We start from the raw sequence: 72,089 nt of genomic DNA, 5'->3' as shown, positions 1-72,089 counted from the left end.
TATCAGATTTCATACATTAATCAAAGAGGTTAGCATAGTCATATGAATTAGGAGAGTAGTAAAGGCACAAATGGTGGCAGAAAAATCTTGTGCCTCAGCAGATCATACAGAGGAGATTCCAGGTTTGGTAACCAGTGGCATAGAATATCAGCATGACAAAAGCACATGTTCAATCCTTTTTATGGAAAATATCATGCATTGTAATTAGAAGAATTTGTCATAGAGGATGCCTGGCAAGGTTCAGTAAGGAATAGCAAATCAGGTTTGATGTTTATAAGCAGTAGTGCTCATCACTAATGTTTGTATTGAGGCCTCCGATGATGATAAAATTGACTTGGAAATGTTATTTATTTGCATGGAATTTTGTTGTTTCTTAGGGTTTTGTTTGTATATATTTTCAATAATTTTTGCAATTTTTGTTATATATATATAGTCTTTTTGTTGGCTTTGGTGGGAGATTTTTTTAGTAATGTAATATAAAAAACTTAGAGTAGTTGGAAGCAGGTAAAGATGGACTGGTGGAATAACTACTGCACAGGGAATGCCCAAGCATAGCTTCAACAGTGTCTATTGCTGTACTATCTCGAAACTATTGTATTGCATTCGTGTGTCTTATACATATGCATCCATATGTGATATATGTGTATATTTATATTCTGCTCTCCTCTGAGGGTCATTTAAGTGTCAAAACTCAGACATCACCCAGTTAAAAAGGGTCCTGCTGTTTTTGTCAGAGGTACCAGTGCAACCAATGAAAAGATTAGTTACTGGGACAGTCAAATTTGACATCAGAATTTAAGACAGGAATCCCTCAGTCTAAGAAGTTTCAACTATTGAAGAAGTGGAACTGAATGAAGAATTAGAGAGGTACCACACTGAAATATTGGTGTTATGTAAACAAGACAAAAACAGGTGAGATTCCTCTAAATAAAAAGTACAAAATGTTAAGTTTGGGCAGTAATGATCAGGGTGAGGAAAGGGTAACTATAGTATTCATCACTAAACACAAAGCTAAGATTGAATGGCAGGCCACATCAAGTAGTAGAGTGATGTGGGTAAACATCAGAAATGGGAATTTGACAACGAGACTTATTTGTATCTATGATACCACAGAATGCTCTGAGCAATTTTTTGAGAGCCATTTAGAAAAGGCAGCTGATGTAAAGAAAACGTTGGTCCTTGGATCTAAACAGCAAAATAGGAAATAAATACGACATTTAGAAATGTGTCTGGAAAATTTGGAGAAAAAAAGAAAGCTAACAATAATGGTATCTGCTGGAATTTCTATTCAGGATGTATAGTCATTTCTAACACCATGTGACATCTTCTCTCCATATGAAGATGTGGAGAAAAGACAAGAAATAAAAGTCTTGTTGACTATGTTATTATTGATAGTGATTTTATGCTGATTTTTTATAGTTTTGATCAGAATAAAAGTGAATTTCATATTCCAAAAAAAAAAAAAAAAAAAATATTCCCTTGGCAGACTGAAGAAAACATTAATTCATATTGGGAAGTTTGCAAGAATAGAAAAAGCAAGCAAATCAACATGTACTCTGAAAGGATACCCAAAAAAAATCTAAGAAAGTAAAGTAGTGTGTAAAAGTAGCTAGACAAAATTTAAGGTATGATTTTGATACAAACATATTAAGGTTTTGCAAAATATTCTGGCGACTTTTAAAAGCTGAATACTAAAGCCAAAGATATTCTGGATAGTAAATAATTACTTTGATAGACTTCTAATGAATCAGGAAGTGGCAGAACAGTGGTAGAAAATATTTGAGAACAATGCAGTCAGGAGGTACACAGTACTTAAGGTAGAAAACACCAAAGATATGAAATGTGAAAAAGTACTTCGATTAGATGACATTATTCGAGTAGTATAAATTCCATTTTCTTCCTGCCATGTGATCTCCAGTCTATAGCTCCATAATAATAACTTGACCTGCACGTATTGTACTAATTTGCTGATGCATGTCTTCTAGATCATCCCTGGAACACTCTGGCCTATAGCAGCAACTAACCGTATATTTTGTCTTATTGGTCTTGATCTCACACCAGGCTACTTCAAATGAACAGACACTCTCCTGCCTATCTCCTATTCTTTTTGGCTGCAATTCTTCTGCTATCATCAGCAGTACCCCCCCCCCACACACACACACACATCCTGTTATCTCTATTTTTCTTAAAAATACTAAACCCTTAACATTCTGTTAATGAATTCTATTAAACGAAGATTGAAGTAATGGGCCACTCTGTAGGCGCAAAACAGTCAGGAAAGTTAATACGTGTTGAGACATAACACAGTACTTCTGTAGTCTTATTTTATATTTTAAATTTATTTTAGTCTTGAAAATATCTTTTTGAGCGGTTTCAGAGACATTTACTGGGACTATTTACACTTTTATTGAAAGGTACTCTGTGTTTCTCTTTTTTGAAGTCTTAATTTTTATTAAGACTTTAAAAAATGCTTATTTTGCAAAGGTTCTCCAAAAAAGCTGTTAGTAAAGCTAGAAACATACACGAAACCACTATGAAAACAGATAAAATGTAAACAGTGGCGTACGATACGTAAGAGTGACTCGACTTGTCTAAATAGTTGCTTATAAAACAACATTCTCCAAATGTTGTGGCATCGTAAATGGTTGACTATTTCTTGATACTAACTGCTACATTTTGTGTTGATATAGCAGAGAGAGAGAAAGTATGCAAATTTGCAATAAAAATAAAGGAAAAACCTATGCCTGAGAAACTACTGTAAGCACTGATGCTGTTTTGTGAAGTTGTAATTCGAGGCCGCCCAACTTTATTGACCTCCAGTAAATGGGGAAAGTCTGAAAAATATGAAAAGATAATGAAACTTAATAAAATAAATTGTAAAAGAAATTATCAAGCACAAAAATTTAAATCCTGCAGCCGAAACAATAACTCTCATTATTATTATTATGTGACACTAAGGACTCATTGTGGGAAGGTACGCCACTCCATCACAATTCACCGTCTCTCTTAATCTTCCAACTATACACCACTATTACCATCAACACAGCGCCATCTACCGCGCACTACCACCATCACCACAACTAGTTTATGTATAGTCTTTAAATTTTGTGTGTTCTCGTGGCCAATTTGCCAGTATGTTTATATATATATATATATATATATATCAAAATACTTTCAATGATGACCCTCATAGCAGTACTTTTTATTTATTTTTTGTACTTTTAGATTCCACATGACCCTATTTGTCATACTCAGTGTCTGTCTCCTTTGGCTTATGTGATAATCCTTTTTTTTTTTTTTTTCCACAAGTGCTACATTTATAAAACATCGTTCCTACATATTTAAAGTGCTTTAAGTTATAATCATCTCCTCATATCATCGGATATTCTATTTTCTGAAGATTTAAGTCCTCCCAATTCACATTCCTGTTTATCGGCAAAAAAATAATGTCCTCCTCCCCCGCCCAGACTAGCACCCTCATCGTTCGTGAGGACATATCCAAGTCTCTAAAGTACATTCTTTAAATACGTTATTAAAAGAGATGTAGACATTCCACATCTCAATTTAGACTTACAAATATTTGGAATATGAATTACTCTGTTTTTCAAGAATGTCTTGTTTTCCCATATCCTACTGTATGCTTAACACAGCATACTTTCCCCCTAGTCCTTTTCTTTAAACTTTACAACTTATCTTGCTTTTGTTTGAGTACCTTATAAACCTCCAAATCGACTTTCCTTTATGAACCTAACTAAGCCTGATATGCTTTGTCTTTCTTTTAATGACAGCTTCTCTCGTCATCCACTCAACTCAACTCAACTCAACCTTTACATTCCAATACCCTTCCAGCTGTTTCATGAATCAACATTTTCAGATTCTGATGTTCAGAAGCATTTAGTCATTTATTTTTATTTTTTTTGTCTCAGACCTCACTGATATAGTTCACGACTGCTATTATCGTGCAGTAGGCTATAAGTGTATACTTGGGCTCAACAATTTCTCTTACATTCTTTGGAGAAAGAATTATCGCATTCTGCTCCTTTGACATCCTAAATAATTATTCTTCACTTTCTTCTAATACAGTCTATTATTGATTAGACTGAATTAGAAGAAAGTTGCGTTTAAACACAGCCTTATTAGAAGAAAGACCGCCCAGCTATGCCTTTGCGTCGGTTCTATTGAACCGACGCACAGGCATAGCTGGACGATCCTCCCCGGGCGGCAATTTGAACCTTTTTGAACTTTTGCAGTTAATTCTAAAATACAGTCTAGAGAACTCAGTTCCAAATACTGTAATACTACTGCGAATTTTCCTCGCAATTGCTGTAAGTGTTGCTAGTTGTGAGAGGAGTTTTTCTAAATAAAATTGATTAAGAATTACCTACATTACTATGAAATAGACTTCGCCAATGTCATCGACGATTTTGTTAACAGAAAAGCAAGAAAGATAACATTTTAGAATGTTGAAATTAAAAGTTTTACTTCAAAAATAAACAGTGGTTTAATTTATTTCCCTGTACGTCGTTTTGTAATATTTTTGGTATGTATTGAGAAGGGCGGCAAAACCTCTAGCTACACCACGACCCATGTAAACTTATGGTCGTTATGAAAACAGGAGTTCATAACAGAGCAACCTTGTTCCTTATATAATTCTATTAATCTTCTCCATTATAATTTACTGCGGTTTCTCCAAATACTCCAACATCATCCATCTGTTTATTCCCAACGCATCCATTAAAATCTCCCACAACTAAAGATCTTTTGAAGAACATGCATTCATAGTTTCAGAGCAGCTTTTCTTGATTGTCACATGACGAAAACTGCCTGCTAATCTCAGGTGGTATGGTCACTTAAACAGAATGGGAGAGGAAAGATTAGCAAAACAAGTGTTCTCTGCCAGGTTGGCAGGAAAACGACCCAGAGGAAGACCAAGATATAGGTGAATTGATACGGTACAATGTGCCTTAGACGATAGAAATATAAGATCTGATAATGTTGGAGTCTTGACAAGTAACTGACTGATTTGGAGGAAAATTGTAGATAGGAAGTTAGTAATGATAATGATGTAATTTTTTCATGTAGTACTGTCATATCCTGTACACCCCTTGAGGGTACATGGCAGGAATTTGATGATGATGATGAAAAATTGACCTGAGATCTGACACTATTTCAGATAGTAAAATCCGATTTAGGAAGACGAGATAGATATAGTCCTCTTATGTACACTCGTCACCAATGAAGTCTACATTGGTGACGAGTGTGTACATAGACATTATTTGTCATGAACAATAGCCACGAACTCAACTACCATTGACAACTAAAGGTGGGGACTAACTGCTACCGATTCCCAACGGCTAAAGCTAAAATAGTTTTACTTATTTCATTACTTTAAATACACTATCTACCAATAATTGTCCGAACACCTCTGTTATTTGAAGTTATGAACATTCCAGGTTTGAAGTGGATACTAGATCCAACATTATTTCAAAGCCGAATGTTTGTAGAAACTACGAAAGTTTCGTAAGTTGACCTGAGAGCTTGCTTACGAGAATACAATTCTTGGCATTCCCGCCTTAGCTTGCGCTACTTTAACTCAGGGATGCCGAGGATTGTATTCTCGTAAGCTCAGGGCCGTCGCCAGATTAGATCGCGCCTGAAGGCAAACCGTTAAATATCGCCCCTGATGGATTATAAGACAGAAATATAAAAATATCTCCAATTGCTATTTTGTTTTTATTACAAGAGAAACATTAATGCAAAACGATTACATAATATTAATTAAATGTTTGCTCTACGGGGATATCGCACAATAAAACTGTTTTTAAGCTCTTCTAAATTTAAATTATAAGCTACGTCCCCCTCTATCGATAGTTGCTAGACCAGCCAATCTTTCTTGGGTTATTGCTGTTCGCAAATAATTTTTAATCAGTTTAAGCTTGGAAAAACATCTTTCCACACTTGCTACGATAACAATTCATGTCAGCGTAGGTACAGCGCCTACCGCAATATAGCTGAACCAGCGCCCTTATTAAGCCGCACCGTGAGGTAGGCTCAAGGTGACCACCACTAGTACTTTCGTACTAGATCTAGTACGTTCGCCAACAGATCTACTACTTTCTTCCTTCCGAATAATAATTAAAATAACAATATGAGAGACATATGAGTTTAATATTTTTCTCTTTTCCCACCTCCCCATGTCACATTCAGTAACACAAGCATGAGTTCTCTTTTTTTTTCTTCTCCCCTCTCATTGTTCGCTAACCTTCTCCCCCCCCCCATCTCATACTCACGCAATCCGACTGGTATTAGCCAATGAAAAGATATTCTTCGCTATTCAAATGCTTCTCGGCGTTATAATATCATTACAACAATGAAAACAAGTGGAAAAATTAAATATTTTAATATGAATAACCACTTTTTATTGATGCACAGCATAATTTGGACCCCACTGAAAAGAGAAATCTAGCTGACAATGATCAGTTTTTAGACAGAAAATGTATATCAAAAATAGCAACTTTGAAGACTGTAAAAGCATCGAAAAAAGGAGTGCAGTGTTTCATCGCAGCAGTTGAATACAGGTGGTATGGCAACATGAATTCAGTGACTTTGAGAAAGGTGTCATCGTGGGCTATCACACTGGTGGTCTGTCCAATGTCATTTTCGCTTAACTGGAGCATCCTAAATCAACGGTTGGCGATGTAATCCACAAATTGAGACGTTCTGGCATCACTAGTGCAGGAACCGAAAATGACAGACATGGACAGGAAGGTGTTCAACTGGATGGTACACAAAAACAGGTATACTCTACGAAAAGAACTCCATTTACTGGGTTTCCACGAAAGAGCAGTGGCTCGTTTGACCTGGTTCAAAGAGCGTGTGAACTGGACAATTGACCCGTGGAAAATAGTACTCTGGAGCGATGAATCAAGGTTCACCTGTTTGCAGTCTGATCATAGGGTGTGGGTATGGAGACAGCCTGGTGAACGCTTGTTACCATAGTGTGTTGTACCCCCACAGTAAAGTTTTGTGGTAGAGGAGTAATCATGTGGGATGCATTAGCTGGTTTGGAGTGGCACCACTGGTTTTTGTCTGTGGTTCCCATGAAGGCAGCTCACACCTTGATATTGAGGATAATCAGGTGCTGCATACACTGTGGAGTTTTTATGAAACGGACCCGTGTTACTATGAAGAAGATAATGCCCCATGCTACAAAGCTGCAGCTGTTATGGTATGAAGAGATGGGTGTTAAACGACTGCCTTGGCCTACGCAGAGTCCTGACCTCAACCGCAATCGAACACCTGTGGGGCGAATTGGAGCGACGATTGAGGTCTAGAGCAGCACTTCCTCGATCTGTCCCTGAGCTCAGTGCTGCTTTGATGGAGGAATGGAGCAAATTCCACCTTATGTCTGCCACACATTGATGGAAAGCCTCCCTTAAAGGGTGCAAGAGGTGATCAAAGCCAAAGGTGAATATACCCAATATTAGAGTTTGTAAATTGCTAAAGTGTTCGGACAATTATTAGTAGATAGCGTATATCAAGAGTGATACTCATCAATGACTATAAATTAGTCACGAATCTGCAAATTCGTCAGAAATTGCTATAGTTTTAATTATTCTATTTTACCAAGGCAACAGTTATTATGTGACACCTGCAAGGAGTCCAAGGACTAATCGAAAGATGGTACTCTACCTACAACTCTCCTCCACCAGAACTAACAACCCAGAATTAATGTAGTTACTCCAACAAATGATACAATATTACAGTGAAAAAGTAATATATTACTGTATTCGAAACACCACACTAACAATTATTAATATAATGTATTCTATTTACAATGTACTGTATCTAATCTTATTTTTTTTTTTAAAAAAACGAAAGTTAAGCATAATTTAAAGATAAATATACTTGCATTTCTGCACGCATGTCGTAGCACAACTGGAAGAACGACCCGGGGGCGGGGGATCTTTATATGAGCCTTTTGCGATTTAGCCGAACTCATACGGAGATATTAATAGAGATTTTTTTCCCCCTGAAAACTCGAGTTTTTCATCCCGCATACAATTCGGAGGGAAATTTTTGTCTAGGGGTTAAATAATCCTTAGTCCATAACACTCTTTATTTTCGGATTGGTTGATCATTTAGATACATCTGTTTCGAAGCGAGTGACTTACAAAAGGAGGGGGGGGGTCTGGAAAGTTTTGATAAACATCTAGAACGAAAATGATATTAAAGCAACTGATATCACCACAAGAAAGAAGATACGAGGATATTAGAATATAAGAAACATGAATTACCTTCATAACTCTGCTACTAGTGTGTTCTTTCTTGTGGTTATATCAGTTGCTTTAATATCATTTTTGTTCTAGGTGTTTATCACAATTTCTCCCCCCCCCCTTCATAGTATGTCTCTAAACTGTGTGTGTTCTCTGCTTCGGAAAATCGCAAGTATCTCTTTCAACCTAAACTTGGTTTTCGGATGTTCATTCGACTATCATACCAAACGTTATGTGAGATAATCTTGCTAATTAAAAGGGAAAAAATTTACCCATGCCAAAGATCGAGTAACTTAGAAATCTACTAAAAAGAAAGAAGGAAAAAGAATTTTTTTTCCATTATGCGACTGAAATCCAACATTTCTTATTGTGGCATCACAATAATTACCGCGAGACTAAGCAGGTACCTCAACAGAATTATTGAGAATTACTTTTGTTTAATATAAAAACAAATATGATTAGGTGTTTTTGTATTGGTTGATTATAAAGTTTGAATTCTCATTCGTTTGGAATCAATTTTCAGTAATATTTATCAATCATGTCGTGATGAATTTACATAATTGAATGCTGATAAACTAATGAAGGTTTCACTACTTACATGGGATGATCTACTTTGATTGGACACTAGGAACTATTTTTCTCACTCCCCTTACTATGTCAAGTGAAACGAATTACCCCACTTTAGAGTTGACAAAAAACTTCACTTCCGGATTAAACTGGGACTTGATTACTGGTATCCTCTTGCCAAACATCTTTTTGTATCCAGACTGTAGCACATTATCCAATAAGTATTGTTTCGCACTTCATAGATGCACTACAACATCGACTTTTTTCCTTGTTGAGCCTGATAAAGTTGTTTATTCTTACCTATAATCAAGACATTGATAACTAGGACCATGCATGAGTTTTCTATTTATAAAACAGGTTAAATATTCTCACTGGACCAAATTTCTACATCCTATCCCTCTTTGCATATAACGTGGTTCGTTTATTTGAATAGCAGTCGGAGGACTTTCACACAGACATCTGTGTGAAGTTATTTTCTCACGTTTGTACAGACTCCAATAAAGAAAGAATTTCAGCTATTACGGAAATCAATTCTATGCCACTTTCTCACGATATACACATCGTCAGGTATTAATTACCAGATTTCTGTATGTGAAATTCATATTCTTTTCTAATGACTACAACTTTCAGGTTTTCAAAAAACACATAAACAAATCTCTTCCATTTAACTACTTACACTGTCGTGTCATAGGTTTTGGGGGCCCCTCATGTGTGGGAATGATTTATATAAGTTTATTTTCCCGAGACAGAATTGTATAATGAAATGGATTACTCATAACTAATCCAGAAAATGTTTTGTGACAAAATGTTAGGACAATGTGCATCGTATCCTTGTTTTTTAAGCCAACATTGGGAAGGAGTCATCCATATATTGAGTAATGCAGGAAATCCTCGCTTAACGCGAATTCGATATGCGTGAAATGATTCACTGAGTGAAAATGATAGATTTCCCGTTTTAAGCGAGAGATTAATCAGTTAACGCTATTTTTTTACGTTACGCGAAATTTTTTGTCGCCAATCTGCAACAAACGGAAAAGCTGGATGAAAGTGGCGCTAGTAATACAATGATTGCGCGAGACCTGGGATACAGCGAGTCTACAGTTTGGACTATATATATTAAAGAAGAGCAAAGAATGCAAAGAACAAGGAAAGTTGCTACTAGTTCTTTAAGCATGCAGATCACCAAAAATAGAAGCCATTTAATGATCGAGATGGAGCGTCTTCTATCACTCTAGATTGAGGATTATAACCAAAAAAGAATATCTCTTAGTACAGGGCATATTCAGCAAAAGCTATCAATATTTTTATCTCATTGAAAGAGACTAAATTTCAAGACGAATGTGAAAACTTTACTGCTACTTTAGGATGGTTTGACCGTTTTAAAAATCGAACCGGACTGCATAACTTAGGAATAACTGGGGAATCTGCTAGTGCTCATAAAGATTCTGCGGCCAAGTTTCATGAATTGCAAAGGATAATTCAGGAGGGTGATTACGATGATCGGCAAATATTCAACGTCGACGAAACTGGTCTCTTTTGGAAGCGAATGCCAACAAAAACTTTCCTAGCTAAAACTGAAGCGTCTCAACCAGGATATCAAAGTACCTAAAGATCGTATTTTACTTTTATTTTTACACTTTTATTAGGAGGCAATGCATACATAGGCTTTAAACGCAATTCTGTGTTGGTTTATCGTGCACAAAATCCAAAATCTAACATTATTGAAGAAATCAGCACAATTGGAAAAGAACTTGGATTCAATGAACTGAATAATGAAAATGTGAGAAACTTGCTCGATTCCCATTCAGAACAGTTAAGTGAGATTGATCTCCTTCAACTAGAAGAACAGCATGCATATGAAGAAGATAAGGAGTGCGAACAAGAAGAGAATGTTACTACTAAGAAGCTAACTGCAAAAGAACTTGAGCTAGTTTTCAATCACATTGAGTATGCTAAGGAAATTTTGATTGATGCTGATCCTGATATGGAACGAAGCTTAGAAGAAAGCCAAAATCTTGATAAAGCGATCGCTAACTATCGCAAATTGCATCACAAGATGAAAAAGTCGAGCATTATTCAAACATCTTTACTTATTTTTATTTTATTTTATTTTTTGTCAAAAAAGTAGCTCAATCAAATGTTTAGACATTAAATAAAAATTTAAGCAATTGATTTTTATTAACTTTGATGATTTCATCCTCTAATATAACTTATACTGTAATTTGTTTTCCAAATTTACGCTAACTAATGCATGAATTATAATTATTCCTATTGTTTATTGTATATTCGCTTAACAAGATTTCGCTAAGCTCGCATTAATTGATGGATTAATTAATCGCGTTAAGCGAAGTTTTTCCTGTAATATTTTTCAGGTTATCTATTACCCTGTAGAGTGGCTGCATCACTCACAGATACAACATCTCAGTTTTTCAACAGCATTAATCTACTTTACGTAAGATGGCGCCACAATATCTTTTGAACAGATTATACAAAATATTAACTACCATTTAAACTCAAGCATCAGAATTAGGCATCTCGTATAGAATACAAAAGAAATTTATGTACAAAATGTAATTTGTTCAAAATGTTTCATAAATTTTCAAAATTTAGAATGAAAAACAAATTTAATAAATACACCTTTCAATTGATATGATTTTGATAGTACAAGAGAGTCCATAAGTCATGAAGGAGTTTAATGGAGAGGAAAGATTCAATCCAATACCCTTGGAGGGTAATGGATAGCAATGCTGTAGCTAATGAAGCTCTAACTGAGGCTCGGCTATTGCTGTTACCCTCCTGCCATGATCAGAGCTTTAATAATAGCTCAAGAACCTTATCCCTACACTGTCCGCTACAGATAACGGGGAATATGAAAAGCATTCTTGCTTCGCCCCTTTAAGCCAGTCCTTATAAGGAGTTTAATGAGTTTTGAGAGTGCGCTGGTGCGTAATGGCGGTTGCTAAGTGTTTATTTATATATATATATATTTATATTTATATATGTGATCAGTGATTTAAATAGTTGTTATGAATAATTCGGAGTGTTGATTCAGATTTTTGATATAAGCGGAAAGCGAAGGTAATCAAGTAGCTGATGATTGTGTTAATTAGTGATTGCGGTCTCGCGATAGTCCTTTAGTGTGTTATATTTTGTGTTTATGTTTATACGCTATACGGAAATCCTTGAGATCCAGCTCAGGTAAGCATATAATTGAATATTTCCAACATGACCAGTTTAAGTCCCGATGACTTTATCCGATCGTTGGATAAGAAGCTAGCGCTCGACCTCCTCAAAAAACTGTTGAAGAAATTTGAGGTAGAGTGGCCAGGGTTTCTAAACCTATATTCAGCGACAGACGACTCCACAGAAGGGGACAACTCAACATCAGGGGAAGAAGGGAAGATGAACCTGATAATCTCTGCTCCCACTCCAAAACATGATACAGAAACCCATGCACGGAAAAAATGTAAAACAGCGGAGACTCAGATAAACGAGGGGATGGAAGAAGATACCCCCAACACTGACCTCCCCACACCCAGCAACGAAAAAGATCCAATTGTTCTACGGGAAAAAGAACGTTGGACAGCCCTTAGGCCTATGATGCAAACCACCAAATTGCCTATTCATGGGCAAACAACGTAGACGACGGAGTTAAAATCCAGCCTGCCACAGTAGGAGACTACAGACTCCTCACAAAAACCATGGATGAGTCAAATATTAAATATCATCCTTACTCACTGAAGTCGGAAAAAACCTAAAAGTTGTACTCAGGGGAGTAACAGAAAACATCTGCACAGATGAAATTACTGAAACCTCTGCCTACACGATCTCCCACCTGTCAAGGTTAGCAGAATGCTACGGGCCGACAAGAGTCCAATGCCCCTAGTACTCGTTGAGATACCCAACACACACAAGAACATATACAACATAACAACGATCTGTGGTCTGAAAATCACAACAGAACCACTAAGGAAAAGAGCCTCGTCGGGCCAGTGTTACAGATGTCAGAAGTACGGACACGAACAGAAACCCTGCAGAGCAGACTACAAATGCCTCAAATGTGGGCAAAACCACACCACAGCAAATGCTCAAAACCCAGGACCTCACTAGCCAAATGCGCGAATTTCGGGGGGGGGGGGGGCACCCGGTAAACTACAGAGGCTGCAGTCACTACCCTAAGAATAAAACAGACAACAAAATGAAAAAGATCTCTCAATACTGCCCACAGGCACCAGAGTTGACGGTTCCCCAGTTACCTGACACCCAACAAAAGACAACAAAATACCTACTCTTACAAATGGAAAATACCAACAGTCTGGAAAGCCACCGTCAAAGCAGGACATACTGTATGCCTAAGTAGTCCGCTCATCCAAAAATATCCAGCAGGACCAAATTCTTCAAAACATGACAACAGTCATCACAGCCTCATTGGCAAACATGCTTCAAGACTTTAGTAAATCAAATCCTTCACCAAACTCCACAAAAAGATTTCTAAAAGAAACTCAAACCATATTATCAATTATTAATTATATGAAGAGCCAAAGGCTTCAATTCGGTGACATAAACTTAATATTATCAGTGCTTGTTAATGAATAAAACTAGATTACTCCCAGACTCACTACAGATCGCCGCTTGGAACGCCAATGGCCTAAAAAACAAGACACTGGAGCTTCAAGAATTCTCTCACAGATACAACCCTCACATAATCGTAATTAATGAAACTCATCTAAGATCTGCAGACAATCCAAAACTGAGAGGCTACACACTATATAGAAATGACCGACTGGACTACAGAGGTGGTGGTACAGCCATATTTATCAGGCACAATGGAATACTCACCCCCCCCCCCAACCTCCAACCTAGAACTCACCAGTGTCGAAGTTCACACAAACTCAACTGGAAGACTTAAACTCTACGCCGCCTACAACTCCCCCGCTAAGACCCTGCTATTTTCTGACTTGGATGCTGTACTAGGCATAAATGAATCCATCATCGTCGCTGAGGACTTAAACTCCAAACACCCCTCCTGGAACAGCAGAACCACAAATAAAAATGGCCGTATCCTCTTCAGCTACACAGGATTAAACAACACTGTCGTAACAGGACCCACTGAACCAACCCACTACAGCCCAACTGGCACAGCCGACATCCTAGACATCGCCATCCTACACAACATCAAATACCAGCACAGCATTCAAGCACTGAACGAATTATCATCAGACCACAACCCAATCCTACTTCGCTTAGGGAACAAAGACCAGTTACCTCCCCCCCAAAAAACTTCCATTGTCTGGGAGAAACTTAGGAAAGTGCTACCAGAATACATTGGTCCGGTTCCCCATATAAAAGCCAAGGAAGAAATAGACACGGCAATAAAGAACCTCACCAATCAAATCAATAAAGCCATAACAGCAGCGACAGTATCCACGATTACCCACAAACAAATCGTCTCTCGGAAGAAATCATGGACTTAATAAGAGAAAAAAAACAGACAAAGAAAAAGATATCACAACACTCGTACTCCCCAGGACAAAACAGCCCTCAACAGATTAAACAAATCTGTCCGAGAAGTTCTCCAGAACCACAGGAACCAACAATGGGACAACAAGCTCACCTCCATCTCTACAGCAGATCATTCCATATGGAAATTCCTAAACAACCTCAGGAACAAGCGCAAATCCCTCCCCCCTCTGCAAGCAGAACAGCACCTTGCATACACAGATGTTGACAAAGCCGAAACCAAAGCAAGAAACCTACAGAAACAATGCAGTCCTGCATATGAGAACCTAAACATCAGTCATGTATACAAGATCCATCGTAAAGTCAGGTTCACAGTAAATCCTCCGGATGTCAATCCAAGCCCTATAATGCCTACTTCACTTACCGAAATAATCGGCATCATCAACCATCTCAAGATCAAAAAAGCCCCAGGTCTTGACGGCATCACTAACCAAGTCATCAAGGCACTACCACGTAAAGCCATAGCACATCTGGCAAACATCATAAACTCCATCCTCAAATGGCAGCACTTCCCCAAGTCATAGAAAATAGCTGACATCATCCCAATTCACAAACCAGGCAAAGACCCACACCTACCTGAAAATTACCGTCGCTTCAGCCTGCTATCTAACTTAGGGAAAATAGCTGAGAAAATCATCCTCATCAGACTCCAAGATCATGTCAACCAACTAAATATCATTCCACAAGAACAATTTGGCTTCCGTCAAAATCACAGCACCACCCAACAGATCCATAGACTGGTAGAATACATCACCACAGGATTTAATTGGAATCAACACACTGGAGCCGTCTTCCTAGACATCTCAAAGGCCTTCGATAAGATCTGGCACCAAGGCCTCCTCTACAAACTTATCATCACTAACCTTCCACTAAACATGATACACCTGATTAAATCATACCTCTCAAACATGAGGATGCAAGTCAAAAATCAATGAAACAGTCTCAACCCAACGGAAAATCCTCGCTAGAGTTCCTCAAGGATCACTGCTAGCCCCGATCCTGTTCAACATCTATATGGCAGACTTCTCTCAAAATCCTCTCACATCCACCATCGTCCTTTATGCAGATGACACGGCTATTCTTGCCAGATCTCACCAACCACATCTCGTTACCAAAAAACTACAAGACACCATCCTGAATCTAGAAAAATGGTTTAAAGACTGGCGACTACAATTAAACCCCCAGAAAAGCAAAAACGATACTCTTCACAAGAATACGAGCATCCCCCAAAGGGGACATCACCCTGTTCAACTCTAAAATTCCCTGGAAAACTGAAGCAAAATACCTCGGAATAATTCTCGATCAGCGATTATGCTTCAACAGCCACATCAAGAGCACATGCACCAAAGCTTCAAAAGTTATCGCCCAGCCCTTGATCAACAGACACAGCAAACTAAGCTCAAGAAACAAAATTCTATTGTACAAGACAGTGATCCGTCCCACAGTTATATACGCCTCTCCAGCCTGGAGCCATACCTCCAAGATAAACATCCTCAAGCTACGACTACAGAACAAGTGCCTGCGAATGATACTGGACACGCCGTGGTTCATCAGGAACGTCCAGATCCACCGGGACATAAATATCCCCCTACATCTCTCTCCACTACTACGCTCCCTAGCAGAAAAATTCTTTATGAAGACATCTACGCATCCAAAACAACTAATACAGCAAGCTGGAAACTATGACGGTAATGACCACTGGAAACATAAAAGACCGAAAGCCATCCTAACACTCAACGACGAATAACCACTTCTGCCCACTCAGGGCGAGCTAAAATAGCTCACAAATCTCTCCCATCACTGCTCCCGAAACAGACAACAGGGAATATGAAAAGGTCAAGCTTCACCCTCTGCGCCATATATGTCCTGCGCCTTGCGAAGGGGTTTAATCGACCGTGAGATGCGGTGATTAATACCCTTGGAGGGTAATGGATGGCAATGCTGTAGCCAATGAAGTTCTAACTGATGCTCGGCTATTGCTGTTACCCTCCTGCCATGATCAGAGCTTTAATAGCTCAATACCATCTTATCCCTACACTGTCCTTTACATATAACGGGGAAGATGAAAAACATTCTTGCTTCACCCATTTAAGCTTGTCCTAAGGACTAAGGGGTTTAAACGGGTGGAAGGAAGGAAGAGTCATTTTTAGGACTTCCATGGTAACGGATGGCATTGCTGTAGCCAATGAAGTTTTAACTGAGGCTCGGCTATTGCCGTTACCCAGCCATGACTAGAGCTCTTAGCTCAATAACACCCCATCCACACAGATTTTCTTCATTCAGATGACGGGATAAAGAGTCAAGGACTCAGTCCATCTCCCAGTTCTTTTAAGAACTAAGGGGTTTAAACACCGTGTGGTTTCAGTGATAAGAATAGCACAAATGTAGCTCATGCATGTCGTGCGAGACGACTAAAATTGGTATCCAGGGAGGGTAATGGATGGCAATGCTGTAGCCAATGAAGTTCAAATTGAGGCTCGATTGTTGCTGTTACCCTCCTGCCATGATCAGAGCTTCTAGCTCCTTTTTACTATATCCATACATTTTCTTTACAGATAACGAGGAATATGAAAAGCATTTTTGTTTCACCCATCTAGCCAAAAAAAAATTGTGTGTGTGTGTGGGGGGGGTAAACATTTAATAGTTTTTTTTTATTATTTTTGTTATTATAATTGTTTTTTTTTTTTATTCATTATGAGTTATTCACATTTCAATGTGAATCTGTTTCTGATCAAAGAAAATCACGGAAATACTCTTACGGTGTGTGTGTGGGGAGGGGGGAATTCAGGACCTCTCTGAAAAGAAATAAACATTCGAAAAAAAGATCACGTCGTCATACACGGGATTTGAACTAGGTTCTCTTTCCCAGGCGCTATGCGTGGGAAAGAGACCCAAGTGATGCGTGGCAACCCTGCTCATCTAAGGTGACGTTATCACGAATGCTAACAGGTGTTCGAAGTAACATATGTCCAGACGTTCATTCAGAAACACTCTGGGAGTTGACCTGGGTGCTAATTATGCTTATCGCTAGTGGAAGCTGGGTTATGTGAATCGAAACAAAAGTTAACGAATAGAAAATGTGGAGCTTACTTTAAAGCCTAAAGCAATCAAACGATGATGCTACGGCAGTTGCGGTTTGGTTAATTGACCAAATAAGACGCATAATTTGGCATCTGATGGATTAACGTTAATTACATTTTGATTGCAAATTTTGAATTTCTTGCCACGTACTTCTCTCCTTTTACGTGATCACATATTATTATTACGTAACATCTCCATGGTTTCAGGAACTCATCTTTGAACATTTGTTTATTGATTGTTTCCATTTTTTGTCAATGCGATTTTTTTTTTTTTTGTGGTTAAACAGTTTTTACTGCTGTTGTTCATAAGTGTCAAAATAATGAAAAGAGACATTTGATTGAGTTTAAGGTAATTGTGCATGATATATGGATCTTTTATTATTATTTTTTAACTTTTGTCTACGGTGCATGAACAGCCTCGTATGTAATTTCATTCTGCTAATTGAAGTTGTCAGTAAACTAAATGTGGAGCCCATATTCAACAGTTCTTTATAAATTCAGTATCATGAACAGTAAGTACCTCGGAGATCGCAACCGTGAAAACATTTTTTTTTTTTTTTTACTTTTACTTTTACTTTTAATTTAGAATCGACAAAATAATACTTTCCCATGGGAAACAAATACCCCAACAACGATCCTAGCCTGAAGTCTTGGCGACAGGAACGAACTCACCACAACGTGGTTGTTTACGGAGTGAGTGACGAATTTGTTTTCGCCGTAAACTGTCGTAACATTATTGACGGTTCACGTGCAGCAAACCCTGCCCACTATCCTTCTTTACGTCCCGCCCGAATCCAGCACTCGGAAATCTTAAACGTATCGGCGCTAGCCTTTCTGAGCATGAGCAGCCTCGCTCGCGGCACGTGGCTTGTGTCACACGCGTTCCCGATCTTCTTAGCGGGCATCAAATTCATTGTGTTCCCTCCTTCCCTTCTGGATGTATCCTCCCCTTGCCAATTAAGAATGGACTCTTCCACTACTTGCTTGGCAGAGTTATCAGGACGCGAAAGCAGCAGATTGAGTGAGGTCCGCGCGGTGATGTATCGAGTTTAGAACGAGGTGGACAGATGGGATATCTGCGGCCGGTGGTCGCCTGTGGTCCGGCCCCGGAGCTTGTGTTGATGATAGTCGTGATTCTATCCTTTTTAGGAAACTTCTGCTGTAGGCCTACATCCGATGTTTGCGATTGGGTTGGAAGGTAAGCATTTGATGTGTTTGCATGTTTTGAAGTTGGATAATCATTGTGGATCTAAATATATATTTTTGATTGTTAGATCTTTTTAAAACAGATTAAATTATATCCTATTCTGAGCATTGATTGAACTGCTTGTTGACGTGATGCGCTGATTAAATTGGTATTATTGAACTCTGGCCCATCTGATGCTGATTCATCAAACCTATCTTGATTGTGTACGCAGTCAACAGTTGAAAATCGGTATGGAATACAGGAACGCAATTTTTATAATTAATTTAGTATTTTGATGACAGTTCTCTTTTTGCAGAGGAAAATCTATCTTAATTCGTTTTTTTTTTTTTTTTTTTTTTTTTTTTTTTTTTTTTTTTTTTTTTTTTTTGTGGAGATATGAATCCTGTGCATTAAAATACTAGGAACGTGCAAGTTTAAGCCTAATTGACGTTGTTCGGATCTTTTTTAGGTTTTCACGAAACTGAAAATACTTGTGAATATTATCAGGATATTAAAATGAAAGAATAACGTCTTCAAACTTAGTTAATGTCGCATTTTAAAACCGTACATCTTACCGGTTTTCCGATTACAAGCTCCTGAATTTGCAGATGTATTTCCAAACAAATGAAAAACATGTAAATCAAATTTCCCCACCCTATTCAGTAAAGTTAATTTGTGCATTTCATTTACAATGTAAATATGAAGCCTAACACGATCCATTTCAGCTTAAATTTGAGACAACATACAACCATAACGAATATATATTTGCCTCCATCTTAATTGCGACATGTTTTACTATTTTAACAAGACGAAAAGCAAGTCTTGTTCTCATCTCCTTGCAAAAGAAATCTCCCATTTGGAAATTGTGAGTACTAAATTTATATTCTGCACACTAAAAAAGGGGAAAATAATTTGCACCGTGAAGGTTTATACACCCTCCTCAGTTGGATAGGTCGTGGCAATACATTGTTATGGAAATTATGAAATGTTATTCAGTTTCCATACATGCCTTTTTAGCATTACGGTGCACTGCACCGTACATATGACGCTGTCGTCTTCACTCGGGGAAAGAGGTACTCGTTTTCTGGACCAATAATCTTCAACCATTTCCTTCTTCACCCATGTCTACCTTTTGAGAACTCATTGCAAACATAACTTAGAATTCACCACTCATGTTTGTGGACAAGTTTCGTAACAAGAATTATGACAAACCTCATTTACTAGGACATTTTAGCATCCATCGGATAAAGGCTCATTTATTATATTATTACCTAACAGCTCCACGGAATCCAAGGCCTCATCCCGGGAGGGCACTCTACGCTAAACAGCCCACCCATTCTATTTAATCCATCATTTACACACCAGTGCATGATTCACCATCCGACACCGCTATATACTACTGGCAAATAGTATTTTTGTCTGTTACTTGGATTTGTTGTCTAGCAGATTTTCATATATGTGGGAGGAAAGCCCAGTTTACGAGCGAAAGTTAAAAATTTAAAGTTAAATAAACTGTAGGCTCTCATCGCCATATTTACTTGTTCATTTACAATGAACATATTTACAGTAAGTATGATTTTGCTGTTTTTGTAACTGAAATGCAAGTTACTCATGCTATTTTAATGTCACAGAGGTAAGCCTAATCTAATTGATGAAGTACCTAACTCATTTTGAAAATATTGTGCGACAAATTCTAATTTCGTTTGTGTGAGGAATGAGCTGCATCGCTTTAACAAATGATTGAGTAACTGGCCACGTGATTAACCATCGACATTGTTACGAAATAATATTCCTGCTGCATAGCGAATGACAGACTAAATGGAAGCTCGCGACTTGATCTAGTTAATTGTCATCACAGGCTAGTCATTGTTACTAGCTCAGAATTTAAATCTTTATTCAGCTTTTTTTTTTTTTTTTTCACTGCCGACCAAATGTGACTTAAAGCATCTCCTTTATGGAAAGATTTATTGTTTTGAATCTAACGATAAAGGCCGCTCCATTATTCTCTACTTTTGTTCTGATTGTACGTGTTTATAGAAGACGTACACGTCCATATTGTAAAATTGCCCATTCTGTTTAACGGATTGATTTATCTGAAAAAATAATCTAAGTCTTAATCCTTATGGAATATTTTTTCATACGATCTTTCTTTGGACATTAATATTTACTTTTGATATTTCCTTAAGAAAATTTCAATTAATTCGACTCTTTTCAATTCAGGATTATTTATGTTAAGTTCTCATTTTAGCTGCGATTTCTTTATTCAGTGATTATATGAATAGTTATCAAAGGATTGGGGGGGGGTGACGTTATGCTTTATCAGCGAGCACAATATTCGATCAATAAAAAGTAAATTGCAATAACCATTAGCACGTACTTGCTCATTTGGTCTTCAATTAACAAATTTGAATTCCTAGAGATTCGTGATCTATTATATCCGACAATAATGCTGTTGTTTTCTATGTACTACCGAAAACAACATACGCTACATAAAATTTGTTTCATGCAGCTGACAATTTCAGATCTAAGGAAGCTGTCATCTGTTAGATTTTGCGAAAACTCTGACGTATACATCACTGTGATGGACCCATTAAATGGGTCTAAATTTAAATGGGCTAATCGTTTTTGTACGATGGAATCCAATAGAATCGAGCTGATATCTCATAAAATAATTCTGATAATTCTTCATCATGCTTCCCTCTTCCAGGAGGCATGCGTTTGGTTAGAAGGTTTACAAAGAACCGTGCAAGTTTTAAAATATTTTTATTCATAACAGGAATAATAAAGCGTTATACATAATATGTACTAACATCCAAATGGTTGATCTATAATATATAGATTATAGACTCATCATAAGGGAGGGAAAATAGTACAAACTAGTTTAGTTTTATTGAGCAAGTCATTATTAATTTTTCAATAGCGTATTAATAACACTATCCATATAAGGTCATTTAAGTAAATACATTTTGTTAATTGCATTTTCTTGAATAATTAATTAGCAGTTCTATTAATTTACTGAAAAAGTAATGGTCTTCAGGATGATAATGAAATTAGACTAATTGATTTCAACTCAACTTCTCGAAGATGACTTCTTTGGATAAACGCACACAGTAATGAAGCAAAAAAAAAAAAAAAACTTTTTAAAATAAATAAAAATTTCACCTCCCTTTTATGTACCCAGCTCTGTAGATAAGACTAGGTTTATCTTCTTGAGTCCTGGCACAAGCCCATCACATCTGCCTCTCTTCAACTTCCAAAAAAAAAAAAAAAAAACACTGGCACTCATGACATTACTTTTCGCGTGTCCACTCAGTTATTAGCCTCTTTCAACCTTACAACATCAGTCTCTTAATTAGAACAGAATCAAAAACGTCCCAAAAATTCTTGATGTTTTTATATTAAAAAAAATTTAAAAAAATCGGCCAATCGCTGGTCCCTCTCCTTACAGCCTCATTCCAACCGCTGTCTCGGAGACGGACAGCAGCTACCCAACCTACATCTACCATTTCTTCTTTCTCCAGTAGAATTTCACATAAAATCCATCCACTTCTATTCCTTTTGAGCAGCATTCTTCACGAAGTTCTTAAGAACTGAAAATTCTCAGCTGTTCGTTCAAAATAATAATAAAAAAATAAACAAAAACCTATGGGCGCTTGCCAACCTACTGCACTTGTTACACTTCCAAGGAGTCTAAGGACTCATTGTGGGAAGCACTCCATCCCTCTCCACACACCCCACTGCCTACCCCTACCTCTTTACATATACGTCACACTGTCATCTACTGCTACTACTAATATTTTAACAGTAAAATAACAATAAAAAACCAACGAGTTTTCGCTAGGGAAAAACCCCGCTACCTTCCCTTAAGTTGAAAAAGCTCATATAATGTGAAAACGTTTCGTGAGATATTTATAAAGTTAAAATTCTAGAAGTAGTCATTTCATTCTTCATATAGATGAGTCCTAATTGAGGGGGGAAACGTTACAAAAGTTCCAAGTTGAACTTTTTTTTTTTTTTATCCACCTGAATAAAGTGCTCAAAGCACTTTTTTTTTTTTTTACGTTGTCCAGAAAATAATATATATAATAACGAACATTACGATTTTTTGTTATGTTTACAAATATATTTTATAGAAGGAATAAAACATTCGGTATTTTAATTTTTCTTTTGGCGAGTCTTAGATTTCCAGTCACGTGATCGATTGCATCTATGACTACAGATTCCGTTGCCGTTTTATGCTGACGCCCGAAGAAAAATACCGAAACCATTTAGTCGGTAATCTCTGCCTGTTGTTATTATTATTAGACTAAAAATCTCTTGGTATTTCCTCTTAAGCACCCAATCCTTACTCTGACGAACCTGCCGTACAGTTGTCAGAATTGGGGTGCGGCTGAAGGTATTTCTTTTTTCCGCTTTCTCTTTTCGGCGAACCATGTGACTCATTTTTTTTCTTTCTTTCTTTCTTTCTTTTTTTTTTAAAAAAAAAATTGTAACATCTAAATATTTCGTTTACAAAATCATCTCATTCATTAACCAGATATGTAAAGGGATTGGTTTGTTTTTATTTACTCCTTGAGGCTGTAGCGCACTCGGGATTTAATCTGGAGTGGGGGGGGGGGGGAGTTGAGTAGATGATTTGAGAATACACACTGCGAATCGCATACGATCTGTGACTGAACATCTGCAATGATCGCTAATTTATAAGTAGCATAGAAATAAAAGACACAACATAAATAAAATTTAAAAAAAAAAAAAGAATTTTAATTAGAAAAATATTTTTGGATAATTTTCTAGTGTTTTTTTCTTTGGGGGATCCCCCCCCCCCCTCTGGGTGCGCCACTGCTTGAGGTGATGTTCTGATGAACTCCGTTAGTTAGTTGACGTTTGCTCTGACGTCATTTTTTTTTTTTTTTTTTAGAAGTGTGGTATGATGAAGTTCCTGATGCGAATTTTAAAGACGGGTGAGAATCCCTTGAAATAATTGCTTCACCATTTTTTATTCCTTTCTAACAAGAAGTGCGTATATTTTGTGATACTTTAACATCTGAACATTATATAAAATTTGCACTTCTTAAGATGTTTAATTAGTCTTTTTTTATTTTGTTTGTCATGGGCTCTCTTATATTAGGAACACCCTCCTTGGCGAACTCTCCTCATTTAAACGATCGAAAATATGCATTCTTAAATTGAGAAGTGATTTTCTAATATTTTAATTGATTTACATTTTCCGTTTTTAGAATCATAAGAAATCATTTTGCAATTTTAAGAAATCTTGATTTAATACACCATTTATGAGAAACTTTGCACTGAAAAATAAATCCCACTAATATTAATGGATTATGTAAGACGAATTATTGACTTTTATATTATTACATTAAATAGAAATACCGTAAATTTTCTGCTGTAGTCTGTATAGCATCTTCATAGCAACTGATCTGGTCGGCATACAAGCTGATATAAACCCACTTTGAGAAGTGTCCTATACGTCCCCAAATGTGGAACTTTATCAACTCTTTTTGAAGCCTTTCAGTAAGCAGGGGTGGTCTAGTCTCACAGTAATATGAGATTCACGGACAATGATAGCTGGTATGTTATTTGGCCCACCGGATTAAATTTAAACTGATTCTTGAGACATTGCATTAGTCATTTTCGTCATGTCGGTGGAGGTTGCTCCACCACATACCACTGTCTTATACCTGTCAGCCATTCCATCCATCACCTACCTTTCCGCCCATCCGATCACAACTCCATGAATCGGAAAACGAGTTTGAATAGAAGCATGCAATTTAAGCAGTCTCGTACCTAACAGGTACCCAAAATTTGTTTCTAAAAGTTTATACATTTTCTGGACCATCTTAGATAAATTACGATGTCAAAAATTTCAAAAACATGTTAGCAGGTATGTTATTTGGCCCACCGGATCTTATTATATATATCTAATGTACTATTAGCATCTCTTCTTGCATTCATATTAAGGATAACTTTATTTGATCATCAGTCGTGGATTATTTTCTTCTCCTTGGTTATTTACATTATTACACTGCTCACTCCTTAATCGTAGACCCTTTGGCAACCCAATAACTAATTTATTATATTTTATTATTTTTTTTAAAACTAATGTTGACGATCATTGCTACGCTTGCTAAAACAAGAGCTCAATTACCCGACCTTCTCCATCTCGCGCATGCGCTCTTTCTCTCTGTTAGTCGCCTTTCTGGGAAACCCAAATTACCCCGTTGCAATAAGCCTTCATAAATGATTTACAGAAAGTGACATTCCACGAAATGAAGCGAAGCGTCGATAGAATGACAACACGCCATTAAAAACGCATGTAAAAACGCGTCCAACACGTGCAGTGACCTAGAGTGTAATGTGATATAGATCGTTCTCTCCCCCCCCCCCTTGCCTTCCCTTGTACTATCATGCTAAAATGGCCTATTTCCCCTAAAAAAAAAAAAAAAAAAAAAAAAAAAGCCAAGTAAAAGGTCTTACGAGCAGCTTAATGTCTTTGGATATTCAGTATGACAAATGTGTTTTTTGTTGGCCTGCTTTACATCGTCCACTTACCTTTTCACGTTACTAAGTGACGCTGTTATCTGTGCCAGTGGTTCCAAAACTTTTTTTTTTTTTTTCAATTACAGTTTTTCTCCGGCATAAATTATCTCGACTCTCCCTCCATGTTAACAACAATCATGATGATTCATATATTTTTTTTTTTTTTTCAAATTATAATTAGATTTATGCCCTTTAAAACTGTGAAGAGAAAACAAAGAACCTTATTAGGGATTTTCATCTCAGGGTGAGTTAGCGCGTCTCATACGGTGGTGGTAAGATTTTTCTTCCATATGGATTTGTCATCCCGCATGACATGCGCACTGTTCAGAAGAACACACACGTGATATACAAACGATAGACTGCAGGAATAAGGATTACTCGTAGTCTTCCTATTTCGTCAGATCTGAGCTTCCATGATACGCTGTAGGTCTGCGCATAACCGTGAAATAGATGCATAAAAATACACCCGACTCTCTAAAACGCAATTTTGAACAACCACCTGTTAGATAATATACTTAATTAAATTTATGGACAGTAGGGAAAACAAAGTGTCAGCAAGATATACAAACGTATATCTTGCTGACACTTTGACAACGGACACTTTATGACACTTAAGGTGAATTAGCAGGGGGGGGATGATAATCTCAGAGTGGTGACAAATTTCCTGTAGCATTTTATATTTGAATCTAACATCAATTCAAGGCCATTCGATATAAGTGGCTAATATAATATGTAATAAGCTCAGTGGTGTAGCTAGAGCTTTTGTCGCCCGGAGTGATCCCTGAGTTTGCTGCCCCTCTCAATACACACCAAAAATACTACAAAAAGTCAAAACGACGTATAGGGAAATAAATTAAAACGCTATGTTTATTTTTGAAATAAAACCTAATTCAACATTCTAAAATGTTGTATTTCTTGCTTTTCTGTTAGCAAAATCATCGATGACATTGGCGAAGTCTATTTCATAGTAATGTAGGTAATTCTTAATCAATTTTATTTAGAAAAACTCCTCTCACAACTAGCAACACTTACAGCAATTGTGGAGAAAATTCTCAGTAGTATTACAATATTTGGAACTGAGTTCTGGAGACTGTATTTTAGAATTAACTGTAAAAGTACAAAAAGGTTCAAAGTGTCGCCCGGGGAGGACCCCCCCCGCTCCCATCCAGTTACGCCACGGAATAAGCCACTTATACACATTTGCAACTTTTATGAGAAAAGCAGCAGACGTCACAGGAAAAAGAAAATCCGATTGGCAGTACTGTAAATTTAACTGTTGTATGCATCGATACCCTTAATATTTTAAAGCTGTATTCATCTTACATATCAGGCAACTAAGCCCATCTAAATTGCCCTTTCAGTATACTCAGCAAGTTGACTTTTCTTGTATGTGACAACAGGATATCTATTATGGATGAGATTCAGTGGAATAAAAAATATTTGTCTTGTATGAACTTCGATCCCTTCAAACCAAAGGTCGAAGATAGGGTTAGAATCGCCCCAGGAATGATGTTACTGTTAACGCCACTTGTTGTGTCTCAGCAGGGTGGGTCACCAGGGGCAAGGTCATGTTAAAATGTTGTCGATTCCAGTAGAGAGAGAGAGAACTTCAGTTGAAGTAGACACACGCTTTTAGCTCTGCATTAAAACCCCAATTCCTGCGGTAATTGGCCATTAGATTTTTCACAGCTGCCAGTTAGGAAGAGCTTAGCACTAAATGTCTTCGACTATTTAAGAAAAAAAAATAGCAGATCACGCGAAGTTGTTTCTAAATGTTTTTTTTTTTTTTTGTTGTTCCAAGAGCGGCCTAAATATTTATATATCTTCGGTTAGTACTATCTCTGCTTTTTAAATGATGCACAGAGATTTAAACGATCTAAAGCAGCCTTTCCCAAATGGTGGGTCACGACCCGGCACTGGGTCACGAAAGCTAAATGCCGGGTTGCCTAAAAAACTCTCGAAAACTAGGTGTTTCGTTTTTAGGTTTTTTTTTCTTCACGAAACTCTAAAAAAACAAGTAAATAGCGTGTAATCGGGACTAATGAATAAATAATTTAATGAATAGAGACGAAAAACGCTCCGCGTCTGCGTCGCCATTTCAGAGTATCTTTTGTTCGCGATAAAGTAGCTCAACTAATAGCGAGGCTGCGCGCCGCCAATCGCGCCACCCCTTTATAAAATCTTGTCCATTAAATTCAAGAATATTCTCTGCGTTGTGCAAAGAAATGGGGAGTGAACATCTTCTTTTACACTGCGAGGTGCGATGGCCGTCCAGAGGGAATATTTTAAGAAGACTTATTGAAATGAATGATGAAGTTTTAATGTTCTTAGACCAACATCTCCCAACTGCTAGAGATGTAATATTTGAATCCAAAGACAGTTTTCATGATGTCAATTGGTTAATCAAGGTTGCCTACCTTTTGTGATATTTTTGATTTTTTGAATAATTTAAATCTGACATTACAAGGTAGCAATGGAACTGCATTTAAAGTGCAAGAGAAGGTGGAAGCTGCAACAAAAAAACCAAATTTGTTGTTCCGTGTGGAAGCAGGGAATTACTAATCTTTTACAAAGATAACAGAATTACAAAAAGAGTATAATATGAGTTCCATGCCCGATGAGATTTCAGCTATTATCAAGGAACATGTGCTAGGACTGCAGGCGAGTCTAAAGGAATATTTCTCCCCAATCAACAAAGCATGGCTAAGGAACCCTTTTACAGTGAACGAAGAATCTGAGATAGAATGGCCGGATTCAGATATTGCATCTATAATTGAACTGTCGTGTGATATGCCACTTAAAGACATCTTCAACACAATATCACTGATGGATTTTTGGGTGTCTTGCCGTCAGGAGTACCCAGTTTTAGCAGAAAAAGGCGATAAAATTTTTAATGCCTTTTGTCACAACCTATAAGTGTGAAACAGACTTTTCAACACTGGTTTTTCTAAAAAAAAATAAATATAGAACCCGATTGGAAATCGAACCGGATTTAAGAATAAAGTTATCTTTTCCTCCAAACCTGAAATTTCTAGTTAACAAACAACAGCATCACACTCCTCATTAATAAATGACTTGGCTTTAGTTTAATTTCTTTATATTTTTGTAAGAGTAAATGCTTCTTTATTATAATAATAAATGAAAACTCTATGAACATTCAAATATGTTTTTATTTTACCTATTGGCCATAAGCATTTTATTGGGTCACGAAGATGAAGTATTAAAATAACCGGACCACGGGAAAAAAAAGTTCGGGAAACCTTGATCTAAAGAGATTTTTTTTTTTTTTTATGGCTAAGCTTTCCTTCAGCAAGTATAAAGATGTCATCCATCAGCAGGTAATTGTTAACTTAAAATGCTGGCATTTGAAAAAAATGTGATTGTGTTATTTAGCGTATTTTCTCTCAACCTAATACATAAAGTAGCAATTCTACTTTAGTGGAAAATTAATTATAGAAGGTTTCCCTTTAATTTTCGTACTCGTAGTATCTCATATCTATAGAAACTGTGTTCACGGTTTGCATGTTCTGAGAGACGAAAAACCTCGCTACCTTTATACGACCGGCTAACTCAACCTCACGTTTGATAGAAAAGTCCTGATGAAGATTCTTCGCGTTCTAGACAGAATCCGAACCAAAGTGTTTCTAACCAAAGGACTCCGAAACCAACTATCTATCAAAGACCATTGCGCAGTCCCGATGAATTAAATCAATCGGCGATTGTGTGCCTGGTGTAATTATACTTTTAGAACGAATGTGCACGATGTTGAAATAAGCGGAATAACACTATATCTTAGAGAAATCTAAAGCTACACAGACGCACGTATCCGAATAGCTTATGAGCCTTTGCCTTGATCACTTTCTGCCCATGTGATCATACTCGTTACACGTTTTTGATCATACGTCACGTATTTTGGATCATTCTTCTTTCTCCATGGCCACCAGTCTGTATGCCATTGGATTCAAGTGTTCTATTGGGTTAAGATTGGAACTCTGGTGCAGGCCAGTCGCATTTTTTCCTATCGCTTTTACCCAGACCACGTCGCAATGGTATCTGCAATATGAATGGCGCAATGTCGTGTTGAATGGGATGTGAGTATGCTCTGTAAGTATCACAAATGTAAGAAGCATATTCAAGAGTATCGCATATCTGCCAGTGTTCATCCTTGCAGCTAGTAGTCCTAGCTTTACAACAAGAGTAAATCACGCTTTTCTGTTTATCGGAGCGGGGGGGGGGAGATCATTCATAAGACGTTTCTCCCCTTGTGGACAGAAACACAATTTACGCAGCTTCCTACTATTAACCTGTTAACTTTCATGAACTTCTGGATGATCGTTTCCATATAGGACTGCCAAGATTTGCATACCACTCTTCCGAGCATCCTTTACTGTTACCTCCCACACCCCTCTTTGGGTTTCCTTGGTTGAGGTGGGCATCCGCACATTTCCAACAGTTGATAATGTTTCCTGTAGTTAATCTTTTTACCAATATCGGGAATGAATTATCAGAAACTGCTGATATGCAGTCCTGTTGACTCCTCTTTCGAAGGCTATTACTTTACAATTGACAATATAACAAGTGTGGGGCCGACTCCAGGAGTATGTGTATTTGTTTTATATAGCATATAGTCCATTTAACGATAGGTCTGTATAAATAGTTATGTATGTAGCGATAGTTTTAGAAAGGATGTGCATATTATTATATACAACCTAAAATATGATATCGTAATACATTTTCCACATAATGTATCTTATTCCTGCATAATCATACTTATACAAAAATATTTTTTTCAGAAACAAGTTATTCATACATTAATTTGCAGTTTTGTAAATATGCTTTATTTTAAAGTCATTCTTGTAGTAAAAGAAGAAAAACCGATTCCCATTCTGTTTAGGAATGCGTCTTATCTTATGAGACCACGACGCATGGATGAATTTTCTTCTTGGCGCAAATTCGAAATAGTGTTTTATACATCTAGCGTTGATTGAGTGCCTTTTTTATATTCCTATTGAATTTTCCAACATCTGAGTCTCTTTAGGGTGTTTTTCGTTCTCTCAAAACTTGGGTTTGCTAAATTGATAATAAAATTTAAGTTATACAAGTTTAATTAGTCTGAGGTTCAACCAATAACTTTTTAATTTTTTCCTCTACAGCTTTGAAAAGTCAGTTCTGTTATTGTTTGCCTGTTACAGATCCCTCATCCCCCTAATTTTTCACCAACATTGCGCATATGATTTTACTAATACATAAGACAGAAACTTGTCTGATTATTATGTTCTATTTATTAAACTGTTAAGGGTTTCACTGGCTTGATTAGCTTCTCATCGATGACTTAACAGAAACTCTCGGAAGTTTAGCTCATGTTTGAAAAAGGCATTCTTCATAAGATGAATATACGGCCTTCAGCTATGCTTCTTCTATCTTTCGGAAAACAAACGTATCCGAACAAGGATAATATGGCGTCGATTTAAGTGATTTTATACACGTGACTAAAAGTAAAAATTGCATACAAAATCAAGCAATCGACAGGTGCTGACAAGGACAGAAAAAAATGAGACTTTAATTAAATTGCATTAAGTTAATTTTAAAAATTGCTACTCGACATTGTTAATATACCCCTTGTATGTTTTTAATAGCTCTAAAAGTGCCGCGATCAAGAAAAAGAAAAAAGCACACAAAATACGTAGCCCTGGATTATTATGTCAAACCTGTTGTGGACCATCATTCACTTTAAGTAGCATTTTACCTGTACTACGCGGTCACCTTGAAAATTGGACTTAAGATAGGAGCTTGGAAGTGTTAAAAAAAAATAAAGCAACCAAATGGAATGTGTCAATTTTATACGGTCCTGATAGAAGGGACTTAATTTTTTTTCTATTATCGTATAATTTATCTCATCTAACATTTTAGGAATGTTCTCGGGCCAATCGGGAATTGTTTTTAATGTCCCCAATAAAATCTTTTAAGGATATTTCAATAATATGGTGGTCCGTAAATTCTTCGGAGACAAATGCTTCCGAAATCCTTAAGTGCCAGTTTAGAGTACGAATGGTCTTGTGTCAAACGTTATAATTTAGAGCACTTTCCCACAACCTGCCACTTTAGCCTTGGGGAGTGAAGTTGGAATGAAGGCTTGTGGCGTCAGAATGTCCTTTCGCGTTAGTTTGTGCCTTCTGGCTATTGAAACGACGTTGAAGCAAATCTCCAGAGCGCATAGCCTCAACCATCTCCTGCAGTTTCGGTTCGTTGTTTGGACGGGTTAAAGCCTCGAGAGATGAGGTAGTTAATCGGACATGGTAGGAGATAAGAACATCAAATATTTATGCTGATGGTGAAGGGAGGAAAAAAAAAAAAAAGGTGGGATTTCCAAGTTGATACATTGAATAGTGAAGTGCACGATAATTTCTTTAACCGGGAAGAAAATGGTTGTATCATATGCAGTTTTTATTTCATTATTCAGCTGGTTTAATACGATAAACTCTAGATATAATTAAGAATATTCATATTTAAATTCTCGGACATGATTTCGACAACCGGTTGGTTAAATCTGATAGGTATTATCAACAGAGAATGGAAAGATGTTTAAGCACTTCATAGATGGTTCTCCTTTCGATATTTGTTAACTAGTTTATTTTTAATCCATGGTATGGTTATAAAAAATTTAAGAGCTGTAGAGTATGGTATAGCATATCTTCAGTTCCAAGAAAAAAAATATATATAAAAGGCTTTATATTGTGAAAGGAAAACAGTTATTCATAGAATTAACCGTATTAGTACAAGATATCGATAATTCTTCAATACTAAAATTACAAAAGAAAAGAATGAAAAAGAAACTAGTAAAGTGGGATTCACTTCCGACTTCTATAATTGATCGATTGCCTTCTGTTAGCGATCATTGCTATCCGTGCACATACTTTTACGAGTAGAATAACATGAATTTTGTTGGGAGCATTTACAGTTGTAAAAACACGTGTACTTATATCCGCATTTTAATTATATATAACAATGATTATGAAATAATTTCGCAGTAATACTATGTTGTTATGGAATAATTTTCGAGAAATATTATTAGGTATGCTTCCCCCCCCCCCCCCATTGTGATTTGAAATTATCAAGAAACGGTATAGTGTAGTTCTTTCATTCCATAAATTGCTTTCCAAACAATGAAATTTCAAAATTGCTATTTTGTTATTAGATGTTAGTTTTTCACGTGGTGTGGCGCTTTCTTCGTTGCTATGACTTTACAGCCCAAATAGAGCTTGGGCGCTCTTGAATTTGTTGCGTCCAACCCCCGTCTGTCCAGAACCTTACTTCTAGCTATCAGAGCTGGTTCGTATTTTACATACATACGAATTAGTGTTTAAAATGTAAATTAGCCACTATTTCACAGTAGCAATTTTCTTTTTTAATTAACAATACGAATGCAAATTCATAATTTCCTTCTTTATAATAACAAAATATTAAAGAGAAATAGTATTTATTAAATACTCAAAACTATTCTGTTTATCTACTTTCAGTGGTCTCGACCAAAGTGAAGAATCCCGTGGTGTGCAGCCCCTTTATTTAAGATGCAGTCAAGGCGAGATACAATGGCATTACCCAAGAGGGGCTCTTCGAGTGGTATTGCATTTTGGAACTACCGGAAAGGAATTTCGGGGATGTCTAAGAATTGCAAGCACCTCCGAAGGTAGTCGTATATATTTAGAAGGGAACAGAAAATTGTATTTGTTATACAGTAAAAATGATGGTAAACCTACCGAACTGTTGCGGTGCTTTACTTCTCATAATGGACAGGTGGCGCTTTATGTGGAAGCCGAGGCCGTGAAAAATGATCTCCGAAAACAAGTATCGCGGTTTACTTATCATTTGCAACGAATTTCAAAGAGGTCCGTTGGAAACGAACTGGAAGGTAAGTTAAAGCAACCAATTTTCTCTCTGTGTGTGGGTGGGTGGGTGGATATTTTAGCTTCCCTAAATATGAGTCTCTGGTATTGTTGATTACGTCGCAAGTAAACTGACTTGTCAATAGAATAATGATGGCGACGCAAGAGTAGTTGTGCATAACGAATTGCACAATTTCAATAACCTGTCTAGATTCAAGATAACTTCGCTGGATAGAGTTCTGATACAGTCCTTTACTTTACTTTATAACGCTTCCTATACTGTTGATGGGAAAAATAACTCGTGCAATGATGCGTGGAATTCTTTATGCTATTTGAATAAATTTTCCGTAGTTATCTCCAGGCTGTCGTACTGGACATTCATCAGTTGACGATATGTCACTTTAATAGCTGATCAGCGCAATCGTGAGAATTTTGCAATATTTGGGAAGAGCAGTTGGAAAAACCATTGTTAAGCCTACAATTTTGTTTTTCAGCCAGATCGGGAAGTTGTCTTCTGAGTTAGAAATCGTTATATATTAGTTTTGATTTTCTATCAGTTTTCTATCATTATTTTCTATCAGTTGGAGTTTTTAGATTATGAAGAGGTTACAGAGGGGCAATTTAATGCAATAACTTAAAATACTACTAATTTAAATGTAGTTTTATTTTTTATTTACTTAAAAAAATAAATGTAATTTACATTTTTTTAAAAGTTCAGAATTCGGTACATTTTTTATGCAGCATTACAAAGGAAAATATTTAAAAACTAAAAAGTGACTATCCTTTTCCATTCATGTAGTTCAAAGGCAAATGCGAACAATAGTACTCTTGAAGACTTTTTTTTTAGTTAAATTGAATTAAGAGAGACAATAACTGATTATGTCATCGTATGATAGCCTATTACTGTTGTGTTGGACATAACATAATCGATTATTATGCAAAGGTTTTACAACAGGCTATAAATAGAAACAAAACTCAATCTGTGTGATTATATTTCGTGTTTGTCTGTTTCAGTAATACAAATGAAACGAAATCAGATAGAGTGAACGTGAAGTTGTGAAATTTTGCTTAAAGATATTAAAATCAACTCAAACAGTTCTTTCTAAAAAGCTTATAGATTCACTTTCTTCAGTTCGATTAGGAGTTCAAATATATCTTATTGCATTTTAAAAAGTAAATAACTACTTCTGTTTTATTATTATTTTTGTCATTTTCAGATACAGGCTGCCTGTATTTTTGAACAAGAATTTCACCGATTTGTCCCATTGGTGCAAAAAACAACAAATAAAAATAAGTCAAGTATCCTCGTAGTCGTCTGTAATTAGCAATATGAAATTCCATACACTTAACGATTTAATGCTTCTGTGTCCGTAATTTTCCATAATGCAGCTAAGCTGGCTGAGTTTGAGTTTATCTTGAGCGATGTTTTGGGAAACACCTGTACTAGTGCTTCATAACTAGTGTCAAATCCCAGTCGTCAAGACCTCATTTAGGACTTGTGGAATTTAGTTAAATTCCTTTTTTATGTTTAGATCCATTAACTTCGCAAGTATCTGAAACTCTTTAGAAGTCACAATATTACCTGATAGCTAACATTAGCTATCTGTTGAAATAGCTTTCGCTTAAGTGTCCCGGATGGTGATGCAGTTTAGATATATAAAAGAATTAAATAGAGTTAAATCGTGCATACTTTAAATGTATAACAATTAAATAAACATTGCTGTCTATTGCAATAATATTAAATTGTTTTCTACATCTAAAAACTGGTATATTAATCATTAAAGCAAAAACGTGAAATATTCTGCGTTTGCTACGCTTGAAACACTTCGTAGTATCATTGATGATAAAGAAATCGCTTTTCTATCTCGATAAGTGGTTAAAGGAAGAAAAACTGCATCTCCAGTTGCATAAGTCGTAAATAAGATTGAAAACGTGTTTACTTGCTTTTTGAATTTTTGGCCATGTATTGGTATCATGTGTCCGAATTTTCCGAGATGCTCTAGAATTTAGATTCGGTCTTCATAAATTAGCAAAACGTCTTGGAAATCCGAGTGTCTCTACAAGTGATTACTTGATCAATCCAACCTGGAAACATTACAATTAAAAAATAAAATTAAATAAAAGTCGTAAGTCAGAAAAGGGTTATCGATAACATAGATTGCCATTTTTTTTTAATCTGCACAAAAAATAGTCCCAGAAGTGATGGGATACTGCTGCCATTTCAAGAAAATGGATGCGAGTACTCAGTATGAAGTTTTACAATATACTGAGCGATGTGGACACAGAAATTTGTCAGCGTTTCAGAAGAAACAGTGAATGACCAATTAGGTATTTTCAAGTCAGCTGAAAAGTCCAGCAAGTAACAGTCAAAAGATACGATTGATCATAATTAAAATACGAACCCGACCTTCTACAAGAAGGTTGGATTTTCTCTCTCTCTCTCTCTCTGCAGACCCTAGAAAATCTGTGTTTAGAGATGCAAGCAACCAATGCCAGGACACTGAACGTAGATAGCTTCATGTTAATGTAGGTGTGGTGTAGCTTCTGCAAGAAGAGTTGCAGACCTACAAGCATTTCTTAATAACAACCAATACATATCTTCGATAGCATGGGTCAGAGTAAACAAATTTGGACCACGGAGTTATATATAAATCTGTTGCAATCCGGTGGCCTTGTTTGGTTGGGAGAATTTCTGGAGAATGCTTTTTTGTTGGTTGGTTCAGCGATGAACTGTACAAAATTATGACTGCTGAACACACACCGATGTTCTAGACAATTGCGCAAATCCTTCGTTGTGCGCAATTTTATGGTACTGACCTTTTTAATATCGTTCAACAGACAACACTCCATGTCACAAAGCAGTGATCCAAACTCGGGTTGAAGAAAACAGTATAGAGACAGTACAGAGTCTCAGCTTGAATTCGATATCCCATCTAAGGAAAGAATTGGAATGCAGGGACCCAAAATCTTTTTATTTTTATTAATACTTTAAAGCATCTCTTGAGAAGGATTCATATAGATCGGAAATTGTCTAGTAAAAGGGAAATACATATTATGAAACAATATGCGAGTTCCTATCGGGAGTCACATCTTTAATTATAGTATATTTGTTCTCAATCTTAGTACAATCCTTTGACTGGTCACCTTAGTAAAAGTTTCTAATGATTAATTTCCTCCAGAAACAATTTTTTCCCCTCCGTATATGCTACAGTAAGGAAAACTAATTTTCCTCAAGAGTTAATGATCGTATTTGGATACTTAATCTCTGGCAGACGTTCTTTCGTACAACAGACCGATCGGTTGGCGTTGCTGGCGTTTTTCCTTAATGACCTTTTGTATGAACTATTTTTAAAGTTAGTAGAGGCAATTCAATGCACACCTCAGTAGGAGGTGTGCATTGAATTGCCTCTACTAACTTGTTAAATCGCAATAATCTGTGATTAAATTCGTAGGAACTTGTCGAAAGGAATGCTATTTTATTTTTAATTGCTGGTACCAGTATATCTTCTCTGTGTAATGAGTCCAGTTTGTGAGGTTCGCTATAATTGAATACAATAAAAAGGAAAAACACGAGCCACTTAGCATTCCTCACCTACATTCGTTTTACTCTTAACCGACAAGGGGTCGTGTTAAATGAAGCATCGCACCTGTATCACATCTGGCACGCTTGGACACACCCACCAGATTACTCTGCGTGTCTTTCTTTTTTTTCCTTTGCACTTCAAGTTTCTTTAAGTGTCTTCTTTGTGCAGATACCAACGATAATTGAGCAGAACGAAGAGAAATTCGTTAAAAAAAAATTGTTTTTATTAAATAAAATGAAAATGTTTCTTCCATACGCTTTAACATTCTCCAGAATCCTTCTGTTCATCTGTGAAAGCCTTTTACAGTAGGTTGCACATTTCTGTTTCTCTTTCTGTATATACCTCAAAGCTGAGTCACGATCTCATTAGCTCTCCTCCCAAATAATGATATTCGATCTTAAGTATATGCTTGTTAGATATCTTGTATGTGAAATAATGTAGGAACACGTTAGTTATGGATGGGGTTAAGAGTTTGGGGATAAAGAACATGATTAGCCTTAATTTTAAATGAGCAGAAAGAATAAATGTAAAAGGAGGCGACTGAGAAATTAGTTCGGCGAGTTTAAAGTTGAAAAGGAAATGACCGATGGCGGTTTCCTTATTTATTTTAATAGGTTTTGAGAAAAATAGAGGAATTATAGTTGCCAGTTCAGATGAGTAATGTCTGTCGCATTCAAGGAGCCGCGATTCACTCATTTACTTGTTTTTGCTTCTTAATAGCATCTAGATATTTATGGTTTTAGGAACATTCCTAATGGAACTGTTGTGTAGCGAGAAGTAAAAATAGCTTTTATTAGCGAAACTATATACTGCCTAAATTTTTCTACGCTTAACTTTTGGGATATTGGGTTCTAAATATACGTATCAAGGATATGCAACATATTTTCTCATCAGTGACCTCTCGCGGCCAAGTAATTTGACATTTTTGAAACTCGATTACTGCTCATGATATCTCTGTTTTTGGACCATTTAAAATTGGCAATAGAGAAGATGAGTCAAGATGGTGAATTTATTTGAAGAAAGTGTTTTTGAAATTTCATGGTTAAACATGAATGGAAGAATGAAGTTTTCTGATGAGATTCAGAAATTAAAATCAAATTTGGCCAATAAATTTTAATAACATCTCTAGTATCAAAATCTGAAACAAAATGCTACAAAACTAAATTAAAAAAAAAAAAAATTTCGGTTTCGGACACATCCTCGTTTCTTTCAGACTTAGTTTGAATTTTTGCCATTAGCACAGAGGTAAACTGTAGCTATAACTGCATTAAATTGTTTCTCTAATAGTTGGCATGCATGACTCAGAGCAAGTATCACTTATGGTCGGAACAATAATTATACGGTAATGAGAGTAATTAATACATGGTGTCAACCTCTTTCAAAATGAGAAGTTCCTTTTTTTTTTTCAGGAGTGACGGCAAGTTGCATGATCTCGGTTTACAGTGTAGGAGTCATTTTTCAATTGGAAATATTGTTTAAATTTATCTGAACTTTAATTCGTCATTTTATCTTAGAACAGGAGCGTTGTTCCACACAGCAAGTGTCCGCTGGGTTTTCATCTGTCCTCTGATGAAAAAAAAAACAACTTCCATCCCCATATGCTTTAATTTTTGCAGTATGCCTTTTTTAATCATTCTAAAATATATAACTTTATATATATTTTTTTCTTTAATTTCGTATTCAATAAAGTTTATCTCTGCGTTGGCTATGTATTTATAACAACTTAATTGATAAAATCAAAGACATTTATACTCTAAAGCAGCAAAGCTATAAAATGAAATGATAGTTGCGCCCCCTATGAAATAAAAGTATAACACCTAATGCTGAGATTGCATCTCAGTGATGCAATATTAGATATTGCATCACTGAGATGAATTGTATCCTCAGGTTGATTTGCAATAGCTGCTGCGACCGATTGCAAATCATTTTTTCCCAATTGAATTTAAACTTGTAGCTCCATTAAACCGTGGTTCGGATTTGAGAAGAGGCGCGTTGCTATAGTAACATAAGAAATCGTGACGTTCTAGGAAAATGCAGAAAAAGCTTTAGTTTGTAGAATCTAAAGTAGCACTAGTAACTCGGAATGTGGCAAAAGTCATTTGGAACTAGAGACTTCTAAATTACGAAACTAACCAACTGCATTGTCTTAAGACCCGTCCTGCGACGCCTAACAGTGTAGTATTAAATTGGTAATTAAATATTGTAAATTATAATATTCTATAGCATAATATATGCGCTACAGTAACTCTATTCATAGATTGCAATATTTAGTGAATGTGATGTTGTTAATCCTGTTACCATAGCGACAAAACGTTTCTCTTATGAGATGGAATACTGTCAACCTCTTAACGTCTTTTGTTGGTTACACCCAACACGTCAGCCTAAATCTATATACATCTACCAGCAGAATAACTAGGAGTCTTAAACTTAACTAAATTATGAAATTTCTGTTCCCCACCTCCTTCTTTCTTTTGTGAAAGAAAAACAAATGACCAAAAAAGAAACTAGCTCATCAAACCATTAACAGGTTCAACTCCTTCAAAACATGAAAAGAAGACAATCTCACTCTATGGGTTAACTTGTCTAACATCAGCCAACCCCAGGTAGTTTTCCATTCTTTCATTTTTATACCCGCCAAGCCCAAGAACCTTGCACAAAGGCAAAAATTTTGGGCGCGAAGCACGAAACCCGTCTCTTATTATTTTCATCTTTTGTATGAATCGTAGTAAAGTTCCTTAGACCTGGCGCATGCACATAATTACGATGCACATCACAGACAAGATGGCGTCAGGGCGGTGAGCTATGGAACCATTATTACTTTCCTTGTCTCCGCGGTTAGCCTCGGCAACGGAATAAGTAATGACCCGTGGACCTAGCCTCGGAAATTACACGATAAAATTACGACCAACATAACCTTCCCTCCACCTACACCCGACTCGCCCTCCGACGTGGCGATATTAACCTGCACGTGCTGACCTCTCCTGGCCAAACCAGTTTGGTGTGTTGAGGCTCTCACCAGTCGCCCCGCTACGGTGGAATGAGAAATAACAGCGGGTGATCTTTTCTTGAGGTCTGTAGGGAATGGGATGAAACGAACGTCGACGTACATTTGCGTCCTGTTCCAGGAGACCTTGGGTCAAAGGTCACGCTGTTGCAGTGAAGTGTATCAACAGAGGTGTATCAAACATGTACCGGACTGCATTTTATCTTCAACGCAATTAATATTTCCGACCATGAAAGTTTTTTTTTTCCCTCATAGAAATATTATGTCACATGCAAAGTTCAAGGTCTGAAACTTCCAAGTACAAGAACATTTTGAGTATAATTTTTGCTCAGCCTAGATCATGGCCTTCTTTTCGTTGCAGCGCATTGTTCCCAGTGTAATATATATGGAAACAATTATTCTCCATCAGCCATGAAGAGTTTGCTTCGCTTATTTTAAGATAACTGAAGTTTTACAAAAAAATCATTGAAAGGAAGGGTCTCTTCAAAAATGAAGACGAGTTAGAAGTGTTTCTAAAGAATGAAATGGTGAAGAAAAAAAATCACGAGGGATTAGTTTTTTTCAATTAAAATTCACGAAAAAGTGTACGCTGTTGCTTAGCAAGCTACAAGATTAAATGTATATGGTAGACTCTGTTTTCAAAGCTTCTATTATTGTCTAAACAACTTTGGCTACGTCATTGGAAGTTTGAATAACAAATGACCTACACAGATTGAGGACAGAAACCTTTAATTGGTCCAGAACGAATACTGTTCTATATTACTTTGATTATTTTATTAGTACAGAGATTCGTTTATTTTTTATTTTCAGAATATGTCAAGAATTAAGTCATCAAAATAAGGGCTTCGCGGCCAACACCCAATTTCTATGATGGCGTGAAGGCATAAAAAAATAATCAAATATATTTTGGGTGACGGCATAAAAATCCGAATTTTTTAAAAATTATTTTTCGATACGAGAATGTTGAAAACTAATACTACTTGATTGATACACCGATTCGATTCTGAAAAATCATTTATCAAGTTATTTGAAGTCAAACGATAAACATTAATAAACGTAAGTCACTGTGTCGTGTAAATTATAAAACATTATGTATATATATTCAGCAGAAGTCTCTGCGTGTCATAATTTCACTTGTCCCACCGTTTAAATCTCTTCCATCTAGAGGAAAGAGCTTTTTTTTGGGGGGGGGGGGTTAAGAATAACTGCCATTTCATAAGCGATTATTGCTTACTTTAAAATATTTGCGTACATATATATTGCAGCCATAATAAGGCCCTACTCTTTGGGCCTTATTAAAAATCAATCGATCCTCTAATTAATCAAAAGTATAATTCTCATTGCTATCTACCCATCTTACTAACATCTTTGGTTTTATCTATTGCATTATGTACACAACGATAACATTTTAAAAACATCGTGCATTGTTATTATGTTATATAAACACAAATACCTGTAAATGTACGTTTAGGAAACTTGATATTTATGTTCTAAATTCAGCAGAGGGTGTTTGCCTTTCCAGAAGATGTTTCGATTTGCATATTAACCGGCTATTAGACAAATAATCCTTGTTACTTTTTGTATTTTATTATTCAATAAATAAATGCCTAATTTCAATTAAAATTATTTTGTTTCTTTTCTTTTCTTTCTTTTCTAATTTTCTCTACTCTCTTTTCTCAGAGAAGTTACAGCTGGTATTCAAATATAAGCCAGTCACCATAATTTATCAAACCATAAAAGTCCAACTCTGCCCTGACTTCCACAATAAATAAACGAACTGATAACATCAAAGTTTAAAGCCACTCGTTTCCTACTCTATATTCATTAGACGAAATGGAACGGCTCCAGTTTCTTCTCCAAATCTTATCTCTGTGTTCCTTAGCATCAAGTCATAAATAAAAAAAAAAAAATACTGCCATCGGAATATCAATGACTTTTCTCAGATTCGTGACTCGTGTCCTGATGAGTTCTTTAGCAGAAATATGGCAACTCTATTAAACGATTTAATGTCTCGTATGACACTCATTTATCTTGTAATCTTACTTTGTTTTGTATATTATCCTCTTCCACTTGTCTTTTTTTTTCTCTTTGAGACAGTTTGTCCTTAGGGAATTCACTGGACTCCATGCAATTCGTCTATAATATATCATGTGGCGCTCCAAGCTCTTTTCATCCCCACTGCCGCTCCGAGATGACAATTAAGGAAATTCAATGCTTTTTGAATTTTACAAAGTAATTAACCAGAATTGTTTAACATTGTCAAAGAATGATTTAACCTCGATCCTAAGAATAAAAGTATTTAGGTCTTCTCATTCAACATAAAGATGGTATTTGTTATCAAATATATTTGGATTTTATTTTTCAGAATTGGTATAGTTGTTACTAGTAATTTAATAAAGTGCTATATTCACCTTATTTTTAGTTGTTTTTAAGCAATATATTTTTATAATTAAGCTCCGCGAATTTTTTTTTCTTTTTAGTTCAAGTTTTAAAGAATTTTTATTTTATTTTTAGATTGTCGCCCCTGTACAGAGGAAGAACTGTTGCAAACGTATTGCACAAGTGATTTTGGTAAGCAGTGATTTTGATATTTGTTACGATTTTCAATGTTAATTTTTAAAGCTTTAGTTTAAGTTTTCTTCTATCCCAACCCGAAATTCTAAGCGTTGATTGGTTCAAGTCAATCGTAAATGGTTTGATTTAGCTCATTTAAAATACAAGAAAGGGAAGATTCGCTCATTTCTACTTAATTTTAAGAGACTACTTTTCGTAAACTTCTTGAATTCGAAAACCTATTTTGACAAGAGTAGAGGATTTTCCCCTTTTGAGGATATCGAATTACCTTTCACAATATTATGATGGATACCTAAGAACTACGTTCTTCTACTTTTACAAGAAAGCCGTTTTCTTTGAAGTGAATGGGTTTTTACATTTTGGTGTAGTGCACTAGGGAAAGCTGTTTCAGGGATTAGCTTTGTCAGTACAAAAAAAGGATTAGAAGGAACCGTTGAAACTCTTATGGCTTCCTTGTTCCCCCTTTGACTTTTCTGAACCCTTTCACAGAAAGGATTGAAGATTTACGGTAAACACAGTTAGGCTTCTGTCGATGATGGTCTGTATTATGCTTTTAGTGAGATGGTGCACGTGGGGGTTTTAGCCACCGACCTTCAGAGGGATAAAAGAAAAGCCAGCAGTACTGTCACAAAGTCTAGCTTATCTCGTAGGCCCCCTGAACGTTTTCTTCTGTGAATATTCGTCGTCCCTTCCTCCTATTTAAGGATAAATCTGTCTGAAATGCTTAAGGGGTTTAAAGTAAGAGGATTGGTGATTTGTCTTTGGAATGGAAAAAAATCTTCCATTTGTCCATCGTTTTCATAAGGACTTTCTGAGAGGGTTAAAACGAACAGGTGGGACCCGAAATAGGAAAAATGAAAAGCGTTTAAACAATGTCAAAATCAGCTTCATAATGCTTCGGTAACTCGCCCATCCCTTTATACTTTGGTATTGAATAACAAGATATGTCGCATATCAGGATCCTGACCCAGTTATTATAGGTTTATTATTCTTTTTATTCGGGCATATGATTTGGATATGAAAATGTTGATCTTGACCCAGTTATTATAGGTTTTTATTTTTTTACTTGAGTTATTTTTAGTTGGGTTTTGAGATTGTTCGCTATTTTTCTCTAACTGAATCCGGTGAAATGCAAAAATAAATTCTATTCCCTGAGTCATACAGCTGGTGGGCATAGCTATATGCTACCATACTAGGAAATGATTATGAGCAAAGTTATATTTTATGACTGTAGCCGTGTGTGTGTGTGTTCACAGGACCGGTTTGCCTGTTTTGAGAGATGAAAGCCTCCCTCCGTATGAGACTGGTTAACTCACCTTTAGTCGAAAGAGACCAGATAAAAGTTCCTCACGTCACTGACGGGAATCGAACCCGGGTCTTTCCGGGTTCGATTTAGTATTTGGACTCTTTATTAAAAATGCACATATTCATCCCTAAATTATTTCTATACTTGTTTTGCACTTTTATCAAATTCGGGTTATCTGTAATTAATTCATCTATCTATAATGTTTTTAAAATTTTACTTAACATACTTGCCCAATATAAAATTATTATTAATTATGTACTCTTCATAATAGAGCTTTATTTAGTTACTATATTTGATTTCATTTTTACTTCCGTAACCGACTTAACCGTTTTTTTTTTTTTTTGCTTTCAGTGTTAGAAGGTACTGTGAGCTCACTCTATCACAACCATGATCTCCAACGTTCAGAACTTTTAGTGAGAACTACCAAAATATACCGTGACAACCAACCATCCATGTTACGATCGCTAAAGGTGTTTGACGACGGTGCAAAATACCTTTCGCTGCACAGACACTTGAAATGCGGAACAAAGATAGGCAGCGGGGAATTCCTTTTCTTAGGGAACTGGATTTTAGATAATCCTGTAGTTACCTGTGTGCCAAGACTCGGTGAATGGAAAAGAATCAGAAGGAAAGCGATACTGGACGAAACTAAACAGTGCCATCTAGAGTGAAATAGTTGAACAACTGATGTTCCTTTTTGTTGAATTTCTTCAAGTGCCATTTAAGTCATTTCACAGTGAACGACTAGTTTTTCTTAAAAGCAAAGAAAAAAGGTCTTGAGAAATAGCATTTGTATGTGAATGTTGTACAGTGTAATGCCATCTCATTTGAAAATTCATGCATCACCACATTGTCTCCATTTATGCATCTGTATATGTAACATCTTTTATTCATTTTATATGGAGGTATTTGTATTCATTTGGCCAGTGTAGTTTTGTATATAATTTATAAAGAAAATGTCTGTGATCTGCAAAAATAGATTTTTCTCCCCCTATAAACGGGAATGGTATTCACCATGAGAAGTGGAATTTTCAAACTATCTCAAATGTAAAAATAGTAAGCTCCTATTTTAGAGAATATGTAGTTCTTTATTTTGGGGATTTTAATTTCAGATCGAATACTAAAATTATTTTAACAATATTTTATAGGGTGGGTAAATTTCCAGGCTATATCTGTTAGCAACTTGATGTGGGCGCCATGTTCGTTTTCTACTAGGCATGATAATAATATTGAAGTGCAATTTGAAACGAACTTGACTGTTGCTGAAATGTTAATATGTACACTACATTTTAGTGTACATATTAACACTAATATATGTATTAGTGTTACATATATTAGTGAAATACAAAGTGTTTGCAACTAAAAATTAAAAGTGCCATAGGATAAATTTAGTTTTTGCTAAAACAGCAATCTATAAAGTACTTATACGGTACAAAATTAAGAAATATATTAACTGTAAGGTCAGTTAATGGTTTTTCGAACTGAAAAAAATAAAGGAACAAAATATGTGTTCTATTGTAACTGTATTTTCTTTAACACGGTATTTTTTTTTTTAAATAATTAGTGCCATTTTCAGTTGTTCGTAGCAGCCAAATTTCCTCCTATAAACGGCGTGCATACATTACTCGTTTTGTTTTGTTTGCATTATTTTTATCGCTAATAAACACAATATAACGATAGCACGTTGAACTATTTCAATTTTTTCCCCTGCTCCTCTAATGATGTCTCTGCTAGTAAATGCCGCAGTCAAGAATTTAGTTGAAGAGCGAAAAAATTTTCAGATTTAATTTTTCAATTTACGAATGTTTTTTTCTTAAATAGATCTTTTTCATGAAAGACAGAACAAGTATGTTCTATTATTCATAGCTAATTCAACAGAAATAGCAAAATTGATTATACTGCTTAGTGGGTTAGCAGAAGTTACTTAATGGAATCGATTTATAATAAATAAATGATTCATGGGAGACTAGCCTTACTCAAAAATGAGTAATTAACGCACAAAATATGTGAGATGTAATCTCGGCAGTCTGCTGAGCCCGAAGGGAAAAATTTTTTTTCCTAGGGAAGAATTCTTTGTGACTTTCAAAAAATTCTTTTGAAAGGAGACGGACAAACTATGTTCTGTCAATATTTACCGGTTCTATCTATTAATAAGCAAGGAGTTAAGATACTGAAAAATTAATTATTTTTTGAATTCCTTGTTCCTTCACATCCATTTATTCTGTGAATATAAATAAAACGTACTGTTAAAATATTCGATGTTTTGCAGAATCTAAAACATCGTCTAAATTTTGCTAGTGATAAATAAAATCGCTTACAGTGAAGTGATGTATATATTCATACCATTTTCTCATTCATTGGTTTGTTTTATATTTTTTTTTTATTGTACATATGCAATAGCTTCATTTTGTAATAGAAAAATTATAACTTTGTAGCAGAAAGAAATGCTTTTTTCGTTCATGCACAATATATGCAATGTACAAAATGATCATTAAAATAAAAATGTTTTTGAATTATGTGTTTCTTCGTTTTCTTACAGATAATTTACTTGGATATATCACAGATTAACGTTGCCTTTTTATGGATTAATATTTAAACCAGTGTTTATTCTTTGTTTATACTATAACAATTTATTTTAATTTATCGTAATTTATTTCACCAGAAATGAATGTGAAATTTAACCCACCTAGCTGTCTATTGTATTCCACGACATTTCTTGCTTACAGAAAAAAAAAAAAAAAACAATAAAAAAGTGATCTTCTCTTTCTCGATGTGGTCTTTATCATCCATAGGATGTAAAAACTTCAAGATAAGAACAAAGTGATATCGGAAAGATTGATTTCGTCTTACTCTATCTACCGCTGTCACTACTATTACTGCACTACTAGGCACCTATTTAGGCTATTGGTATGCAGTCACTCCAATCAGAAAGCCCCCCCCCCCTCCCCCAACCTACTGTCATTTGCTCTAAGCTGCAGTGTGACGGTTGAGATGGTTCGGTCAGTTCTGATTACCAAAACGTATAAATTAATTAAATTGCCAGGTGCAGTTTTGTTAGCCCCACGGCAAGCTAACTCAGCCATTAACGGCATTGCAGAGTTGAAGGTCCTGAAGTAGATTAAAAAAAAAATTGAGGACGAAGTCCAGACAATTGAGGTCTTATCTTCATTCAAATAGGCCTGTGACCAATTAGCGGGATGCCAAAGATAACGAGTGCCCCTTTGTTACCACCACCGTCTTATCTCTCTATATATTTTTTTTTCAAAGGCGATAACCTCATCGTTCGGTCGCTAAATGCTGGTCATCTATCATTATCACTGCTCTCTTTCATGGCGGTTTTCGAACGTCATTGCTCCACAGAATGAGAAGTGATGTCGATGAAGGAAGGAAGTAATATTAAGAAGTGTGAGGGAAGGTAAAAATAAAGAAGAAATATATATCAATGCATTCTTTTCATTCTGAATTAAGGATTGATTTTACTGCAGTTATTCTTCGTGGATGGACTGAATAATATGGTGAACTTAAACAATTTTTTTATAATAATTAATAGAAAATTGAGCGAAGACATTTGTACAAAGTTTTAAATATGCCGTGAGTTTAATTCGATATTTTTTATTCGTTTTTAATGATGGTTACCTGTATCTTTCCATATAAAAATCATAATGGTGTTTTTCTGAAATGCGAAGGAGGTCCAATTAAGATGATGGTTCCTGACGAATGAGAAAGAGGTTTTTACAAAATAAGAATCAAAGGGAGAATGCTTATTGGTCTGATATTTTAAACGGCAGATTATTGTAACCACCAATCTTATAATGGACGAGGGCAGCTGGACAAAGTCATCTTGGTGAGCATGTTCTGTCCTCTTCTAAACGAATTGCTATTCTGAAAGAAGTCATACTTGTAATTTATGAAATCAAATCTCGGTGTGGAGTCCATTACAGCAAATACTTGCACTGCCGCTTCTCAGCTAGTCTTACGTATCTTTAAATACGTAAGAAATTAAAAAAAAAAAAAATAGTCACTACTTCTTTCAATAGCCAACATCCGAAATTCTCTTAGCCCTATTCTAATTTCATCACTAAATTTTTCCGAAGCTTATCCTGAAATTGATATCGTGATTATGATTTAGGAAATAGTCGAACGAATCTCAATTATCTAAAATCAACTGATACATTGGCATCTTTTTTCTTGTTCGTGAAAAAGACAAGACGTAGAAAAATTCTATTATATATTTATCATGTGTACATAATTTGTGCGATGTGTTAGACGTGCACCACATAAAGATAAGATGCAACATCACACGTGAAAACGCCATTTTTTTGCGTGGGAGGGATTACATAAGACACAACTGCGAGATAGCATCATATGAGACCGTATAGACGCGTCATTTCTATACATTAAGAGTGCTTCACAAGAGAAATTCTTTGCCATTTGATAGAAGTTTACAGAAAAAATGTCTCCATCCCAATCATTCCCTTCTAAAAATAAGTACTAAGTAAAAATCGAAACAAGACCATCAGTGAATGTCATAGCAGTGTGAATACCTTATGTGCTGAAAGTTGATACAATTGTTCTATCAACCTTACACATTTATTATGCTATAAATGGAAGACTATTAGTTCCACAATTGTCATCTTGAATCAGTGATTTCCTTCATGTGAAAACAGCTCTCTCGTCCCCCAAAACAGGCAATCTGCTAATATAGGAGATTGCCTTTGGACCACTGAAGGAGTACATGGCAAGCAATGTGCAGTGTTTTCATTTATTAATGATATTTTAGCGGTTTCTTTTGCCCGAGGATAGATGCCCCTGTGTGTGTGTGTCAGTGGTGGGACAAATGCATACACATCTTTGGCCAATAAGTGATGTGTATCGAAGCCCACTTGTATCATTAAATGCATTTATGTCCAGAATAAAGTCATTCATATAAGAGTTTCTTACCTTATTTATCTTTGAAACACTAATTAATATAGGAAAACTGCATCAATTAATGTATTAGTCAATGATTTATCGCGGCCGAATAACTTAGACTAGTAGAAACTTAACGCAGCGATAGGGCAGTTAATACTTTCTCCATGATTTATTATGCCTATCAGTTGAATATTTTCCAGCAAAATTGTTTTGTGGAATGAAAAACCTGAGTTTCTGGAAGGGAAGATTTTGCCACTCTTCATGTTTTTAGAAGAGATTCGAACCCAGGACATTCCTTACCAACTGGGCTATGAGATTTCTCCGCACCACTTTTCTTCTCTCACTTAATATGGCTTGCCCTTTTTGATAATAAATATTTCAAGTATCAGCCCATTGACAGCTCTTGCTTCCCTAATATAAGGATAACGTGTATGTTCAGACAAATCATAAGCTGAATTTACAACAAAACTAGCCCAAATATTACATTTACAGACCGAATTTAGCATGAATTCAATCATCCATAAATTGCGGTAAAATTGAAAACCTAATTTGAAATGTGACACACAGACAGATCGAAAATCGACAGTTGATAGACCACACGTTTTATGTAGATAGGATCACCTACCTTATCTTAGTTTAAAATTATATTTAAAGAAAAAAGTCAAGTGACTTAAATCTTGCTAGCAGACTCATCCAGTAATAAGAAATGGAAGATGGAATCAAATCTCTATTTATTTAACCCTAAATTAGAGCGGAGCCAGTCATACCTCAGCGAATTATTCGGCCAACGTGTTTATGAAACTACAACATGCACTGGAGATTTCTACGTGATTATTTCATTTGTTTCAATAACGAACAAATTTCTAGCAACATCAAATGTTTTTTTTTTTTTTTTTTTAATTACAGTAATCTATAATCTTTGAAATAAATCTATCATAACTACATCTTTCTTAGCACCCAAGACAACTTTATTGTCTTGCTTTCTGAAAGAATCGAAGTAAAAGCTAAACAATATTGAATGATGTATCATAGAATATTGCTTATGTCTCGATTAGGTTACAAAAATAAATAATTAAAGCACCTCCATATTGAAAACACCCTTCAGATGGAAGATCTGAATTTGAATTATCCATCCAGGATGAGAAAGCATTTATAACAGCTTTTTAACTGAAGGTAATTTAGCACTCTGAGGTAAAAAGATTTTTCCTTCCAGGAACTAGTTTTTTTCTTCTACAAAGCCAAAACGTGCACCGAGAACATATTCATTGAGAGACTGCGAAAATAGGATTAAGCGTCCTGTCATTACTAAAACTGAATTTATAAAAAAAAAAATTTAAAAAAATACTTTACATCGCTATGGCATTCTACTGGACTTAACACAAAAAGGAATGTGGGATGAGATTTCCAAAAGATAGTCTTCATTCGAAGAAATATCATCTATGTATCAGGTTTAATATCAGGCGTAGATAATTTAAAGCGAGTTTTTATCGAAATTTTCTTCATAATATTCTAGATTTTAGGAGTTGTAAGATTGAAAAATATCCACTACTGAGCCTTATTTATTCTCACTTCTATCTCTCGATACATATCGTTGTAACTATTCATGTTCGTTCCTAGATATTTAAAGTTATTCACTTGCTCAAAGATAACTATCAATGGATCCGTCTACATGGGTTATTTTTTTCTCCCTGGTTTATGACAAGACTCATAGCTATACGTGCCTTAATTCAGTCAGATGTAGTTTGTATATAACATCTTCAAGAGGGTCCCCGAGAATAACATCATCAGCATAAGCTAGTAGAATGTTCTTTCCATTAATTTCAATTTTTGTCGTTGTTCATTTAGGTCTGTAATGACATTTTTCCAATGAAAGATCATCTCTTTGGAAGAGTCCGGACTTGAGAAATAGAAATGGAAATTAAACTAAACAGAAAATTAAAATTTTCTATTTAGTTCGATACGCACATCCATGAAAGATACATCAAAAGCTAATAAAATAAAAATCAAGACAGAACCAGATTTAGATTTCATTTAAGAAAAATTGTAAGAGTATAGTTCAATAGTACCATGAATGGGATAAGGGTTAGATAAGTTGGAACTCGTGCTCTTGGAGAGAGAGTAAACATGGAACTTTTTTCAAGACAACCTCGGGCCTCCATAAGCACAGCAGTGGTTATTGGAGACCCAACAACAGTCGATGACAATCATCTGTCATCTAAGGATATCTACCAGCGTCCATAATGAGATTCGAATCTGCACTATCTAGTCGGTCTATAAGATCGCCTCTAAGTCGAACAATGGAGGTACTAAGCAATTACAATTTTTTTGTTTTTTATTTGCTTGTATTGAAACACATGACGTCTCCTTAGTACTTTATTGGAGTAGTGTTTCAATATTTTTTATGCTATTTGGTAATAGCATAAAAACCTGAAGAGACAGATGGCTGCACGATTCCTGTTGTGTTACTGCAGTCATCTATCTCTTCAGGTTTGACAATTGACAGGAGAAAATCCTACAGTTCTTATCTAAGATCGGTTCCATTTTAGTTTAATTTTCGTCAGCAAAATTTGTCATGGTTATACAAACGAATCCCGTTTGAAGAAGAAATTTCCTTGTTCAAAAAATAAAATAAAATATAAAAATTGTGTAATATCAGAGCACTTTTTTTGCATCAAAAGGTAGATTACAATGACTTCGATTGTTTTTAAATGAAATCTATTATTAGAAGCTGAATTCAAAAACAAAATAAATATATCAATAAATAAAATAACGTAAGCTGAAAATATATTTTTATATCAACCTGTTATTTATTTCTATTTTCTTTTCTTACTGAGACGCTAATGAATTGTACTACCCCCTCCATAAACTATGATACCATTTTTAAAAAAAATGCTCCATTCTAACCTGTTGTATTATGGTACAGTATGAGCGGTGTCGGCTCTTGGGATGAGCCTATCTGCAATTTCGCAGGACTGCGGTCCGGGGAACCAAAAGGGAAGTCTTGATTTAGTCAATTTTACGAGTGGTACTACAAAAGAAGCCGGCTTTTTCAGTCGGCCGATGTCTTTTAATCCTATATTATAAGCGGCCAGCGAAACAAAAAAAGTCAAATAAGTAAATAAATTCCTCTTAAAGCATAATCTGGCTTTTAGGGGCCCATTAGGAAGTCCTCTTCATACGAAAATGTAAACTTTCCTAATTTGGTGAGAGGTTGAAAATAAAGAAATAACACGCATGACCTCAATTAATGCGACATCGGTGATACGAGACGAAAAAGGATTCAAATAGAAACGAAAAGTGAACGATTTTGCAAAGATTATTATTAATGGGTTAACAGATTCCTGTGACAACCTTAGACACAGGGAAGGTGAAGACGAGTTACCGATTCTACAAGTTAAGGTTAAAGAATGTCACCCTTCGTGAAACGAAGTGTTAAAAGATTTATTATTATAGTTATTTCCTGTGTTGTAGCATTAAAAATCTGATATCAACATAATTGAAATGTTAAATTATTTTAAATATATGGTTGCATTTTTAAAATCAAACTAGTATTGTAGTATAAAACTTTTTTTTCTTGCAGAACAACATAGCTATTAAACAAAATTTTTATAAACCTAATTATTAAATATAAGCCTATCATACAAATAAATTGTTTTCCGTTAATTAAACTGCAAGATAAATCAAAAGGTTTATTTATTAATTTTTTCGGCTTAAGTTCATATCCCATTTTCTCTTAGACTTTTGAATTACTGAATTCGACAATTTCCTGGTAACTAGGATAAGGGGCGTATACTACTAGCCTCCACCATATCATGTTTATTCTGTGCCATGTGTACTCTGCGAAACAATACATTACCGTAATGGTAATAATGGTAATTTTTTAAAATATCTAAGTATGTGCATATGAATTCGTGTTACTTTGCAATTCAAAGAAAATGTTGGATTACAATAGTATTTTTCAAAAATATCCAGGTATGTGTATTTAAAGATAGTCATAATTCAAAATCGTGAGTTCTTTCTGAATATAATGTAAGAGTAACAATTGTGCTGTGTAATCTCAAGTTTTGAAAATCTCCAGTTTTACCATTGATATTCTTAACAAAATATTAGTTTAAAATATTTAGTCTTCATTAACAAGTACGGGTATATATAATAAAATCGAGTGTATCATGTCTTTCCCTCCTCCATTTTTTCCCTTTTCAAAAGGATACGAGCCAACATTGTTATTGAGAATGCAGTACCGAATTGCCAGTTGTAAATATACGACCTCATTCCCTGTCACAGCGATGTGGGCGGTTCTTGTGGACGGGAAGAAGCTGTCACTGTACGTAATCATTAGGTGGGGAGAGGGAAATCGACCAAAATGGGAATAAATTTCCTGCAAAAGTTGTCAGAGCACAGAAGAAAGGGTGGATTGGATGGACAGCATTTAATTTTACTGGATTAAATGAAGTGTGTATGAACGTAGATCAAGTGCTCTCTTGGCGTAATGCTTGTAAGAACAGTTTGGATGCAATAGAACCAAAAAAACTTTCTGAGGAATGACGTCCCATTTGCAGGGACTTTGCTTGCATGGATCATGCATTGAAAGTTCGAATAATGCTGCAACATTTATAGTGAAATGGAAAACACTGTATTCGGTGAAGATGACTCTAGATCTGCCAGGATTCTGAGCGACATGTCTCTCAGAATAAAAGTTGCGTACATGGTCTTCAAATAAATTATTATTGGCACCTCCGTGGAGTCCGTAGATTCATCGCGGAAGATCCATTAGCATTCCACAAAACAAACATTCGCCTTCGTTTACCCAATACCTGCCATATTTCTCTTTGAACTCATTCACCGACACAGCTCTCACAATAGGCTCTGGCAACCCATTCCACTCATTCATCACCTTCCAAGCAAAAGCTCTAGTCCGCACGCCCTCGCTAACTAAACTTTCTTAATTTCCAAGGATGACCTCTAATTCTCCCCATACTAGTCATGTGTTGAAAAATTTCATCTATATCAATCCTATAATGACCTTTAAGTAACTTACGTCTCTATTATATCCCCCCCTTTCTTCCCATCCGCCAATTTCTGTAATAACTTACAAATCGTCATTCTATCCTCATAAGGAGGATCTCATAGACCTGCGACCATCTTGATCATCGGCCTCTGGATCTTTTCTACATCTCCAAAGAACCCTGGTGATCAGATCTGTGCGCAGTAGTCAAGATGGTGCTGTATCAAGACCTTATAAACAGGTATGAGGACCTCCTAATCTCTGCTTGTTAGTGTGTTTGCCAGATAATCCTACGAGTTATTTAGTAACAGTGTAAGCTTCTTCTACAGCTTATCCCACTTAAGTAGGGTCTCTGTTTTTAATGAGTCTCCTCCACATCCTCCTGTCTTGGGCTGTAACCACATCCAAGTTCTTCATCCTCAAGTCCTCCTCCACCAGCTCCCTCCATCTCTTCTTTGGCTACCTATGCCTCCTCCTCCTCCTCTGCACATCCATCTGCATGATCTTTCTTCCCACATACTCATCCTCTCTCCTGGTCACATGACCAAACCATCTCGACCTTGCCTCCTGTATGATCACTCCTAAGTTCGTAACTTTCACCGTTCTCCTTACATAGTCATTTCTCAGACGATCCTTTCCTGTCGCACCACACATCCACCTAAGCATTCTCATCTCTGCTACCTCCATCCTGCTGATGTTATTTTTCCTCAGGGCCACAGTTTCTTTAGCATACGTCATAGCTTCTCTCTCACTACTGTCCTGTAAATTTTGCCTTTTAGATTGATAAATAAATAAAGCAAATAAATATATAAAGTAAAATAAATAAAATGTAAGCTTATATTTATTGAATTGTTATCAAACTTTACCTTCTCCGTTAATTCTGCCGGCCTGTTTGGCCAAGAGACTGCGGGTTCGAATACCGCCAAGGCCATGGATGTTTCTGATTGTCCATTAACCAGTTACCATATGTACTACTGTGGCCTGTGTCCTGACGCAGTATGATCTTTGATGTCGTTGTTCCATAAAAAAATCAAATAAAAAATCTGTTAATTCCTAGAATTAAGAGGTCAAGATATCTCTAAGGTTTGGAGATATCTTGTTTTTCCATAATAACATACTTGTGATTGACATCCAGCCGTGATATTTCGTGAAATGACCTCTTATATAATATAGATACTTGACTTTCACACTGTAAAAATAAACATCGATCAAAGTTCCCATTTTTTTTTTTTTTCCCGATAGAAGTAATCCTACTGCATTTCATAGTACAGCACATTATCAGAGTTGTCTTGAAGTACCAAGAAGGTAAGATAATAATAAAGCTTTATCTTTATTGAGATATGGCGACAGGCTTATGATGCTATCATATTTTAATTTATGGGTTGTATCGCTGCAGTCATTTTTATTACCCGCATATAGCCTGTTTTTCCAGTGGATAAAATTATATATTTTATTCCCTTTTTTTTTTCACTTTTATATATTTTTTTCTTCACTTTAACGAGAAAATTAAAGAGAAAATAAATAATTAATATTTATTTTCTCTTTAAATAATTTATAATGCATTGACTTCCGAAATCCATGTTGCCGAAAAGTGTGAGCAACGAGATCTTTTGCTAGCGGCTCCTAAATACTTATGATCTGCATTATAATTCGAGTAACAACTTGAATTTCTTGAATTTAATTATCGTTCAAGTTTTTGAATCTGAAGTATAAATATAGCGTACCTGGTCAGGAAAATCTTTCCCACCATTAGTGTTTTAATTACAACTGTACAAAACACTTCCGCAATTGTAAATACGGAATGTTCATTTATCACTATACTTTATATCTTTAGCCTTGGGATCTTTCTTATTTACGACATCTCTTGTAGCATTGCAAGTAATTAGTATATGTATCGTTATATATCATGGACCAGGTTTGGTAGAAATGGATTTTTTTGGTTTAATGTTCAGAAAAGATACTTTATGGATTTATAACCATGATTTTTATTCCACCTGCAAGTCATTAATTTTTTCTTAAAATCATTGTACCTGGCAGTTCTAGTATGCATTAAAGGTTTATATTACCCATAACAATTTATTAATCTGTCCTAGTTGAGAACATGCCATATTTGATTTGATTAAATACGATTTTTCGGCAGCCTATTCCTGTTATATACCTCCCATTGTAACCGTTGCCTAAGAATAAAACATAAATTCTCCAGTATTGTTATACTGTTGATAGTATTTGAATTTATACTATTATATTGCTTTTAATGAAGAGAATTAGAGCTTCAGGTACACATCATATGCTGAATTGTTCAAGTCCTGTGTAAACGGTTAAGTTATTAACATAACTATTCCTGCAACGTAGCGCATTTTCTGGTCAAGTGATATCTCTATATTTTCTTCACTGTACTCGATGGAGGTCCGCGCGGTTAGCCTAGTGGCTATGCTCTTCGCAACCATATGCCTGGGCAAGGAGTGTCCTAGGTTCAATTCCCGTCGACGACGTGAGGAGCTTAAGGATCTTTCTCAGCTATAGCCAAATTAGCCGGTCTTGGACAGTAGGGTTTTTTCTATCAGTATATCTGAGGTTTTTCATCCCGCAAGCAGGCAAATCCCCCCGTGAACACACAGGCTACAGTCACAGGATATAGTACGGCAAGGAAGGCAACGGAAAACCACCTTGCTCATAATCATTTCCCTAGATGGTGGCATATATAGCATATATATAGCTACCCCCCCCCCCCCAAAGAGCCGTAAGGCTAAATACTATTCAACTCGATGAAATGTGTATTCTTCATTAGTAGAGGAAGAAAATAGTGTCTTAAGTTTGTCACAAAGTCATAGTCTGAGGATAGAGATACCATGGTGCCTGTTTAATATGTTCATAACGTAAATCTTTCTCCATAATATTGACATAAATAAAGCAATTGCGATAAAGAAAATTTCAAGAAACATTATCTTTCAATTAAATGTTTGAAAGGTAGTTTAAGTAGTATAAGAACCCATGGGATGCATACATACAGAAGGCACATATTTTTAAGTGAATTAATCCCCGACTTTGAAAGTAAAGTGGTATCTCGGTAATCCGAACAAATAAAAACCGTGCTCGTTCGGATTAGCGAATTTACCCCCGAGAGACAACAATAACTAGCGTTTAAGACAAAAATAATCAGATTCTAATGATACATCAATTTAATTCTGTAAATAAATGAAGTAACTGATACAAAAAAGCCACTGTACTGCAATATAAAACAAAAAATAATAGAAGTTTATTTTAGTAAAAAATTTAGTTTGTATGTACCTGTATTGTTGAGGATTCTGATTTAATAAAATTGCATAGTTCAGTACGTAACTTAATTTGCGTAAACAATATCACTGTCTTGCACAACACACAAAAAAGTTTCACAAAATAACACAATAAAAGATTTTTATTTCTTTGTAAAAAAAGTCACTGATTTTCTTTTGCTTCTTGGAAGCTAAACTTTTTCCGAATGCTTCTTCTCGGAGCTACATTAGCAATAAAATTTTGTGGGATGGCGTATCATTCTGCTTCCCCCATTCTATACACATATTAAAACTGTCAACTGCCTCTTCATGTTTTACTTTTTTTTTCTTCGCATTCTTTATCGTCATCATCGTCTTCTAATTCATTCTATAGCGTCATGTTTATAATTTCAGCATTTGATTTGATTCCGAATTCACTTCCGGTTCTACCCGTAATCCATTCCGTAACATCTGTTTGTAAAATTTCAACTTGTGGATTTATATTTTTAACCAAATTATGCACGTTTTGAATTTCCTCTTGTTGTGTGTATTTGTGATTCATGCCGACAATACAGTACGTACTGTACAGTATAAAAAAAAGCAAACGTGAACACATAATACATCAAAAATAGGCCTCCAGTATAACCGTACAATCGATAATAATAATAACATAAATAATAATAGTTAAAATAATAATTATTAAATAAAAATAATAGTACACAAAATAATAATACGTAATAAATAAAACTTTTTTTCTTCAAACCGCAGTTCGGATTACTGGAGGGTTCGGATTAGCGAGATGTCACTATGTTGTTTTTATAGCTAATTTTCATTTCATTTAATCATCTCTCATACTTAAAAGTTTGTTTTATTAAATTTCTTTTACGTTTCTTAATAAAAAATTAATAGCTTTTTCTTAAAGATGAATGATCAAGTCATTTATTTAAAGTATAGCACATGTATACTTTTAAGACTTTTTGAATCGAAATTATGAATTCGTTCTTAAACAGGGGAGTACATTTCCCACCACCCTTCTCCAAAACTCTATTGATTACATGCCAGTGTTAAAATTCAAATTATGTATCCCTTGCATGTCTCATCGCCAGAATTCCTTGCAGAATGTCCGTAGAAGGATAAAAACCATTTTAAGTATAGGATGTGCCAAGATGTTGTTTTGGGAGAACGAACGTTGGCTCCAATAACACCATTTCACGACAATCCAGATTATCACATAAATTTGAGTGAGCCTTGCCCTAAAATAACATGATTTGTTTCTTCCATGGGTGGTTCTCAAGAAGCAACTGGCGTCAGTAAAAATATTTCCATAATTTTTTTTTCTCTAACAAAACTGAAGCATGCAACGACAAGGGATTTTACGATGCATCATTATAATTCCAGTTTGACAAGATATACTGGAGTCCATAAAAGGATGAGCGTCACCAAGAAGTTTTTAACGGCAAGCAGATAGAAGCATTTGAATACCTTAGCGTTTTTCCTTTCATTTAAATTGCAATCAATGGCACGTTCTTAGAAATCGAACCAATGATTCAGCTTGTTAAGATGTTTCATTTCTGCCATAAAAGTGATATAAATGCCATTTATGTCGTCAGCTGTCATAATTTTCGTTTCAAGGTCACTCACTTATCACCCAACTTTTGTAACCCGTCCGAGATTGCGGGGGGGGGGGGAGAAAAAAACTAATAACATTTAATTCACGAAAGGTCTGTAGAGTGAGAGAACTAAAAGTGGTCTCCCAATGTAATGTAATATAATATATATATATATATATATATATATATATATATATATATATATATATATATATATATATATATATATATATATATATATAAATATATATAAATATAAATAAAACAAAATATAAATATAAATATATAAATATAAATAAAACAAAACACATCTTTAAGAAATAAATATATATATATATATATATATGTCATTAATATATTTTTATAATTCCCTTTTGATGAAATATGTTCAAAAATAATTTAAAACTTAAATAATTAATATTTTAAGCTAATTAATAGAGGATATTATAAATCCAATTATATTTTATAGGCAAATATGGAAACAAACTTAAAATTTAAAAAATTTTCAGTTTATACGAATATGAACGTATAAACTTCTGCATCGGAGTTTCCTTTGTTTGCAGTACTTTAGATACAACCTCTGCCCAGGAATCCGTATATTTACCATTTACCAGTACTTGAATGGCATTCAAGTACTGGTAAATGGTAATCTTAGCCATATTTTATACTTAGCTATAAAATATGGCCGGATCCATAATATTCTCCACTTTAATATCTTATATGAAGTTGAAGCTTTTACTTTATACTTTTAATCATAAACGTTCAGCATTTTTTAAATTTTCACATTTGTTCTAGTCACAAATGCGGAACTAAGAATAAACGTGAGTGAGATCTCCAGGTCACTTTCTCAAGAGAACAAGTGTGAAAAAAAAATCTTTCATTTTTTCGAGACGTGATAAAACTGGTTCAACAGAGATCGTATCTCTGAATCAGACATTTGAAATATTGACACTACACCAGTTGGTAATCTAATGAACCTTTGTGTTTGTCCATTAGCTTGTTTATCAGCACCCAATAATGTGAAATGCATTCATAATTTTATGGGTAACCATATTGAACGGTTTGATAGGAATATACAGGGTGGCCATAAAATAACTTCCCCTCTTTGGAGGCATCTGTAGCTAAAACCAATAAACGGAATGAGACCAAATTTTATATTGAGACTTTTAAAGGCATGGGGAGATGATTTCCGCGAAAAACATTTAGTACCAAAAGTCGCCAATAGGGGAAATTTTGGCGCTGGCGGAGCCGAAGGCAATCAGATATTTGCAGTAAACGCACGTAAAAAGCATTATGCAAATTTTACTGTGCGTACGTGACAGCAGCGCCACCAATTCCACTTAAAAAGGGATTGGGAATGTTCAAGCAGTTATTCGAATGACTGGCGAATTGTCTCAATATGCGTCCTACCTCGCCTCAGCATGCTTTACTTGTTAAGTTGTTTCATCTTAAACAGTGAAATGCCGTAGCGGCCCTTCGGGAATTTAGAAGGCTTCATAACCTGCGTACAGGTCCTATGTCAGCTGTAGCAGTAAGAGCTATGATTAAGAAGTTTGAAGAAACTGGATCACTAGGAGTTAGACCTGGCAGAGTTACAATGATAATATTATTCTTATTATCATTGTAACGCGCCACATATCCAGCTGGAATGAGTGACGCGGCTGTCACTTACACCGTCGAAATGTTATCATTCCATTTTATCTGCCTTTAATGTAATTATTGTAATGCCGGCCTGGTTGGCCGAGTGGTTAGCGTATCCGCTTTCCAGATAAAAGGCTGCGGTAGATGGCGTTGGTGTAAATGATGAAGGAAGTTGCGGTTGATGGAGTGGTGGAGACGGAGAGGTTTAAAGTAGGTACCCTCCCTCGATGAGTCTTTGGACTCCCTGGAGGTGTTAAGTAATAATACTAATTATATTATTATCCGCTTGTTTTCGGCTCCGCCAGCGCCATTTTCCCTATCGGCGACTTTTGGTACTAAATCTTTTTTTCGCGGAAATCATCTCGCCATGCCTTCAAAAGTCCCAATATAAAATTTGGTCTCATTCCGTTTATTGGTTTTAGGTACAGATGCCTTCAAAGAGGAAAAGTTATTTTATGGCCACCCTGTATATACACGATAGTGGGCTGTTCTCGATATTTTTGTATGTATAATATACCTGGATACATTTAGTGTTGGAATTATTAAACTATCTGCTGGATCACATTCATGCTTTCTCTTTATCTCTCTCTCTCTCTCTCTCTCTCTCGAATAGTTTATAACTCTACAGGCAGTGGCTCTAATAGTAAGATTAGGATAATATAAGATAATTTCTAATTAAGGATAATCTTCACAAATTTACAGAGCTATAAGCTGTTTTGATGCGCCTCTGTCACTGGATTTTGTTCTCAGGATACAAAGCTGAGGATCAGGCGATAGACTTCTGAATTTTATTGTATTTATTTTATTTTTTTAACACCGGTAAATTTCCTGATTTTTACTTTTCACTATATCCAATGTACATATTTTGCACGTAAACGTATGTGTTGTACGTTTTTTTTTTTTTTTTTTTTTTTTTTTTTTCCCCGAACACAGTTGGGAGGGCATGTGGAATTTGTGGTTAGGAGCTAAGTTCGAATAGTTGATAATTTTACTCCTGAAAACTGGAGGTTTTCAATTTACCTTATCCCCTCAAGAAAAAAAAAAAAAAAAAATCCACCCATCCAACACACATCGTTTACTGATCTTTATAATCTTCCTGCTTCGGTCATAATTCCAATCTACTTATGAGTTTGTTTTCTGCTGATCGAGGACCATTCAGGTTATCTCCAAGTGAATGTGATCCCCCCCCCCTCTTTTTTTTATATGATAAATTAAACTGATAAAATTTGAACGCAGTCCAATAAAACAGAAACGTAGTTTGTATGACGTCACATCCGTTTGACATTAAACATTTTAACAGATATGGAATGGTTTAATCGTACTTAGACCAGCTTATGATTTTAGCATTATCCGTATTCATACTGTCAGTGATTATGTTATTTTACAAATAAGGAAGATCAAATGAAAGTCAATATATCCACCCCCTCCCCTAGGTTGAAGAGCCATTAGAATATTGTTCTTAGTCGTTTTCTCTGTTTCAAAACATTGGTATTCCTAATACCGTTCGTTGTACATCATTCCTGATAAGAAGCAGGACGAAGTCTCATAGAAAAGCATTAAATGTGCAATGAACCATAAAATGCTTCAACACGAGCTTTGTAGATTCACCTGTAGAGCTCACGGAGTTCGTGACGGGAGACAATTGGCGGTCTCACGAAATGATTGGATAATGTCTCTTTCTCTGTTATTTCTATCATAAAACAGATACGAACCACGTGAGATGAATATATATCCCGCCTACTTCGCAAACACTAAATCATAAAAAAATAAATAAATATATATATATATATTGCATTGCTTACTAATAGAGATCGCCAATAAGCCGTGTTAGATAGCCTAAAATTTTTTAACATACTGTTTAATTATTTCTCTATGTGTTGTACTTATGCCATTAAACTGTTCTTTCAATGTGCTGAATTATTAATGGATGTAGCCAGTTTATATATTCTATATACATGCAACTTTTTTCGATTTTTTCCCCGCTTGATACTTTGCAGACTATTTCGAAAACCATGAAGTTTAATCCTGTTAAATTTCAAGGAAAAAAAAGATGTTATTTTGACTAGAGGAAATGATTTTTTTAAAACTACTCTTGCTTAATTAAACCAACTTTGTTTTGTCCCAAATAGTGGCTGAGATTTTTTAATAATGACATCAATAATGTCATTATTAGAACAATGAAGACAAGTTATTCCTAGAGATTAGCGCCTTTCGTAATTATTAAAATGCAATCTTAATTCTTTTACTAAATAAAGTAATAATAATAAATTATAATAAATTATACTTTATTAAAATTATATTCTTGTTTTTTCCTTGTTTTTCTTATTTACCTTACTCCAAGCAAACAAAAGTCTGCATGTGAAATATCTTCAAGAAGGAGGTAACTGTCTGCACATAAAGTTTATACACTGAATAGACACTTTATTAGGAACATCTCCCTATTTGACCCTATCAAACATTAGCACCAAGGGTGGACAAAGCATTGAATGATCTAAAACTCCTATTGAGTAACCGCACATTGAGATTTTTAGAACTTTTTCCTTTCTCGGATGTATAATGCCACGCATTATTGAAAAAAAGGTGCCGAGGGTACCCCCCCCCCAACACACACACACACACACACCAAAAGATCACCCTTCCAGAGTGATCTGAACTCTAAAACGTCTCTTTAAATCCTATCATTTCAGGATACACACGTTGGTTCATTCAGACAACATTGTGTGGAGCCTAGGCTTCACTCAAGACGTTACTTTTTTTTCATCTGTCCATCTAAAGATTATGCGTCCTCTCCGTCATGTTGTTTCATTGGATTCTGTCAGCATCTGGGTATTCACACTACAGGGATGTATATCAGATGTGTTTGAGTTGCATTCGGAAGAACTTCTAATAAGTGGAGTATGCAAATTAGAAAGCTGTACTTATGGAGCGAGGAATGGCAATATATAGTCTTCAGATTAGATTTACGTATTTGGATATGATGGCTGATGGAAGAATGTTAATTACCGGAGTTTTAATATATGGGAATGCTTTATGTGAATGCCAGGGTATTTCATTCCACTGTACTTATATATCTTTAAGAAATCCTTTGATACACACAAAAAGTCTGCGTTATTTTCTTTTAAAGTAAAAAAAAAAAAAAAAAATGTAATACCACTGGTAACTCACTGCTGTTTGTACTTATGTTCCTGCAGAGTTTCAGGGTTATCTGACCGAGTTCTTTTAAGAAGACCGCCACAGATAGGATTCATACTCCACAGGTTGCCTGTACGGAGAAGGTTTTAAACACAAAGTTTATCGTATCACACAGAGTACTGTGAAGCAGCACGCTCTCTTACAAAGTGTTTTCGCCTGCTGAGATAAGATGGTGTGGTTCTTTGCGAGACAGAACACAGCGTACCGCCTTGCTCTTCTTTGCTTTTATTACAGGGGAAATGGAGAAATATAGTGACATTGCGCTGAGTTCTTACCTAACCTGCTGAGAGAGAGGATTTCTAGCGGTGATTCTTATATTGTCAGCGGGTGTCTACAGGTGCCGTGGTCTCTTGTGGACAACTTTTGTTAGCTTGCTTTTCTGAAATTCAAATTCACGTTGATGCGTAGTTCCTCTCACACACTTTTTTTTGAGACCATTTCGTGTGTAGTTGAAGCATGCCGCTTCGCCAGATTATTCTTAAGTATGCACCAGTATTGTACATATTCTACTGTTAATAAATAAAAAAAAAAAAATGAACCAAAGCATTGTCATGAACTGTATTCTCTCTAGTGAAGGATCCAACATTTATCTGAGAAGAGTAATACTAATGCAATATTGATGTACTGAGATTATTTATTTAATTTTTTAACTAAACATTTATTACAGATTTTTCATTTGTATTATCAGTAAAAAAAACATGTAGATTTATTTTTTGTTAAATTAATTGAAAGTTCACAGCGTAAAACTCACGGTACCTCCCTTCTGGATCTCGCTGACATTTGCTTTTTAAAAGAATCAAACTGCACAAAGGGCTTTGAAGAAGTGGATTATCTCAACAAGAAATTTAAAATATCTATTGTTTTGAATTAAATTGGATACTTTATAAGCCGAAAAGTTATCCATGACAACTAAGTCGGCAAAATTTTCCAATCATAATTTGAAATTGCACAAATGACTTTAAAAGTTAATTAAATAGTGCCTATAATTACAGTTCTGTGATTTTGATGTTTAAAATTAATATCGCTGCTTCAGATATGTCTTAAGAAAGAAAATAGACTGAATAGGAAATTCTCAGTCTGTGATTTGATAAAATGATACGCACATTGTCATGCTGCACATCATAAGTAAACATGAACCTATAATTTCTTTAAAGGATGTGTCATTAACCTTGACAGACACGGTTGCCCTGATAGTAGCGTAGTTCCTTTTGAGATGTCACCAAAGCATAAAACGAAGTGGGAAGAACTCATAGGCGGCTATTTGATGATAATGTGAAAATGATACCCTTTTGATGGCCTCTCCCTTGAAGTAACGTGACCTGAAAATTAAGAGTGTGTACGACACTGTTAACCTAGAAAGGACAAGAGCATACCTATCTAGGTTAAGCATATGCAGATGACAGGTAGTGATTCAAGTCTCGTAACTCTGTAATTAGGATCCTCTCAATAAGATGAAAAGAATTAAAGCAAGCATGAAGAAGCCCGACTAACTACATTCGTGGATGGCATTGATTAGAATGAGACACGCATTTATACTCGTTACAAGGGCAGAACATTGTCTTATGTATAAGCATCATTATTAGCGTTCCAGTTCAGTCTAGACTTGCGACAAGACACAATCAATTCAACTCAAAGTACATTGCGCCGAACGATGCTCTCCTCCCCACACTATCATTTTCACCTCCCAGATTATAGATGAATAACTTTTGACAACAGTAAAAATGGTTCGCGTCACGAGATGAATGCTTTGGTCTCGTGTGTCTCAAACAGTTAATCAACCAAACGGTCAGTCGCACATCCTACAGTTAATTATTGCTATACCCAGACGCATTTATAAATAACCTTGCACTTCTTAATATACCGGTTATATTAAGAAGGCAGTTAAAAGTTCTTTTGAAACATATATGTGAATTCTAAGAAGCTTTGTTTAGTTGACAATTATCTCTCTTTATAATTGTCATATAATTTTAGGTACAATAGCATAATGTAACGAAGTTCTGCTACAGATATACTTACATAATTAGAAATTCACTCATGGTGAAATAGCTGACCAAAAAAAAAAAGTTTTTGGTTTAGAGCTGTAAGTTAAAGCACGTTTGTTGCACAATCGCAAAGATGAGCGACATTCAACCTTCGGCTGGAAAGACCTAGGTTTGAATCCTGTTTAGGATGAGAAAAATCTTTAGGAGAACTCCTCAAGTTAAAGTGAGTTTCCCATCCCCAACAAAAAATCGGGCAGAGAACATATGCTGGTGGACAAGCTAAGCACGTCTGGAAGGGCCGATTGGTTAGCGTATCCGCTCCACAGACAACAAGGTATGCATTCGAATCCGCCTTGGACATGGATGCTTCCGAATGTCTTCAGTTAGTAGATGGATTTCATCAGTTGGTGTGAGACCATCACGTAACAGCGGAGGTTTGAAGTGGTTTAAAAAAAGTTCCACGTTTGGTCTCCAGAGCAGGATTTTCAGATGATATAATCGTTCGCCTACCCACGCTACTGATGTATATTCTATGCTTAACAGCATTTTGTGGAAACGATCTACACACGATATATATATATATAATCTCAGAACAGGAAGATTCCGCAGAAATCGAAATAATGTATGGTAATCGTTAATCCCATTGTACAAGGGTGGTGCATAGACTGATGTATCCAACTATCGACCAATTAGTATCTCAGGAGTAGTGGTGGGGAAGATTTTGGAAAAATTGGTGTTAGGGCAAGCATTCAGAAATGGGTCGACAGAGAATCTCTGCTTTGCAACGAAGGGCATGGGTTTACTAAAGGAAAGTCATGTTTTAGCAACTTGCTCACATTCTATAACAATGTTACTATTGAATGGATACAAAGGGAATGGATGCACCATGATACTTTTGGATTTTGCTAAGGCTTTTGACAGAATACAACATGGAAGACTGTTGCATAAATTGGAGAATATGAGTTTGGATTGTAAAATATTAACGTGAATAAGAGGAGTAGACTCACATTCCAATGGAGGAATGTGAGTCTACAAGATTTAAGGTAATGGTGTACCACAATGATTAGTCTTTTGTCCACTGTTATTCAATCTATCTATTCATGACACTGGGAAGGATTTTACAGGTGATATACAGCTATTTACTGATGATGCAAAGATAGGTAGGGTAATCAGGAATGCAGCTGATATGCAGTATTGAAGAATGATTGGAATAGACTGGAATTGTGAGCATGGGAAAATGGATATCAGTTCAATGTCAGTAAATGTAAAGACATTCACTTCGGCGTGATTAGATATCCATTGGCGTATTATATTGGTGGGATTATGCTTCAAGAAACTGATGAGGCTAGGGATCATTGCAATATTCTTTTGAGTTGTAAATACAACTCAAAAGAATATTGCTATGTTGAAACGAACTCTGATATGCAAAGATAAGGATGCCATTTTACCTCTTTACAAGGCCTTGATAAGACCTCACTTGGACTATTGTGAGCAGGTTTGGTATCCTTGTTTCCGTGGTGATTTTGTGATAGCAAACAGGAGAAAAGGGGGGTGATATGATTGAGACTTACAAACTTCTGAAAGGGCCATCAGGATTTTACTTGATTGAATTTTTAATTTTATAGAGGGTGTGGAAAGGACAAGAGGGCATCCTTGGAAGCCGAGAATGAATTCCGCTAAGAAGGGGCGAGGTCTAGATATTTCTCTCATAGGGTGGTGCTTGATTAAAATTCATTGCCATTGGATGGTGTGAGTGCAAGCAGTGTGAATGAATTCAAGAATAAGTATGATAGCCTGTGGTGTGTAGTATGTGGTCACCCTCAATGAATCCCTGACTCCCTCGAGGTCTCTCTTAATAATTACATATAGAAATCCCTGTATATACTGTATGGTGTTATATATATATATCCAGAAAGTAAGTTAATATGTTCATGTTGCAATGTAACCTTTATTTAATTGTATTCAAAATAAGCAAACTTGAATCATTATTTTTTTTTTAATTACGTGCTCATAATGGTTTCAAATCCCGCTTCGAACCTGAGAAACATTTGATAAAATCATTCTCTTATAACGAAGAAATTTGTTTTCAACTCGCAATAATACATAACGGCTATGATAAATTAAAAAGAAAAAATGACCATATCATTTGTCATTTTCGTTGCTTCTCCAATATAAATAAATTGCCTGGAGAACACACGATACTAACAAACGATACTCACTTCATGACCTCAGGTGCTTGAAATAAACCTAATTACGAACAACGTAGTCATTGTTTTGATCATTTTAAAACCCAACCAGTGAGAGTTACTCTTTGATATCATTATCCCATAGCAAAGCTGAACATCACTTATTGTATCTAATGATACGTTGAATATATCAAATTATTTTTCTATTCAAATTTCGCTATTCAAATTTGATATTCATGTAAAATTGAAATAGTTGGAAATCCAGTTACAAACTTAATTTTGGAAAGTACGATTCTACTTAGTTATTTAAAAATAAGTTCGTCAAAATTTTTTATTTCTCGTTTCCTTGTTTCTTGTGTGCTGCAGCAACTGTGCCAAGGATTCTCCCAAGCGCACTTAAGCCTGTTGCATTTTTTTATTGGTACTATTAGAGCAGCAGTTATATCAAAATTGTAACAAAGTTAATGTATTTTTAATGTGTTATATGTAGTTATTATTACTACACCTCCAAGGCCCATCGCGGTCCAGCATCACACAGCCCATGGGGCGTTTACTAAATACTGTCTACACACTGCCAGTAGTATTTATGTAATTGTATGTTAATTATGTAGTATTTATGTTAATTGTATGTTAATTATGTAGTATTTATGTTAATTGTATGTTAATTGCTAGCATACTGCCTATATGAGGGACGAAAAAAACAGGAAAAAACCTTACTACTTTATTATGAGATCGGCTAATTCAACTTCAGTTGAAAAAAAAATCACATGACGATTCTTCTCGTCATTAAGAAAATAGAAGTGCGCAATGTCCCATCATTCTTCCATAATAGCCCCCCCCCACACACACACGGCATTTGTTTGCTATGAGCCTTGTTGTCTCTCGTATGTGGGGGTGATATAAAAATAATCTGTATACTACGGGGGTTATAATATTCATCAAATTTATATTTACCAAACGCAGATATTTAAATCATTTTTACCAATAGTGTATTTAATTTGTGCATTTTTCGTGATGTTTAGGTTTATAAAATAAACTCAGTGTATAAAAGTCCCTTGTCGATGAATGCAGCGAAGTATAGATTCTCAAAACATGCGTTTTCCTCTAGTATACAGCAATCCCTCGATTAGTGCGCCTAATGTATTCTTTAAAACAGGCGCATTAATCGAAAACGCACTAATCGAATATAGTAACCTATGGAGAAATGTATAATTCGTTCCTCAGATTTCTTTTTTGACTCTTGATTTTTTTTATAAAAGAATTAAGGTATGTCTCAGGGCTTAGTTAAAGGAAAACTATGAAGCTGAAAGACAATAAAATATATTCACAATATAAATCTATTATTCTAGCTGGCATTCTGTTTCTTTTTTTCATACAACTGCCTCTTCTGCAAATTTTCCTGCTTCTCTCTTCACAAGGGCCAGTCTCTAAGCATTGCTACTTAAAAGTTTCGGTTGCACGAAAAATGTTTTTAGTTTGTTTCTTTGAAATCTCTTTGGGCTTGTCAGTAATTAAATTTTCTTCATATTCTTTAGGATCATCCCGCTGTGCATCTAAATTTAGCAGGTCGGAATCACTCAGTTTCTCAGAATGAGATTTAATTAACTTAGATTCATTTGAAAAGCCTCTAAAATCATTTGCACAATGTGCAAGAATGTGAATTGATCGCATACTGCTAACAGTAATTTCATTCGACTTTGCGACTTTATAACCAGCCTGAGATTTCTCTGATTTAGCCAGAAAAGTCATGGAAGGTATTGGCTTCCAAAAAAAAAAAAAAAAAAAAGGGCCAGTTTCATCTACATTAAATATTTGTTGGTCACAATAACCCCCTTCTTATACAATTTTCTTCAAATCTCTGGATACTTTGCGGCCACCTCCTTATCGGCACTTGCAGCTTCGCTTGTGATTAGAACATTATGTAGGCTATTTCTCAAACTACCCAGCACTAACGGGGAATTCTTCTTCTTTTCCATCATTGATAGCCCTTTCTTTCCAGGTTACAAAGAGACTTAATGCTTTTGATTTAATAAGGTCAGTTCTTAGCAGGATCCGTTTTTGGTTACAATCTTCGATCCGTGTACAAAGAAGTCTCTCTAATTCAATCATTATAATACTTTGTATTCAGCAGCTTTGCTTAAAATTGCTCTTATAGTTGATTCACCCATTTTTGTGTTTTTGTCTTCTCTTTGCTCTGGACTCGCCTTGTTCACTTTCTTTATTATTTCAAGTTTTTCTTCCAATGAGATTACTTTTCGAATCATTTTCACACTTCTATTTTTTGTTCTTTTAATTCTTTTACTCATGATAAAAGGTTTGGAAAATACTTTAAATTAAAAAAAAATGTAAGGAAAATAATTGCAACGGTACAAGATATGATCAGGAAAATGCTTTGTAATTAACAGACGACATAAATTTTGGCGGTAAAAATTTGGAACATAGAATACATAGCGTACATGGAAGTAGTGTAGTATGCCATTAAAAATAACTTTGTAAAATGTTTTAAATCAGTAACTGAATTATTTCATTCTGGTGAGTAATTTTTTAAAATAGTTAGCCATAAAAATATATAGATAGAAAATTTTTAAAATCTGTAACATTTATTTTTAAGGTGTATATAGGCGCACTAATCGAATTTGGGTATCGAAAAAAATGATGCACTAATCGGGGGCGCATTAATCGAGGGATTACTGTATATATTATATTATACGAGACACTTTTAGACAAACCATTTGTTTTCTCTTGAAATTATATTAATTTATGATTTCTGAGACATTTATTGAGCAGACGCTGCCAAATTTGACGTACAGACATACTTCATACAACTTAGCTTCTTAGGTCAAACCAAATAATCCAAAGATGTTTGTGTATCTTGTTATTCTTACAACACTTCTCAATATACCCGAATAAAATAATACTGCTGTACTCAGAGAGCCGCATAAACAAACAAACAAACAAAAAAAACGAATAAAATCACTCCATAAGGTTATATGAAAATTACTTTCATTATTGCAGATGATAACACAGGACTTAGAGATAAGGGTAGGTAAGGATTCTTGTTTTGTTTAATGAGTCAAATGAAATAAATATCTATAATTACTAGGTATGACCGGTTTGGCAAAACATCACTACAGCAGGGAGGAAAAAAAATCCTTTGAGTGACAAATAACTGGATGATTTTAAAGTTCAATGGACTGTCATCAATATCTGTACTGAACAGTGTTTAGACAAGAGCCAGTTAAACAACTTTGTATTCATATGTTCCATCTCTCTTGAATTGTGCTTCTGCTTCTTAGGCAATGGAGAATTCCAATTCTATTTTATATAATGCAAGTATAATTAAATTATGAAGTCTTCAAAAGAGAGAGAAAGGTCTGTCTTATATTAAACTATTCCATCCATCTTATTCAATAGGGGTTATCCAACCAAGAGAGAAAATAAAGCTGTTCTTTCACTTATTTCTGGGCAGAACTCTCGAAGTTAAGGACACTGTTCAATAGCTGTGACTGCTTCATTTCAAGGACTAACATTTGAGCCACTGACACCACCATTTTTCTAAAAGTTCCCTGAAAAGGGCAAGAAAGTTCAAGAATGGAATGATGAAAGCACCGGTGTCATTTGTTGCTTTCGCTGACATTTTCAAAGACCTTCGTAACTTGCACAATTTTTCACTCACTTTGTGACGAAAGTCCATTTATTACTAGAATTTACACCATCCGCCTCGGAATCTGTAGACCATGGCCGTTCAAGACACCATAACATTACTCATAAAATTCTAATACTACAAAAAAAAGTAACGTACTAAAGATAACTTTCTTTTCATATCCCGGACTTCTTCGAGTCTTTATGACAGTCTTTTGACTGCTAGCAGGTGCGGTGCCGCCCATTAAGGGGTCACACGTTACACTTGACCGGTCTAGAAGGTAATATAATCTCCTAAAGGAACACAATATACAGGAAGGTGTTGTTTTGGTATGGAACTTGTTCCTCTCTTTTTTTGTGACATCATGTTAAGGTAGGCTTACGTCATCAATCTCCTTCCCAACAAAGTGGAGCGCGTGCCACTTTTTTTTTTTTTTTTCACTTCACCCGAGGGCTGGGAAGTATACTTTATGTAATGGAAAGTGAAAAAAAAAGTAATTTATTAAAAAAAAAAAAAAAAGCAATGCGATCAAAGCTCCCCCCCCCCCCTCTGGAAAGATGTGGGGTTCGAATCGAATCTAGTATAGGATGCAAATCCTATACTAGATTTGATATTTATAAGGACTTTAGCTAAAGGTGGGTTAACCAGTATCATATGGACACGAAAGCTTTTTCTTTAAAATAAATTGCTTTTTATCCTCCAATACAAAATACATCAGCTTCCTAGTCTTCTGCTGTTATTCAAAACAACCCAATTAGTCAATTCTCGGTCAAATTTTTATTGTCATCATCAAAGCAAACTACAATACGGTTAGTGTGATGAAATAATAAAGATGCATAGGATAAATTAAATAACAATAATGAACGCAACAGGTGATTATAAGAGATGAATAGTTTAAAACATAACTGTATTCTTGAGTCATTCATTTAATCGTTTATAGATAAATTGAATCGCATCTGCTGCATTGAACAAACTAAAAAAAAAATAATAACCGCAATATGATATACAAAAGATAAATTTATTTTCGGCTTTAGCAAACCACTAGAGAGATACTACAAACATCCTTAGTTTTTGTTAGTCTCACTTCTTAAGTTCTTAAAAGAACTGGGCGATGGACTGAGTCCTTGACTCTT

General features: G+C 35.5%; 1 protein-coding gene across 1 annotated transcript; it reads left to right on the top strand.

The window, feature by feature from the left end:
* Window positions 1–18,452: 18,452 nt before the first annotated feature.
* On the top strand, window positions 18,453–46,051 carry LOC150108938 (meteorin-like protein). The gene is made up of 4 exons (XM_090404463.1): window positions 18,453–18,641; window positions 32,702–33,093; window positions 42,170–42,226; window positions 43,887–46,051. The coding sequence occupies exons 1-4, from the start codon at window positions 18,511–18,513 to the stop codon at window positions 44,204–44,206; spliced, it is 900 nt and encodes a 299-aa protein (XP_090260589.1). The 5' UTR covers window positions 18,453–18,510; the 3' UTR covers window positions 44,207–46,051.
* Window positions 46,052–72,089: the final 26,038 nt, after the last annotated feature.

Source organism: Typopeltis vanoorti, chromosome 2 (genome assembly GCF_054136105.1).
Source record: "Typopeltis vanoorti isolate ZY-2024b chromosome 2, IOZ_Tvanoo_1.0, whole genome shotgun sequence".
Taxonomy (NCBI): domain Eukaryota; kingdom Metazoa; phylum Arthropoda; class Arachnida; order Uropygi; family Thelyphonidae; genus Typopeltis; species Typopeltis vanoorti.
The sequence above is the reverse complement of the archived record's forward strand: the minus strand, read 5'-3'. Positions and strand labels throughout refer to the sequence as shown.

What these genes read in the sequence shown, in the direction of transcription:
- LOC150108938 (XM_090404463.1), top strand. Translation starts at nt 18,511, where the DNA reads ATGGGATATCTGCGGCCGGTGGTCGCCTGTGGTCCGGCCCCGGAGCTT. An exon ending in CGTTGGAAACGAACTGGAAG is followed by an intron (nt 33,094 to 42,169) that starts GTAAGTTAAAGC and finishes TTTTATTTTTAG; the next exon opens with ATTGTCGCCCCTGTACAGAG. An exon ending in GTATTGCACAAGTGATTTTG is followed by an intron (nt 42,227 to 43,886) that starts GTAAGCAGTGAT and finishes TTTTGCTTTCAG; the next exon opens with TGTTAGAAGGTACTGTGAGC.